This window comes from Lepisosteus platostomus, unplaced genomic scaffold (assembly GCF_059453375.1).
Source record: "Lepisosteus platostomus isolate fLepPlt1 unplaced genomic scaffold, fLepPlt1.hap1 Scaffold_103_H1, whole genome shotgun sequence".
Lineage (NCBI taxonomy): Eukaryota > Metazoa > Chordata > Actinopteri > Semionotiformes > Lepisosteidae > Lepisosteus > Lepisosteus platostomus.
In genome coordinates, this window is record NW_028291484.1 from 110,626 (window position 1) to 182,714 (window position 72,089).

At 38.9% G+C, this 72,089-nt stretch overlaps 1 protein-coding gene, 1 long non-coding RNA gene, 1 other non-coding gene and 1 pseudogene across 3 annotated transcripts; 3 read left to right on the top strand and 1 right to left on the bottom strand.

Moving 5' to 3' along the window:
• Positions 1 to 14,249: 14,249 nt before the first annotated feature.
• On the bottom strand, positions 14,250 to 14,321 carry trnad-guc (transfer RNA aspartic acid (anticodon GUC)). The gene has a single exon. It is a non-coding gene; the product is annotated as a tRNA-Asp (tRNA).
• Positions 14,322 to 39,619: 25,298 nt separating this feature from the next.
• LOC148637968 (uncharacterized) lies at positions 39,620 to 51,427 on the top strand. Its single transcript, XR_015931130.1, has 3 exons — positions 39,620 to 39,724; positions 50,654 to 50,965; positions 51,190 to 51,427. It is a non-coding gene; the product is annotated as an uncharacterized LOC148637968 (long non-coding RNA).
• A 939-nt stretch (positions 51,428 to 52,366) lies between these two features.
• On the top strand, positions 52,367 to 58,780 carry LOC148637969 (antigen WC1.1-like; annotated as a pseudogene).
• Positions 58,781 to 63,179: 4,399 nt separating this feature from the next.
• LOC148637970 (uncharacterized) lies at positions 63,180 to 69,176 on the top strand. The gene is made up of 4 exons (XM_088623417.1): positions 63,180 to 63,191; positions 67,825 to 67,838; positions 68,141 to 68,570; positions 68,904 to 69,176. The coding sequence occupies exons 1-4, from the start codon at positions 63,180 to 63,182 to the stop codon at positions 69,174 to 69,176; spliced, it is 729 nt and encodes a 242-aa protein (XP_088479543.1).
• Positions 69,177 to 72,089: the final 2,913 nt, after the last annotated feature.

The following is a 72,089-nucleotide window of genomic DNA, read 5'->3' on the forward strand; positions in this document are numbered from 1 at the left end:
AGTGACAGAACACTTTGAAGATTTACACTCTATTAAAATATGTATTTACTAAATTTCAGTTCTCCTCACACCCTGGGATAACTGAACTCACACTATCACGTACTTAAAGCTTTACATGCATTAGCTGTGATACAGCTCCTAATAAAGACAGAATTAAACTGTATCAATAATAAATGACATGTTTTAAACAAACGTGTATTGATAAACTTCATTATTAATAAAAGTGGTGTGACGGGAAAGCAAATTAAATATTACAATGATAATCCAAGCAACTGATGTGTGCCAGAACCAAATGTCATCCACTGTGGGCTTTGTAAATTGTTTAAAAATTGTAAGTGAAGTTGAGATAATTAACAAATTAATTTGTTGAATCCTGCAGTTACAGATTAAAATGTGAGAAGATTTTCTCTGGGTTTATCTCTGTCCGAGTGCCTGATGTGAATATGCTGAACGCAGTGTCTTTGATTTATGTACTCAAACAACCAAAGAATCCCATTCTTGTCATCCTATGGTTTGTCAAACGTGATTTTCTCAAAGTGGGTGCAATTTCGTTTAGTCTTTCACTCTTGTACTAGAGCAGTAATGTTTCTAGACACGCATGAGCATGGTATAGCAGGCTGACAGCAGGAACACGTGGCCCACAAGCAGTGACAGTATCAGAGGTGTCTGCAGTATGTTGGTTTGTGAGCAGCGATAAAATAAAATGCTGAGGAAGCAGGTGTGCCTGCATTAATAAAGCTCCATCGAGTGGAAAAAGTCGTGGAACCAACCTAAATCCAACAGAAAGTTTCTGCAGCTGAAATCACAGCTGAAATCACAGGCAAAACTGCCACAGGCTTGAACTCACAACCTCAGCATGACTTCAGTATGTACTGCTATATAAGTACGATGCACTGACCAACTGTACCACTAGAGCTGCACAATGGGCTTGTTACATGTCTTAGATGTATTTATTGGAAGGTTGCAGAAATCATAAATCACTGATTTCATTATCTGCATGTTTAATATCCAGGAGAGAGAACTCCTTCAGGTTCTACAGCTCATAAGTGCACTTTAAGAAATCTGCTTTTGTGAGATGGATCTCCGTGGTGCAGCTTTTTTCTTATTACTAAAGATACCTCTACATTGTAAACTATTTGAAGACCTAGAAAAAGGAACATAGCATTAGTTGAAATAAGCACTGAATGGGTTAAAACCCACGCTCTTTGAATTGCTAAAGCGATGCCTTGTGGAGAATAAATCAACATACTGTATTCACACAGGTCACTCGGCCACGGACAAGAACGATCAGCTACCACCACTATTATTATCATTATTATTATTATTCAACCATTTGGGGAACAATACAGTTGAACAATCCCACTGTTCTTATGGCAAGAAAAATAACATGAGACCACTGTAAGAGGACAAGTTTTGTAATTGTTTGAACAATTGATTTCTATTTTTCCCTTTTATGGGCGACCCTGTGGTATTTCTTTTTCTCTTCATTGTTGTGAAAGGGCTAGTTCTGCAGCGATATTTGCCGCAGAAATTTCTGCGCAGCTCCGTATTAAATCTGTTTTCAACTGCAATGGACAGAAGACGACTCCAGTAGATAGCTGTGTAGTTCTGTAGGACCACACATGACACAGTGATAGTGCGGCTCTTAATGGACTGGTACACAGACCACATGAGAGGCAAGCAAAACACTTTTAAAATTCCAAAGGCTCACCAAGTCAGAGGAACAGCAATGAACTGAAAAGATCTGTTACAGACGTCTATGTCAACCTCTTTAGAGCTATAAATGCCATTTGTTTAATTTATCTGTAGATTAACACTCCCAAGTAACAGCACTTTACAGTATATTATTGTTAATTCCGCTGGTGGACATTAGCTGGTGTTTTTTGTAACAATTTGTTTGCTCTGCTGTAAGGAATAATAATAATAACATCACTTTATTAACCCTTTACAATTTATTGCATTAGGAATGATCTTCTTGCATACCCCAGCTTGCTCTCCATGAGACACACAGATAAGGAGAGAGCCTGGGGTCAGAGTACAGGATCTGCAATTGTATTGTGCCCTGGAGCAGTTGGGGTTTAGGGCCTTGCTCAGGAGCCCAGTGGAGTAGGATTCCTCTGCTGGCAAAGGGATTTGAACGAGCAACCTTCCAACCACAGGTGCAGATCCTTAGCCACAGAGCCACTGCTCCACCCCAAGTATGTAAAGTAAAGTATAGTAAAGAATATACAGTATATAAAGCACGCAAACTTAAATGTTCAAAGTTTTCAGGCTCTTTAGCATTTTCCTTCACATATGGAAAAAGTTCGATGTGTTCTTGTCACATTTCTCCAAGTAGATAATCTACACAAGAGCGCATGTAACAGTACAGGACATACAGCGAGGAATTCGCGCAGCTTTCAGCTCAGTGCAGAGTCCAGAGGGAGGAATCGGTCGCTGAATGATTTCTCAGGAAATCTCGGTTGAGATTCAACAGGTGCTTCTTCAACAGCTATGACAAGTTGGAAGACTCATTGAAGTCTGAAGAGATCAGCCTCTGTGACAGAGTGTCCAGTGACACTAACTAACTGTCCTACTGTTCTCTACTAATGTAGAGGGTGAATGTTGATTTAGGTGAATGTAAGGTTTCTTTCTTGTAAAATATTTTCGAGCGTATTTTTGCTGCTGAAAATTAATCTTGTGTATTTGAATGAATTCTGATATTGTCACCTAATTCTATACATTGTTTCATCAGACTAGAACATTTAGAGGAGCTCAATTGCATTAATTAATTGCATAGTGATATTATTTCTTGCCGTTTAAATACTTCAGTCAAAACTGTAGAGAAGTTGCTCCTGTTTTCACCATTATAAGAACTGTGATGCACCAGTATTATTTACTCTCATAAAAGTATTGTAATTGTATTGTTCTGTTCCGTTACAGCCTTGAGTGACACAAATCTTCTCCTTTACTGCACTACACTTCTCCAGAGGCCAGTTCAGCACACAAGGATCCTCAGTCAAACAAACACTGCAATCATTTGATAAATGCCATTTCTCATCCTTTCTCTTAGTGTTGGTGCTACTATTGTATGCAAAGGAGGCGACTTGACAATGAAAGGTGTAATCATCTTAAAGAGAGTCTTCATGAAGGTGTGTGTCGGCAAGCTCTCCTCTGGCAATTGACTGGGCTTGTGAAGAAACCAATCTCATTCAACATCCATACAAATTGCACAGCTTAAGGCACATGAAGCACAATTCGTGGGCTAATTGACACAAAACAATGTCACTTCACATTATCCACAAAGCTGTTTTGCTTGTTGACCACCTCTTCCTACATTACAGTGAGCACATACTGTATATTTCAGTATCTTTTATTTACCTTACTATTTTACTGTCCCTTTCACCCATGTGGAGATGTATCCACAGCCAAAACCCAGTGTTTTGCCCTACGTTTGTGCCAGTTTTACAATTGGTGTAGGAGCCTGCCTTACAGAGATCCAGTGGCACAGTTGGTCAGTGTGTGGTATGCATGTAGCTGTGCACAGTGGAGTTATAATGAGGTTGTGTGTTCAAACCTTCCCTGGAACATTAAGTCTTTTGAACGTTTTCCACCCATAAAACGTTCATTCGCCGTAGTAGTTTCACTGTGACTTTGCAGGTAAAATATTCTTAATGAGAATAATATTTCATATGCGATAAATAACTGAACTAGAAAATATTGGAGAGAAATGGCTAGTCACACTATTTGCAGCAGGCACTCAGATAGAGAAATGTCCTGTCATTAAAGAAAATTCATGAAGAAGAGGAGTGACATCATTGCAAAGGCGATATTTTCTGATGTCTGTCTTGGTTAATAATCATTTGCGTGGGAATGACTTCTGTCATTATTACTAATACTGATAAAAACAGAGAACTCACAGCTCTCTGGAAGTTGGCCTGGACTCTAGAAAGTGTTTTTATGTGCAAGCGGCTCTGGAACTCAACACCTGTTGATTGGTCACTTCTGTCAGACACATCAGTGGAACCCAAGCCCACCTACACACACATTCACACACACTGACAGATATACGGTACACCTACACTCTGTAGGAAAACCGGCTCAGGGACGCCAAATATGTAATCATAGTGGCTCTCTGAAGGCACCAGTTCTGTAGGGTTTGGGCATTTACTGAGACAATTATTAATTGTAGCAGTAAATCACAAAGTTGATTCTTTTGATGGCTTTAGAATCCAACCATGCGACATAACTCAAACAACGCACACACACAGGTACTAATACACGAGGATACATTTATTAATACATAGAATATGCATGTAAACCTAACAGATCTTATCGAGAGGGTTATCAGAATACAAAAGGTATATATTCAATCAGTTACAAAGAGTTACACATATCAAGAGGACATACGTTCAGTATATCATTCATTAAGATCGTTTCATAAATGAACTTGGTTATAACTTCTACATTAGATACTCAAAACAAGTACATAACTCTTAGGAATTAAATTGATATCAACTGGTTGGGATAACAATTGAATTCTCGAGCTGTAATGCAGTGAAGTTGAATACTCATCCAATCTTTGGGGATTCAGATCTCCTGCGGGCACAAAGAAATAGTTGCAGGCTGTTGCTGTCCAATCCGCGCTCTCTGGCTGCGTGCCAGGCTGTGCTGTGCGGCTTGCGACGGTGCGCTGCTGATGCTCACTGTTGGCTTTAACTAGCAAAGTTTGTGCACAGGAGAAAAGATGACTGTGGGTCCCAGCAAGTCAGGAAGAGGACCGGTTTGTTCCTGATGAAGAGCTAGTTCTGAATAGTGATTCAGCTGTCCACAGTTCCGACCTGTTCACGAGGCCTGCTGCTGGTTACTCTCTGGCAACCTCCACTCTAGACTCTTAGAACAAAGAAAAGTTCTGGCACTCGGACACACCGGCCGTTCCGTGGTTGTCCGGGCTGAGTCTCAGGATGGTCAGGAGGTGCGCTGCGAGAATGTCCTGCCCTTGGGAGCCTTCTGCTCCTGGGCCGTCCTGCCCTGGAATTCTCTTTTGAATTCCCTTTAGAACAGTCCACAGAATCCTCTCCAGAATCTTACTGAATCTTACTGAATCTGAATCTCACAGGCTTTCTGTGTTGCCTGTTTTTACCTGGAGGAACTTCAGCTCATTGATTGGCTGAAAGTTCCATGGGCATCAGAGTCCCACATGGGTTACTCGGCCCTACCAGTCCCTGATTGGTTGATCAAGGTGAGATATGAGTCACTTACTCCTGACACTTAGGAATGCAGTCCAGATGTCCAACTGGCACTCCCTAGACAGATAGGCACCAATGGATGACCATTGATCATGATAGCCAGGCTTAGCTAAGTGCATCCCTCTTTGGGAGCTGTCCTAAGAAACCTTAAATCAGCCTGCATGAATAGTTTCTCTGTGGCTGCACCACAGAGATGAACAGAGAAATGGGGCCTCATTTAGGAAGCTCAGAAACACTTAATTCTGCCTCATTAATAAGCCTCGCCAGTACAACTCTCACACACATTTACACTCACAGACACATCACGCATTTATACACACAATCAGACACTCACACACTCACATATATACACTCACAGACTCACAGATACACAAATAGACACTATATACGCACATAGACACCTACATACACTCTTAGGTACAGACACACTATAACTAACACTAATGCAGATACTGCTAATATTACAACAGTAACACAATCACCAAAACTTACACTATCATTGTTACTAACACTGACAAAAACTACTACTAGACTAATAATACTTATAATAACAGTAATATTCTCATGAAAACTAACATGATGATGATGAGTGTTAATACTCTGACACTAACACTATAAGTATCACTAATATTACATAAATACTAGTATTAAAACTAAAACTATCAGTAATGCTATCAGCTTTAATACTCACATAGACACTACACACACTGACAGACATGCCCACACATACACTTACAAATATAAAACTACACACTGACAGACACCACACACTCACGGACACAAACCATACACACACATTCTCAGGCAAGCATTCACAGAAACAAATAGACACTATGCATACTCATAGACACACACTTATAGACACCAAACACTCAGAGACCCCACACACTCACACACTAACAGACACAACAAGCTCACAGACACATACCTACACACTCACAGACACACAGACCACACACACAGACACCACACACTTCCAGAAACGCACCCACACATGCACAGATACCACAAACTCACTTACCTACAGATACACTATAACACAAATATAAATACTACTAATACTACAACAGTAACACTATAATTATAATTAATATTAACATGAATATGGACATTAAAACTAAAACAATCAGTAGTGCCACTGTCATTAATACTCACATGAACACTAGCATTAAAATTTCCAGTTGTAATCTCACTAATATTAACATGAAGACACTGATATTAGTATTAGTTGCTGCTCGTGACCTCACACCGCTCTCTGTGACAAATGCGAGACACTTAGACGCGTGCAGTGACGAGGCGCCTGTCACCGTGGTTACCATTCTTATGATTTATAAACACTGGAAAAATGCATTTAAACTGTTACTTACATACATTTATGAACTTGAAATATCATTTTCTAGCTCTAGGATACAGTTACCTAAATAATAATATGAATAATCATTGTGTAATTTCGGATTGAATATTATTAACCCTAAACGCACTATGGTAATTGGTCGATACAGTCTTTATTAACTGTTTTCTAGATACTTAAACAGGGTCAAGAAAAGAATCAGTACTCACCAATCGTGAAGTTAATCGATTTTTTTACGGTTCTTCAGTTGAAATAATTGGTTGTCGATAGATAAGTGATCAATAACTCTTCTCCGTGCGCTCCGTGCGCCTCCCCCGGTCTCTCTCTCTGATCCCGGCGCTCTGGCTGGTGTCTGTGACGTCACAGCGCTTATTCTGACAGAGCAGAGCGCGTCTCTGCTGCTTTTGTGTGTCTTTTTCATGAATGCCAGAGGTACTCGAAATGTTGCAAAAAGAAAAGCGGTTTTTTTGTGTTTTGTAAAAAAGTGAGTGCTGATTTTTATTTTATACAGGAAACGCATGCATGTTGAAACACTATTTAAATTCTATAAATAACTGAGAAATAATAAATCAAGGAAAACATGATATATGTAAAAATACAATTTGATCACATAATTTACTTCATTACCTCTGCTGGTTATATGTTTTTTTTCTGTTTTCTGTTATATGTTTTTATCTCTTATACATGTTTCTTAATCTTCTGGTTGTAGTTAAATTTGTAAATTCTATACATTTAATAAAAAAAGTTTTAAAAAATAGCGCATCTCTGCTGGAGGAGACTCCTGGTTTTCATACAAATATAACATCTCCAAAAAACTAAACCGGGCTGTGAAGAGAGGCGATTTATAACAGTTGGAGAAGGAGAGCGACAAACCGAGGAATGAAAATCATTAAACAGAAAAAAAATAGTTTACTTCACAGATTAATGTGTTACAAAGCGTACCCGTGTGGAGCAGTAGAGAATGAGCACAAGTCCCTGAAATAAGCGCTTTTAAGGGTTTTACACGAATCTTCAGAGTAAAAGAGCCAGGAGGATCAGACTCCTGATCCTGGAGGTGTATACTGGTTTTATTTCCACCAAGCTCTCACTTCTATAGGTAGTCTGATGATTCCACTTAACTTTATAACTGTAACAATCATCTTATTGTACATTTATAAGACTGTCTGTGAGACACTTGTGAGAGCAGCTGAATCCCAGGGCTGGTGTGGAATCACACACAGACAGATCTTCTTCTGTGTGATCTGAGTCCCACTGCTCAGAGCTACAGACTGGTCAACTGGTCACTATTTTAGTCACGACCATCAGCCTTTGGCTACTAATAATCAATATACTGATCAGAGTGTCAATACTGGTGTTTATTACATAAATACAAAAAATAATTCCACACTCACTTGTGTTATAAAACAATTAAAAAACATGTTTGGAGGGTGATATACATTAAAGAAAGCAATACTGAAGGGCTGGAAGTCCTGGAAAGGGTTTATTGAAGTTTCTTGCTTCTTCCCTGGAGCAGAGCCCACAGCTGCCAGATCAGTGACCCCTGAGCCCAGTTCACAGAGAGGAGAACCAGGAGCTCTTTTATGTCTTTAAGAGGGCTGGGAGAAAGGAGAAAAGGGGGAAATGTAACTTGAGTCCAGGCTGTTCTGTCTGATATTGTTCATGTAGCAGTACTGATTGTCTGAATATCTTCTGGTTCTGGATTGTGAGGATAGAGAGCAGTACAGCATTGAGCTTCTGTCTGAGTGTGAGTGTGAGTCTGAGCTGTGAATCTGACTGAGAAGAGAATAATGATTTTTTATTCTGCCTCTGAGAATTTTTCTTCTTTGCCAAGTGGTGTTACATCCCCTTCAGATACTCTGCACAGACTGCCAGAGTGAGAGAAGAGGAGAGAGAGATGGACAGATAAGAGCACACACAGCGAGAGAGACATACGTCTTGATTTACTTTGAAGAAAGTTTCAACGGTAAACGCAGACGTCACTTTGAGCACTTGGTCTTTTATAGTACAAATATCACACTGTGCTCTACATGGGCGTGTCTTCAAGATCGTTGTGAACCAAACCTTCTGCTTTCCGAGGCAAAGTATTCTTTCGTCGTTAATTCCCAAATCTTCAATGAGAATCAGTGAAACGAAAACCAAGCACATGTACACACTCGCGTCCTAGCGTGAAAAAAATGATGGAAGCATTTGAGAAATAAGAAGAGTAGTCTGAACAGCTCCGGCCTATGAACTGCTCTACAAAGTGATCGCTACCTCCACACCCGGTTTATAACACTGACAATGATGCAGGAAGCACAGCAAAGTTCTAAAACCAGCGGTTTTCTCAAAAGTAAAATCTTCATCTTTTAAATATTGTCATCCATATATTTTCGTTTTTCTCTTTTTCACATTACACGCTATCGAGAAATAGACTGTCTTGTAATGAAGGCTGCATTAGAAAATGTGTATCTAAATTAAAATCGGGTTTATGACTTTTGCGTTATCTAGCTTTCTTAGCGCTTGGATCTCAATACAGATATTGCAATAAAAGCAACAGGGGAGTAAGTTTTCCTTTTCTAAATCAAAGGTGATCTGCTCACAAGGAAGTATAAAAACTTCAGCGTTTACTTTTTGAAGACCGCAAATTGTCGAAACACTGTTGCTTCATAAGCTAATAAGTAACGTTTCTGAGCACGCATAGTATTACTCATGCTGTTATTAATAAAAAAAAAAGCTTAAATTCACATAATGGAATTTGGAAGGCTCAAAGTAGTCTATTCCTATAGTCTATAATAGCAACAGCATGGTTAGAGTGTCACAATACACTCTACAGATGCAGCCATTCAAAGTGCGCGGTACAGACACGTACCGCAGGTAATTGGCTGCGTTATCGCGTATCATGACGCAAGATGACGCGGTATGTGATTGGTTGACCGACAGGGGCACTCGTCTTTACTGTAAACATCTTTACTGTGCCCGTTGTAGATATTGAATTTTAACACTGAAGGGAAATCTTAGTAGCTGAGCATAAAAAGAATAGGAGCATACTGTAACGCGTGTGAAGGCCATAAACGATATTAATTTTGGAACATAAATAATATAGTATATAGCTGGTCTTGGTACTTTAAAAAAAAATACACACCAGTATTCCATTTCTCCCTAAACATTTTAAGCTTCGAAGTCTTTAACTAATGTGATACCAGAGTCAACAAGCATACTTTTAGAATTTGATTAAAAGGGAATATAATATGGAATCGCGTATCTAAAGAATTTAATAACGGTATGATATTCGTATATGATAATAACGGTTTATATTCGTGTACTGTGACAGGGCTGTGTAGGGCTGTTTCGCTTCCCCATGCATGTGAGTTCCCCTGTAGCCTACTGGTCTAGGTGCGTCACTAACAACACACAGGTTGTGTGTTTGAATTCAGCTGGTGCTGGACTTTTCTTTTAACAAACATTTCTTCGAAAAAATAGAATAGCGATATTATGGACAATCAATTGTCTTTTATATTTCAAAATATCGCAACATGATCGATATTTGCGATATTTTGAACATATCTTCCCTTCTGACAGCGGTTCCTGCTTCTATTGTGTGTGTGTGTGCAACAGAGTAAATTTTTATAGAGAAATGGAGGCTGGACAGTATGCGTTACAATATAAACATTTATATTGATTTAAATCGTGTTCTGATTTAAATCGCAAATACGTGTTTAATTATGTGTTTTTTTTAATCATAATCAGGCTAATGCATTTCTACATTTTCTGTATGAACCAGCTTAGAGGTTCATACAGAAAGACAGCTTGTGTTTAAATTGAGTGTAAGGTAATTTGTGCTTCTAAAGTCATGGTCAGCATTTCTTATTGTACTGTGCAGTAAACCTTTTCTGTGCCTAATCACATTATTTTATAGCGTTTTTATTGCGTTATTAAATCCGGTGGCGCTGTGTGTTAGTTTCCTGACTCCCATGTCACATGGTCTATGATTGAATCCCATGGAACTATGACTTTATTTTTTAACAAACATTTCTTTGAAAAAATAAAACGTTTCCCTTGGTAAACGCGTGTTTAAATATATGTGTTTAAAGGCGATATACTGTAGAAAAGCGCTGATTCCTATGGAGTGTGTTCCGCCAGGGATTCAAAAAAATTATTTTAAATAGGCTGATAAAGCTTAGACTACTGTAACTGTATTCTAGCCTGTATTACAACAGGCTCTGAACTGTTGACATTGGCTGTGATCTTCTTTTCTCAGGTTTCATGAAATTCTTCACATATTTGAAATATTTCATTCGGGTTCACCTAATACACGGTGCAAACCCTACCTGCAGCAGAATGCTGTGGCACATTAAGCCATTTTGTTTATCGGTTGTAAGGATTGAGGAGCGTACTACAAATCGAGCAAGTGAAAAGAAAATTAAACAGGAGTCACTTTTTGGATTGCTAATCCATTGTGCTCTGCTCGTCTAGGTTCAAATCCCATCCTTGTCATGGTTAAGGCCTGAGACGTGTGTTTTTTCTAAACGGTGTTTGCATTTGTTTCCTCTTCTACTCCTGTACTGGAGCAGTAATATTTCTAGCGGTGGACGTACATGGTATCACAGGCTGACAGCAGGAACACATGGCCACAAGCTGCAGTACATTGGTTTGGGAACAGCAATAACTTTCCTGTCGAGACAGGTGCGCTGGTATTAATACAGCTCTTTCGAGCGGAAAGAGTAACAAGAACTGACTTAAACTTACCAGTTATGTTTAATAGCTTAAAACACAAAACCAACCTCTTCAGTGGTTGAATCTAAATTACAGAAGCCAATGCTGCCATCAAGGAAAAAAAAATCTTGAGTTATGTAGTTTTTGACACTAAATATCTGACTTTCAGTTTGAAGCGGTAGAATGGATTCCAGGTCACATTCGTTCTTAATTCATATATATGTGATAATGGTTAAAACTGTGTTTACATGAGGAACAAACGGTAACCTTTTCATTCCGAGAAGAAAGTCAGTCTGTATGCATTTCTCAGCATGCACATTATCAGGAACACTAAACCCACAGTGCCAGCAAACCTTTCGATAGTCCGTAGGTACTGCCATTGCAAATGTAACAGGTTGTTCATACACACACATGATATCGTTGCTATCTTGCAATTAGGAGATAATTTTGTATTTCTTAATTAGGAGAATTCTGGATTTTTTTCCTTGGTGGCAACAATGCACTTCCGCAATAAATCATAGACTCTGCTTTCAAAATAGCTGCACCAGGCACTTGGACACAGATAAACAAAGGGATTTAAAATTCAGGAATATGAAAGGTCAATTGCTTACAGTTGGGTTTTTTACGTTTCGTATTTAGCGAGTTGTATATCAATCTTTTAACAATTCATTAAAATGCTAACAACATATAAATATATAAAACAAAAACAACAGCACCGTTAAATGCTGGGGAGACGGGTAGTTTTTTTTTTTACAATCAGATGCCAATCTCTAATGCTGTGTGTGAGAGCTTACGTAACTTTCCTTTTCTCACATTTTCTCACATTTTTAACAACTATTCCTAAGGTGCACCCTGTCAACTCCTTATACTTTTTAAAAGTCTGCCTGCATGTTTGATTATTGTCGTTTTATTTAGAAAAAGTTCAATATTGATCATAACTAAAGAAAATTATGATTAAGAATAAAAATGATTGTATGAGAAGCAGGAGGAATCACTTCTCTCCTATGGAGCATGAGCTGAATCAGGAGTGAGACATTTCGTATGCTCGTGCATATGTCAACGCCTGACCTACATCGTAAAACTAAAACTAAATTAAAAACTAACATTAAGTTGTCAGAGACATTCATTTATATACAAACAGGAGACAAAGTAATAATTCTACATTTACTTATCCTACACTGATCAGACTAATTGAAATGTATGAAAGCCTGTTTCCGCGCTATGGTATCTCAGAATTCTGACAGCTGGCAAGGCCTGGGTTCTAGTCAATGCAGTGAACTAGGGCACAAGCCCTAGAACCCGAATCCGTTACAATAACAAAAGGACAGACAATGAAATATGGCTATTTCGAAGTCGCAAATGTGAGATATAAAGTCGGAATTCTGACTTACTAAGTCGCAATTCTGAGATACTAAGTCGCAATTCTGAGTTGATAAGTCGGAATTCTGAGTTGATAAGTCGCAATTCTGTGATACCATAGCGCGTTTTTTTTTTTACTCCCTGGCGGAAACGGGCTTCCATAGGTTCTCAGTGCTGCGAAGCAAAACCAATCTCCGAAAAATCAGACAATTATTATCAGATCATGTCAAAAGCTGATCAGTATTTCTTTACTGGGAAGCAAAGAAATGCTTGTATTACACATTTTAATATGACATGCAATTACACATGAAAAATAGTAAAATTATTTTCATTGCGGTACGTGTTGATAGAACAGCCCCCTCGATAAAGGAAAGTGTGGACGGACGTGTCGCATGTTCCGTACTCTGTCTGACAGCGAGTTTAACACACTTTCCTCGGAAATTAGAAACTAATTGAACAATAAATTAATCTGAGCAAATTTTACACGTGTGGGTGATTTAATTCTGTCTAAATTGCGTGAAACTCCTCCGCTGAGGTCGGATACACATGGGAAAGTGTTCAGTCCCGCCTCAGATTGGAAGCAGGTTCTAATTAGACGCTGAGAACAATCCGGGTCTCTGTGTGTAATTGATTGTGTTGATTGAGCGGTAATGTGACCAGGTGTGTGGTAGCAGGTCCTGCCAGTATAAAAACCTAGTCACCGCGTTCACACTTTATGCTCTCTTGCTTCAACACAGTTTGGTGGTTTACTTGTCTTACTCCTGTAATAGTTTAGCGGGACGTCAATTTGGCGATGCGCTCGTTTCTCTTTGTTCTGTGCCTGTGCGCAGGGGCTGGGCTCTCGGGAATTAGCCAGGCCAGTCCGACTTCCCGGCTCTCGAAGACGCAGCCCAGTCCTTAGTTAGTCATGGAAGAAAACAGAGAAGAGGACGGAGTGGCCTCTGTAGTTCATCAATGATTCAGTCAGGCAGTACTCCTCTGTTAAGCGCCGTTTGTTCACATCGATTTGTTTTTTTTTTTGCCTTCATTCGTGCAAGTAGTAAAAGCAGACGCCCCTATTCTGCCGTGACCCGCATTCAAACCGGGGTTGTTGCGGCCACAACGCAAAGTACTGACCACTATACGATCACGGCGAGTTACAGAGACACACACAGCTCTGACCTTTTCCGCCCCTGAATAGGATTGGTGAATTGAATAGCATTCAATTATCACAGCACTAGGCGAATAGCATTCAATTCACATCGAATATCACTGGCGAAGCTCAGCACTGGTTACTACGGTTTCGCACAGTTTCCGTAGTATACTGGTTATCACGTTCGCCACACACACGAAAGGTCCCCGGTTCGAAACAGATCGGCTTCTTTTGTCGCCACGCACACTGTTTGGGGATTCGCCTAGTGCTGTGATCGAACAGACCCACTCACTTCTTAGTGTGGCGGGATATGCACAGTGCATGTCGCAGCGCTTCCTGCTTTCACTTCAATGCGCATCCTTATGTCGAGTCTTGTGCCGTGCAGATGCTCTGAAAGCGAGAGCAATGAAAAGGTGTATGGCGCTGTGAAAGGAAACACAGAGAAGTGAAAGCCAGTCCTTTCTCTAAGGAGGTAGAAGAACAGCGACTCCCCGTCAGGGAATCGAACCCCGGTCTCCCGCGTGACAGGCGGGGATACTCACCACTATACTAACGAGGAAGACATCACTTTTGTTCGACCACCAGCATCGTCTCCCGACCCACCGTGCTAGAAGCCGACGCATGCTGTGATTCCTTTACAGAGCAGAGATGACAACCGAGGTGCCGAGAGATCATTTCAGCATTTGGCAGCAATACAGCATTTCGAAAACACAAACGACCAACTCGGAATGACTTGCTTTTAACGCTTTTCAAAGCTATCTTTGTGCAAGACGACTGCGCAGCCTAGCAGATACAAATGGGTTGTGGCATGAAAATGCAAGCGATGTTTATTTTTTGCCCGGATAGGTGTGAATGGACAACATCCTCATTTGTCAGTTTCTGTGGCGCAATCGGCAAGTGCGTTCTGCTGTTCACTGTAAGGTTGGTGGTTCACACCCACCCAGGGATGCCCTCCTTAATGTTATCAATTTAAACACTGTCTCTGCTAAAGCCGAAACCTTACCTTTCTTCATATTTGCAGAAAATGCGAGTCTTTTGCTCGTGTCCAACAACAACACTTGAGACCGGGGAAGTCCAACAGTGATCAACACCACAACTCCCCAGAAAACCATATTCACCCATGGAAAAGTGTCTTTGAATGGCTGGCGGGAGATATCATTTACAGATGCAGCCATTCAAAATGCGCGGTAAAAACCCGTGGTACAGTAACCTACCCACAAGCCACCGTGGGGCACTGGAGGATACCGCAGGGCAAGTGATTGGCTGGCCAAAATGACCGACAGGGGCACTCGTGGTGCATTGGTTGGTAGTGCAAAGATTTAATCATTTAATATCTTTACTGTGCACATTTTAATCCGCTTAGTTTTGAATATTTATATGGATTTTACCACTAAAGGGAAATTTTAGTAGCTGAGCATAAAAAGAAGAGGAGCTAACGCATCTGAAGGTCATAAACGATATTAATTTAGGAACATAAACATTACTGTATGTATGTAAACTGTACTGTGTATGGCTGGTCTTGGTAGTTTAAAGAAAAAATACACACCAGTCTTCCATTTCTCCCTAAACATTTTAAGCATGAAAGTTTTATGAAACGGTACCCAAATATGCGATTGCTGTATAGAATGAATTTTAATTTAAAAAAATTATTTAACACGAACATTAAGCTGTTTACATCTTCCGCCTGAGAACAGTCACCCGTTGCTACCCATCGCAGAACGGTGATTGGCTGACACCATCTGACACCCCTCTGATTGGAGAAAAAAGACGTGCTGGTTTGCTATACATACTGTACCAGGAAGAGGATTTCTTTCTATTCAAAACGTGTATTTTAAAAGTTTAAGAAGTAAAAACCTTACAGCGTACACAGATTTCTAAACTGATCAGGATCGTTATCTTTGTCTTATGCATAATAATGTTCACCGCTCTGTCCAGCAAATTAATAATAAACTTTATTTTATATAGCGTTTTAAACAAATAAGTAATTAGATTGCTCATAAACCTAATCACTTGCTTTTTCTTTTTATTTAGGCTCAGATTTCAACTATAGATCGTATTATTAATAACCATAATAACAACCAACCAACTAAAACAACCATATAAACATAATACCAACCAAAAACATAGATAACAACCACAATACAAAATCAAATAATCAAACCATTTTACTCTCGCAAAGTCCTCCAATTATCATAATCCCGCCCCTTATGCAAAACCAAACCTTCCTCCCATCCCAGTTTATCCTGTTTATCATAATCAAAATCCACCTCAATTTTCAACATAAAGCATTACACAAAATCAATACCTCAACACTCCATACTCAACAACGATAATTCACAAACAGCCAGAACATGTAACTACACATTCCCGAACAGACCTAATTTCCATAGCCCCGCCCCTTATGCAAAACCAACATCCCTCCCCTGTTCTCTCTCTCCCCTGGCGGGGGATAAATAAATAAACATAAACGTTATATTAAATTTATTATATTTATTATATTTATAATAAAATAAATTTATTATTTATTAATACGGGATAAATAAATAAACAACGGGTTTAGAAATGAGTTATTTCAAGATGAAAAAGAAAACATACACGAAACATGGTTTCATTACGACCAGAATCGGTCTTGAGATATTTTTAACTTGATTTACAGTATTTGAGAGGTATGTCTTAACACCGATACTACAGTGCTTAAGTACTGCTCACGTATATGTTTCTAGGTTTATATTATGCATTTCATACGGTCAAATTACTTTTGAGCAACTAATAAGAAGCGCGAAACGGTATGCGTTTTACTTTCGTTTTGTGCTGGGACCCGTGGATTGATTAGAGATATCAAGTACATACAAGTCATTTTTTAAATGTTGTAGTTCGTCTTGAAAAAATGTTACGAATACATCATCTATCAACAATCACACAGGTTCTGTTTCCATATTGCAGATTTTGGTTAGGTATTATCAAATTCAGTGGCGCTGTTAGTTTACTGAGTCCCATGTCACATGGTCTGTGATTGAAACCTGTAAAACTGGTTAAATTTGTCACAGCCAGCACTCTTCAGGTGTGAGGGTCTTCTGCTCAGAATGAAACGCTAAAATGTTTGTGTGTATTCTAATTGTAGTGGGGGCAGGGTGTGTGGGAACAGGTTTGGTTGAAATTACATTGGAGATCTATGTTCTTCACACCTGAAACATTTTCTCTGAAAGCATTTTCTTCGCAGTTTAACCGATCTTGTTACAGCATGTTACAGTTTACTATTATTAACCATATTAATTTTAAGTGCTTAATGTAAAATCTTGTAAAAATATATTTTCATTGTTCAAATATACATTAAGTCTGACTATCATATAATAAGTTAAATACAAAACTAAAGAAAAAATAGGGTTAAATATAATTCAAAATATTTTGCTAACAATGTTAACTGTTTATGAATAATAAAATGTATTAACTAAGGAGTAGGATGGCACAGTTGTTAGTATGTTTTTTGTTTTGTTTCTTTTTTCATAAATACAACAGTAGTACCTGATGTCTCAGTGGCTTTCAAAATTAAATTATGCAATAAATAACCACATGTAAGACTCTGATGCTTAAAATGTTTAGGGAAAAAGTGGAATACTGGTGTGTATTTTTTCTTTAAACTACCAATACCAGCCATATACAGTCTGTAACGTAGGGATTTCTATATGTCTTTATTTAGTGGTTACATTAGTGACAAAGGCTAAACTTTTAGCTTCAGTAACGTGTACATATCTCCCCTTTTTATAAAACGACATGGTTGAAAACTGTTCCAGAGCCACTGTTGTTTCACCAGTGAAAAGTATATCATGAAATGCCTCTCCCTGTTCAATCCACTGGAAAAAAGAAAAGGAGCATAAAGCTTCTGATGGTCATAAATGATATTCATTTAGGAGCAGCATCAGAGGTATGTTTTTAACTGCACTGCATTGGAGAGAATACCATAGTGTGTTTTTTTTTTACTCCCTGGCGGAAACTGGCTTCCAGAAGAATCAGTATGGCTCAGAGATTAAATAAAACTTCACTCGCACCAAACAAATGTATATTTCTAAATATCACAACATGAACGATTTTTTTTTAAGAAATACAAAATGAGATATAATGATATGTTCCGGCTTAGACATTAACAAAGAGCATAACGCGTGTACTGTATACACTGCAAGTACAACCCCACCCTCTCTGCAGGAGTGCTGGCTGTGACGAATTGAACCGGTTTCACGGGTATTTTCAAAGTAGGAGGCGAGATTTCCAGCCAAAGACACCTCCCCCCCCTCAAAAACCCAGTAAGTACAGTACTTACTAGTTAAAGGCTAGGCTCCCGACTACGGCGAAAGGAACCCTTCTTTCATTAGAAGACAATGAACATATTTTAGCCCTGAATGAATTAATAGCAAACATGGTTTACATAAAATACATTTTTCCAAGAAAGTTTAGCCTTTGTCACTAATGAAACCACTAAATAAAGACATAAATATAAAAATCTTAAGATTTTTAAAAGACATGACTTTGCTAAAATTTATTTGAAAATAAAAACAATTACAACTGCCAGGGGAGAGAGAGAACAGGGGAGGGATGTTGGTTTTGCATAAGGGGCGGGGCTATGGATATTAGGTCTGTTCGGGAATGTGTAGTTACATGTTCTGGCTGTTTGTGAATTATCGTTGTTGAGTATGGAGTGTTGAGGTATTGATTTTGTGTAATGCTTTATGTTGAAAATTGAGGTGGATTTTGTTTATGATAAACAGGATAAACTGGGATGGGAGGATTGTTTGGTTTTGCATAAGGGGCGGGATTATGATAATTGGAGGACTTTGCGAGAGTAAAATGGTTTGATTATTTGATTTTGTATTGTGGTTGTTATCTATGTTTTTGGTTGGTATTATGTTTATATGGTTGTTTTTGTTGGTTGGTTGTTATTATGGTTATTAATAATACGATCTATAGTTGAAATCTGAGCCTAAATAAAAAGAAAAAGCAAGTGATTAGGTTTATGAGCAATCTAATTACTTATTTGTTTAAAACGCTATATAAAATAAAGTTTATTATTAATTTGCTGGACAGAGCGGTGAACATTATTATGCATAAGACAAAGATAACGATCCTGATCAGTTTAGAAATCTGTGTACGCTGTAAGGTTTTTACTTCTTAAACTTTTAAAATACACGTTTTGAATAGAAAGAAATCCTCTTCCTGGTACAGTATGTATAGCAAACCAGCACGTCTTTTTTCTCCAATCAGAGGGGTGTCAGATGGTGTCAGCCAATCACCGTTCTGCATTGGGTAGCAACGGGTGACTGTTCTCAGGTGGAAGATGTAAACAGCTTAATGTTCGTGTTTTAAATAATTTTTTTAAATTCAATTAAACGGGCACAGTTAAGACATTAAATATACATACACATACTGTATACAGTACAGTTTGCATACGGTAATATGTTTATGTTACGCGATTAAAAAATAAATAAATAAAAATGAAAAGTCCAGCACCAGCTGGATGTGAACACACAACTTGCCAGTTGGTAGTCACACACCTAGACCAGTAGGCTACAAGACAGCTCGCATGAACAGGCAGGCGAAACAGCCCTACATAGCCCTGCCGCAGTACACGGATATAATCATACCGTTATTAAATTCTTGAGATACGCGATTCCATATTATATTCCCTTTTAATCAAATTCTAAAAGTATGCTTGTTGACTCCGGTATCACGTTAAAGACTTCGAAGCTTACAATGTTTAGGGAGAAATGAAATATCGGTGTGTATTTTTCCTTGTGATATTTTAAGCTCTAGTTGAATGATAGATGTCGCATTTTAAATCATTTTCGTAGTTAGAAATTATGAAACGCCCTGTTAAAAGCAAGGAAGTTTTTATGCCAGTTGAAGTAAAACAAAATGCCTGACAAAGTATGGCTTGGATAGATTCCAAGTGCTTGTACAAATGTGCTAAAGAAATTATACTTTGAGTATACAGCTTGTCCAAAGTCATCCATTATTAATACTATTAGTAATATCTTCAGTAAAGACTTTGATGCATAAATATTTCTGATAAAGGTAGGTTGTGTACTTTTGTCCAACTGAGCAATCTTGCTTTCATAAAATATACCAACATTTTAATGACTGATGATTAACATGCTGTAATACACAGTTCAAAATTAAAGGCTCAAATGCTGTACATGAGAGGTTAAGCTCCCCCTGGCGGTTTTACAAGGCGACGCCGGATAGTTAGTCACGTGACACACGTGAACTACGTGATACCGCGTGATACCCCGACACGCCCACCGGGGTATGCCGCGAAATACCTCACCCATTTTGAATGGCTGGATCTGTATACTCCTGTTGCGTCTTCTGCTAAAATCGTTTAGAAATACAACGCGGAATTGTTTGAGGACTTAACAAGCATTGTTACGTCAGCACTGTGAAGTTGGATGTTGATATTTTGATATATTTACCTTAATTTTAACATAAATATAAACATAAATCCTGTACAATCTATGCTGTACAATCAAACACAGTTATATTTTGAGTCTTATGCTGGTGGTTGTATGGATCCAAAGGAAAATTTTAAAGCTGATACATTTTCGATTGGAATTTGCATCTAGCTGCAATCGGTATCTTTTACTTTATGTATGGTAGTGGAAATATTTTTTTTTAAATGATTTCTAATGAAGATCTCATGAAGTATTGCCAGGAGCTGCCTTTAGCGCTCAGTAGCGATAACACTGTTAATATAGACGGAGAAGAACTGCAAGATGAATTGATGATCTAAGCTAAAATAGCCCTAACACCCCTCCTGTAACAGTGTTTGTATTCATAGCAAGTAATATTATTTTTCAAACCCGAACGTTGCTTTTGCATTAAGTGTTATGTAACCATTAGCGGTTTCAGTAGCTTCTGAAGAGCACACTTTCCAAACTGAAGCCTATAAGAACATTATTCAAGACGCACCATGGCCCAGAATCGTTCATCGAGACTAGGATTAACATCAATTGAAAGTATTCCAAAATAAAAGATTTGACCGAAAAATTAAAAGTGTAGGCAAGTATTAAAACAGCACCATAACTTCTTGACTTCCAATCTCTTTCCTGGTTCAGGCCATGTAAAATGACATAATCAGTGGAGTCATGCCGAGGTTGTGAGTTTAAGCCTCACCTGAAGCAGCCTGGTTTTCTGTCTTGACAGGTAAACTGTGGTTTGTGCTATTTGCTAAATAGAGTGAGGATTCTGTGCTAATTGTTCTCCTCCTGGGAGAGGTCAAGATGAGAAGATCATGAGGCTGGTGGTAAATATCCTGTCCAGGAATATCGGGGCTGTAGGGGTCAAATCTATAGCTGTAGTGAAGACATAAGTGGAGATGGTGTGTCTGCTATCTGTGTGAGAGCTGGGCAGGAAGAATAATCTGTGGTCTGGGAAGAAGAGACCCTCGTTGGAAAAGTGGCACTCCTCACAGGAGAGAATGAAAAATAAATCTTTTTCAGGGACGCTGATTTTTCTCTTTGGGGGAATTAAAAGCACGTTTAGCACGTGACTTCGTGGCGCAACTGTAGTGCGTCTGACTCCAGATTAGAAGCTTGCACGTTCAAATCACGTCGAGGTCAGCTCATTTGTCTGCAGGTTCTGCTAGTAACAAACCTGGAAGTTACACCACGCAGTTGAATTTTATCTGTACACCACATAGGTAATCTGAACGAAGTAACATCGCAGTACAGAACACCCAGTCAGGAGCTTATGCAGCGAATCATCTTGAACACGACAAGAGAAAAGGCACACTGCACATCCACGAAACATAACGTCCGGCTTTAAAGACAGTAACATCAGAGAACGGAAGCTTCAGACCTCGTTTTTATTACAGGTTCAAGCAAACCTAAAAGTTAGGGAGTGTTTGGTCACGTTTGTTTAAAAAAGTGTCTGAATCCTGTAATTATAATTTTTCCTTTTTTAATTGTTACTTAAAAATAAACAGAGTTTAACGACACAAAATTGATTCCAGTTGTCAGATCACGTATACGCATACCTTAGCTTTGTGCAACAAATGTACCAATCCACTCCCATGTACCAAGACCTATGGTATATTCATGTTTGTTTAAATGACTAACGCTATTGGACATTAGCTGGTGTTTTTTGTAACGATTTGCTATTTCATGCAGGAAAGAAAGGAAACCAGACCCAACATTTGCTTTCAGGTGCGGTCTATTTACATAACGGACATCTATTTCTGAGGAGCCTGATTTAAATAACGCAACCCCGGTAGAAGTCGAATCGACAATCTTAAAAACCAAAATCAGACGCGTTGTCCATTAAACCACTAGCCCGTCACGTAACTGAATTGCACTTTGGTGAGTTCAGCGCCGCTACTAGTACACCACCACATCTACAATTTCTAAGTAAGAAACGTGTTTTCGACATTTTTATCAGTTTTAAATCATCACTTTTAAACAGACAAAGCGTTTGTGTGTCGCTCTGAATTTCTAATTGATTTAGAATTCCAAGAATATAGCGTTTTGTTCCACAGCGGCGTTAAATTATCACGTCTTTCATTCTACGTCTCTCTAGTAGTAAAGCAGACCTTGCTAGGTGAGCATTTGCTCCGGTAAATTAGGTCACTTTTCACGTTAACTCACTTCTTCTAAACACCACATTTCCTGGTGCACATTTTCTCCATGTAAAAAAGACATTTTCTCTACATGATTTCTCTTTTTTTTCATCAAAGTGTACAGAAAGAAGAAAGAAAGGGAAAGCGTCGTAAATGAACTCTGTCGCCCGTGGGAGATGTCAAGCGTATTGGACATGAAAAGTGCCCGATAAAAGCCATGTCTGTACGTTTCTCTTAGTGCCGGGGCTCCTATTGAATGTAAAGGAGGCAACGTGCTCAGCCAGCAGACTCAGCGCTTACTGAACGCAGGTGTCTCAGAGCGGTGTGTCCAAGCGGCAGTAAAAGAGGAGAATTCTGCCGGCGCCGTGGCTTAGTTGGTTAAAGTACCTGTCTAGTTAACAGAAATCCTGGCTCCAAATCCCAGCAGCCCATCGCCTGTGTTGCACTGGACACCCTGTAAATCATCAAAAGCACATTGAGTTCCTTGGTAATGAAATTGCCGGATAAAAGCCATTTCTCATCCTTTCTCAACTTGCTCAGTGAGCAGGCTCACCGCACACCGAACGAAGATAAAACAGAGCAGTGTGTCCAAGTGTATGTAAAAGGGCAGTGCTTTGCCGGTGCCATGGCTTAGTTGGTTAAAGCGCCTACCTATTAAACAGGAGATTCTGGCTTCAAATCCCACTGGTGCCTGTCTTTGTGCACTGTTTATTGTTATAGACAACATGCTTCTGCAATGGAGGTGTTCATTTCGTTTTTGGCACAACTTGTTTTTCAAGAAATCCACACATTGCGAAAGATAAAATGCTCATCTTTCTTATCAATCCAAAAGAATTACTGCCAGCTGGCAAGAAAATGACAATGATTTTTTTTTAATTTAGCCAAAAATCTGTGAATGTAGACAAAATGTGACGTGTCAGTTTCTATGGCACACTCAGTCAGGGTGTCCGTCTGTTAAACACAACGTTGGTAGATCAAACTCACCCAGAGACACACTTCGAATTAATCTGATCTAAACATTACCTTCTCTAAATGTGATTGAGTTTCTTTGCACGTCCTTAGTCATCTTGATGTTTGCAGAGATTTTCAACTTTTGACACGAGTCAAACTACAAGTAAATAGTTGAGTACCTAAGTCAATATCACCGGGAATATGAATATAAATGTAAACATCAATATTTCTGCTGTCTCCTGAGAAACACAAGTATAGAGTCAAAACATAATAAATAATACTAAAAAAACTATTCAGTTAAGACCCAGATGTGACAAAACACATTTAAGACTTGCATCCCCTTTAAATATGTATTTCCTTAATATCAGTTCTCTTCCCTCCCCAGGATACCTGCAAATTCACTATCGCATATAAAAAGCTGTGTGTAGTCTGTGTGTATTGCTCCATCACATCTGGGTGTTAAATTAATAGATGTGTTGTGTTATTTAATATGATTTGACTCTACGCTTGTGTTTCTCAGGAGAAAGCAGAAATATTGGGGATTTGTGCCTACAGAAAATTATATGAACTTTACAGGCAAATGTAAGGTTATGTTAAAGAAACAAAAACTTATTGTCACCTTTTTCAACATGATTAGTTAAGACATTTGTTCGGAATAGTATATCTTCTCGTGTCTTTGGCTGTTGTCCTACAATAACGGTGGTGAAACAGCAGGAATGTGTGGAAGATGGAACAGAAGACTCATCCAGTCGATAGTAAGGTTATGTAGGACCGCACACACTACGGTGCCAGTGTTAAGTAGCCTGGTTTATACCAGGAAAGAGTAGAAACCTGAGGTCTTCTGATCCGTAATCAGATACGTTACCCATTGTGCCATTGGCGTTTGTATTGCATTCCTATAGAGCACCACATTGAGCTCAGAGCCGCTATTGGCAATACATCGCCCCGGTCAACATTTTCTCAATTAGATTCATGTGTTTTTGTACGTGTGTCTAATTACTACGTCTTTCATTATGTCTGGATTAAAATAATGTCTCTTTTAAATTGACAAAGGGTTAATGAGTCTCCCCGAAATTCACACACAAAAAGAATCCAGAGACGCCGGCAATAGAAAACGGAGCGTCTTAAGTGCGCGGTATCACTGAACCAAACTCCCGATCTGTAAGTTTGTCGGCGGCTTTTTAATTGTGTTAGGAAGAGCAAACAGTCAACAGTGTACATTTTAAAGGTCTAAGCAAAACAATCAGACGTGAGGATTATTCAAAAAAGGAGTCTCTACTTCTTTGTATACTGAGCTTTGTATACTGACTCTTTTCTAGTGGGATCAGGATCACATAAAACCTTTTGGATTGAGAAGAGGATCATGGTGACATTCAAAACATACCTGCCTTTGCTTTTTTCGAAAACAAATGGATTATTGAGCTGCAAACATCGGATCATCGGTTAAAATCGAATCTCTCCACTACTGCAGTTGCTTCTTTGAGAGTTTCTTCCAATCTTTCAACATAACGTCAATATCGAGGGATACTGACGGTAAAATCATACGGATTTTGGTTTTCTTTTGATCGAAATTGTATTAAAATTCAAGCCTCTTTCACAGTTGTATAATACTTTCCCCTGCATCCTCAGATAAAAATTCTAAATACCACAAAGTTACAATATATGGAATAGGATTTATTTTAAATGTATTTTAGAATTTGCATTTATTTAGAGCTACATTTAGTGCTAGGTAAAGATAACATTGCTAATATTGATGGAGTAGAAATGTAAGATGAATTTATGAGCTAAAAGTCCTAAAACGCCGTCTGTAACAGCTACAGATGCAGCCATTCAAAATGCGCGGGCGATACCGCATTATTTTGCGGTGCGCTTTACGCGGTCTACCGCGAGTTACCGTAAATTCTCCTATAATACCGCAATTAAAATAATAGTATCCGGAATTTCCACAAGGTGGAGCTAATAAACTCAACCTCTCATGTTTGAGCTGTGGCCATCAAAGTCTTGACCTTGGACAAGCTGTAAACAAAGTATTGCCTTTGTCCACGTTCTTTTTTTCATTGACCGTCTTTGTAAAAGTAACACCACAGCATTTCGCAATCGAGCATTTGTTTCCAATCATGCAAAGTACAGTAATTTTTGAGAACTGATTCACCATGCCTTTCACATGCTCATAAAAGAGATTGATTTTGGAACATAAACATATTACTGTATGCAAACTGTACTGTATACAGTATGTATATGTATATTTAATGTCTTAACTGTGCCCGTTTAAGTATTGAACATTTATATGGAATTTTACCACTGAAGGGAAATCTTAGTACCTGAGCATAAAAAGAATAGGAGCATACTGCAACGCGTGTGAAGGTCATAAACGATATTAATTTTGGAACTTAAACATACAGTATATGGCTGGTCTCGGTACTTTAAAGAAAAAATACACACCAGTATTCCATTTCTCCCTAAACATTAAGCATCAAAGTCTTTAACTAACGTGATACCGAAGTCAACAAGCATACTTTTAGAATTTGATTAAAAGGGAATATAATATGGAATCGCGTATCTAAAGAAATTAATAATGATATAATTATATTCATGTACCGCAACACAAGAATAGTACACGCTGTACATTGTCTGTTGATAATGTTTCTGTAGTGCTTTTTCAGCACTCTTTCATTCTTTTTTACTTTGCCGGTGGCGCTGTGGGTTAGGTTCCTGACTCCCATGTCACATGGTCTGTGATCAAATCCTACTGGGTTTTTTTAACAAACATTTCTTTGAAAAAATTAAACGTTTCCTTAGTCAGAGATTAATTAAAACCTCACTCGCACCAAACAAATTTATATTTCTAAATATCACAACATGATCAAATTTAAGTCATTTTAATAACAATGAATAGTCACCTAGGCGTTACAATATTAACATTTATATTGATTTAAATCGCGTTTAAATCGCCTTTATTTAAAACCCATAAATAAAGCTGATACTGTTTAGACTATTAATTATTTAAAACTGTATTACAGCAGCACAATGCACAATGCAACGTAAATCGCTATCTTTGTCTTCTGTATAATAATGTTCACCTCTCTGTCCAGCAAATTAACAATACTAATAATAATGAACTTTATTGTATATGGCGCCTTTAAAGGTGGCTCCTCAAAGCGCTTTACAGGTTAAAAACAATAACAATAATACTATTGTTAGGCTGGGCAAACAATTTTTTTTTTAAGAAATACAAAATGAGATATAATGATGTGTTCCGGCTTAGACGTTAACGAAGAGCATAACACGTGGGCGGCGTAGAGGTCGGCTCTGGCTTTCCCATCTACTGTATACACTGCAAGTACAACCCTCTCTCCCTCTCTGCGGGAGTGCTGGCTGTGACTAATTAAACCGGTTTCACAAGTATTAGTAGTAGAAGCAGGCAAGATTTCCAAAGAAAGACAGCACCCCCCCTCAAAAACCCAGTAAGTACAGTACTTACTAGTTAAAGCCTAGGCTCCTCAATGAAATCGCTTTAACATGCTAATACGTTGGTGTAACAATCCGGGCCTGGCAAGCTTCTAATTTCAACCCAACTACGGCGAAAGGAACCCTTCTTTCATTAGACGACAATGAACATATTTTAGCCCTGAATGAATTAATAGCAAACATGGTTTACATAAAAGACATTTTTCCAAGAAAGTTTAGCCTTTGTCCCTAATGAAACCACTAAATAAAGACATAAATATAAAAATCTTAAGATTTTTAAAATACATGACTTTGCAAACATTTATTTGAAAATAACGATTACAAACGCCAGGGGAGAGAGAGAGAACAGGGGAGGGATGTTGGTTTTGCATAAGGGGCGGGGCTATGGAAATGAGGTCTGTTTGGGAATGTGGAGTTACATGTTCTGGCTGTTTGTGAATTATCGTTGTTGAGTATGGAGTGTTGAGGTATTGATTTTGTGTAATGCTTTATGTTGAAAATTGAGGTGGATTTTGTTTATGATAAAGAGGATAAACTGGGATGGGAGGAGGATTTGGTTTTGCATAAGGGGCGGGATTATGGTAATTGAGGAAGTTGCGAGAGTATAATGGTTTGATATATTTGATTTTGTATTGTGGTGGTTATTTATGTTTTTGGTTGGTATTATGTTTATATGGTTGTTTTTGTTGGTTGGTTGTTATTATGGTTATTAATAATACGATCTATAGTTGAAATCTGAGCCTAAATAAAAAGAAAAAGCAAGTGATTAGGTTTATGAGCAATCTAATTACTTATTCGTTTAAAACGCTATATGAAATAAAGTTTATTATTAATTTGCTAGACAGAGCGGTGAACATTATTATGCATAAGACAAAGATGACGAAATCTGTGTATGCTGTAAGGTTTTTACTTCTTAAACTTTTAAAATACACGTTTCGAACAGAAAGAATTCCTCTTCCTGGTACAGTACTGTATGTATAGCAAACCAGCACGTCTTTTTTCTCCAATCAGAGGGGTGTCAGATGGTGTCAGCCAATCACCATTCTGAAGCCCTACCATAATCTCTGGTATGGGGAGACCCCAGAATTCTGTCCCATAGTTTAGACAGATGATAGATACTTTTATTGATCCCGTGAGGGAAATAAAGTAAATCATTTTCATTTTAGGAAATTATTAAACGCTCGGTTAAAAGCAAAGGAGATTGTCTGTTATAGTGGACATAAAAACAAGAGTTCGCTGGCATTATATCCTAGAAGACACAGACCAGGAGAATGCCCACAGCGTAAAAGAAAATGCCTGATGAACTAGGGATTGGACAGTTTCCAAGTGCTTGTACAATCGATGGAAATGTTCAAATAAATGTGCAAAAGAAATAAACGAAATAATCATGTTAATGTCCTCTCTTTGCTAGTTAGTGGCTGTGTTTCTGCGTTGGGTAGCAACGGGTGACTGTTCTCAGGCGGAAGATGTAAACAGCTTAATTTCTGTGTTAAATAATTTTTAAAAATTAAAATTCATTCTATACAGCAATCACATATTTGGGTACCGTTTCATAAAACTTTCATGCTTAAAATGTTTAGGGAGAAATGGAAGACTGGTGTGTATTTTTTTCTTTAAACTATCAAGACCAGCCATACACATTACAGTTTATGTACATACAGTAATGTGTATGTTCCTAAATTAATATCGTTTATGACCTTCAGATGTGTTATGCTCCTCTTCTTTTTATGCTCAGCTACTAAAATTTCCCTTAAGTGGTTAAATTCCATATAAATATTCAAAACTAAGTGGATTAAAATGTGCACAGTAAAGATATTAAATGATTAAATCTTTTCACTACCAACCAATGCACCACGAGTTCCCCTGTCGGTCATTTTGGCCAGCCAATCACTTACCGCGGTGCCCTGCGAGTAGGTTACTGTACGGGTTTTTACCGCGCATTTTGAATGGCTGCATCTGTACTTTTCACACGAAGAAGTTAGTTTTGTGTTTTTAGCTATTGAACATAACTGGTATGTCCGAGAAAATCATGTTTATCCATTGAATTTGGTCTTTGAATGGCTGGCGGGAGAAATCATTTTTACTCCCGTTGCACCCTCAGTTGAAATATTTTAAAATTACAATGCAGATTTGTTGGAGAACTTCACAAGTATTCTTAGGTTAGCACTGTACATATGTTGATATTTTGGAGTATTTACCATAGTTTAAATGTACTGTAAATGTAAACATAAACGCTGTAAATGTAATGTAATTTTGTAAAAATATGTTAGCTGAGGATGCGAGGGGGGCTATGACACGTTGTGAAACATGCAAGACAACTGTAAAAGTGGCCAGTATTTGAAATAAAATTGATGATCAAAAGAAAACCACAATTTGTGGTATTATCATCAATATCCTTCGAAATCGATGTCCAAATGAAGTTCAAATGAAGAAACTGTGAAAAAAGCTACATTGATAGCAGGGGATTTTGATCTTTGCACTTAAAGAACTAATTGGATTTCCGTGAAGGTGCCACCCTACAAACAGCACAAAGAATGAAACACACCCCCTCCGTTAGTGCTGGGGTGTGCTGTTGAAAATAGCGTTCGTGCTGCATAGGTGCGGTCACTTCCGCACGTCATGATACCACTAGAACTGACAAGAGCTGAAGCCCCCTCCCGGCGTTGTCCAAGGCAGAAATGTGAAGGAGAGTGACAAGGTGAATGTGGCTGAGTGTTGTAAAGAGCTGGTGCACTCTTTCCAGGGTCTTGGGTTCAAATCCCAGCACTCCTGTATGTCCTGGTTTTAAGAAGTTGTTTCCTCTGATTTGTAATATGCTCAGTAAAAGTGCTTTTTGGTAGTCTCTCGAGAGGCTGTGCAAGGAGTTTAGAGATAGACTTTCTAAAAGACAGGCTGTCAGCTATCAAGGCAGAAAAAATGTTTTGTTTTCTCAACATGAATGCTTTTTGGCACTTTCATCTTTATGAGGGAACAACGTCTGCCGAGATCACTTATGAGCCAGTGCGCATGGTAGTGTTCCGGCAGGTACATTTAATATTGGCTGTGGTGGCGAACTGCTTTTGTTTGTTTATTAAATCTTTGCGCATAGCGCTCATTCAAAAATACATTGTCCAAAACTGATCAGGGGATTCATTTCATGCTTTCACAAAGCACACCTTACACGAAAGACTTAACTGTTGAATTTATTGCGCGTTTTGATGCTGTTCCTATGGTTGCCTTGGTTACAAAAGTAAACATTCTTTTATGTTCTGCTAGAGTATCCTCTGGGTGGGCTTTATCATCGGGCTCGGATAGGTCATCAGTGCTCCGTCTAGGGAAAGTAATCAGCACTGTCGTTTTTCCTGTTCGTATGGCTCTTTTAAAGCATATAAAATTTCTCCAAATAAAGATACATTTTAACCCTGCGGTAAGCATTCCTTCAATTCAATAGTTTTACTCCGAGCAAAAAACAGCACAATATGTAGAGAGATGATATTCAAAGATTTCAACGTTCTTATTGGATTGCCTGTATGCAGATATCGCTCAGAATTCCTAAAATGATTTTGAATTCAGTTTTGCCTTACTACTTTCAGAGTATTTTATTGACCTTGCTGAAGCAGAGAGGAGACATAATCACAAATGTGACCAGTTGTGCTGCTGTTTCTGGTTAATAATGACTTTTACGAGTAAAAAAGAAAAACAGCTCCTTGCATAAAGGGCAAGAGCAACCAGCACACTCGCTTGTTGAGTGGGTATTTTCTGTGGTGCTATTCCTCAACTGCGAAGTTATTTGGTGAGCAAGGACCTCTAAGAAAGAGTCTGAATCCATCAAGAACACAGGAATTCTAATATCGCACTGCCATCTTGTGTACAGAGATCTGCTTCTTCCTTATTGAGTGTTTTGGTGTTTAAGAACACGCTTCCTACCTCAAGTGCTAGTTTCAAAAGATGTGTTACCAGACCACATATTATCTTGAAAAGCTTTGGAGATGCACTGACCGGGATTCAAATCCGGCTCAATAATTTGGAAGTCGCCTGTACCACCAAGGCACTTCTAAGAAGCCCCTGCACATTTTCACAATCCTCTCTCTCACCTACAAAGTTATGAAGACACAGACGACCAATGAAAACTAATTTGATTCACTCAAGGCTCCACTCTTTTGTTGTGATGTCATTTTAATCAGTGTTAGCTGTGATTAGGTGTTGTTTCTGTCTCTTAAAGTTTAAGAGTCTGCTCCTTTCTTCCTGGTATCGGTATAACATGTTCCATCTTTGTTTACAAACACCACTAAAAAAATTATTCAGCTCTAACGCCTGTGTGCATTGATAAGGTATCTGAAAAGGACATATTAAATAAAACACAATCTTTTATGTTACCATTCCTGTGGTTGGAGTGTTGTTTCTCCCTTTTATGTTCTTCTACAATATTTACAGACAGGGTTTTATCACTGGAATTGTACAGAACAAGTGTGCATCGGTCCATGAAAAACATCAGTACTGCTGTTTTTATATGCATAGTTTAACCAAGAGCACTTAAAAGATGCAAAAAGCTTTCAAAGAAAACAAAATTGAAAGACAGTCGAGCAAGGAGGTAAAAAAAGCTCTCCCCCATCGAGGAATCAACCACCGTCCCCCCTGTGACTGGATATAAAAATAACTGGTTCATTTGTGCCCAGTCTCTGGAAACTTCGACGCGATTAATTTTCCTTCCTTATTTCTTCATTCCCATGAATTTGCTCTGTAGTAGAGGAAATGCGAAAGCGGGAAACTGCATGAATTATTCGTGAGTGGTGGATTGTGTTCAAAGAGCATCAGCACGTCTTTAAGTCAATTCCATAAAAACCTCTGTTGGGGATGTAGTTCAGTGGCAGGGTGCATGCTTTGCACAGTTGAGGTCCTAAGTTTAGTTCCTGGCATCTCTAACTCATTTACATTCTGTGCTCATATTGCAATCATCTGTTGAGTGAGAACTCTTTGCTTGTGTTCATAGAGAGCCACGTCCACACAATTAAACCCAGGCACACTCAAAGTGCTACAGTGTTGCTCTGCTGTTTTAAATGTACCTCCAAAGCATGTTAACTGCCAAATGATTTGAGTTAATTTAAAATCATATTCAGGAAATCCTTCAGATGTGTTGCGGGTGTTGAAGAAGCCACCTGTTGAATCTCACCCGGGATTTCTTGAGACATCATTCACCGAGCTAGTCCTCCCTCTGGACTCAGCAGTCAGCAGAAAGCTGCACAAGCTCCTCACTGCGTGTCCTGTACTGTTACAAGTGCTCTCGTGTAGATGTTGATCACAGCCATAAGGAGACTTTGAACTTTTTCCGTATGTGAAGGAAAATGCAAAAGAGCATGAAAAGCATTAATCGTATGAAATATCCAAGCTACAACTCGAGAAAAACTGAACTAAACAACAACTTTTGATGATTACAAGAGATTCAAGAAACACAACCATCCACACACGGGCTTTGATCCTGAACACTTAAGTTAAAAGACAAAGCGAAGGATATGACCTGTAAACTTTCTTATAAAATATAAAATAATGTTCTACTTTCTTAAAAATTTCTTACTGTTGATGGGTTATTTATTGAATTTTAATAAAATCACAATTACAAACATTTTAGGTTAAACTGTTATTCACATACTCAAACGAAGATAAACATTAGATAGATAATACTTTATTAATCCCTTAGGGAAATTAGTGTTTTCTGCTGCGTGAGCCCATTTCTGATAAGAATAAAAAATAAGTTATATGAATTGAATAGTTCTACTTTTTATACTTACGTAGTCTTATTAATATTTCGGTTAAATCTTTTCTTCTGTAGTAATACTAGTCCTGATTTACAATTTTTGGACAAGGTGCATCTTAAATAATTTTGTTATTAGTTTCAGTTTTGAAAAATCGTGCCCAGAAGCTACCAAAACTGGTAATGTTCACAAGATGTGTAATGCAATAGCAGCCTTCTTGGTGGAAAACAAAAAAGTATTTCTTGGTATGAATCCTAACTCTTTTATAGGCGGCATTCTAGGATTTCTCGGTTCAGAAAAGCTGTAAATGCATTGTACATTTCTACTCCATCAATATCAGCAGTGTTATCACTACCGAGCGCTAAGTATAGATCCTGGCAATACTTCATGAGATCTTTGTTAGAAAATTGTTTATTTTATTTTTTAAAAATATTTTCAATTCCATCCAAAAAGTCAAAGTTTCAATTGCATGCAACTGATGAGATCTCTCTTCGATGGAAGTTATATGTACATCCAAAACACGTTTCTTGTGGATCCAGAAGAGGATCATTATGAGACTCAAAACATGCCTGTCTCTTCTTTTTTCAAGGATGAATTGATTATTGAGGTATAATCATTGGTTCAAAACCAAAAAGAGAAAGAGTAACAAAAACCGATGTTTTGCCAAGTAATTTGAAGACCTAGATAGAGAAACGTGGGGCTGAAAGAAGAACCAAATGTCCACATACTATACTATGTTAATGGAAGCATACATGTTTCCATGGGAAATTTACTCCTGCTCCCAAACTAATATGCTGCAGTGATATCTGATAATGGTACTGTCACTGCTTGTAAGCCACATGTTTCAGCTGTCAGCCTACTATACCATGTTCAACCAACGCTAGTAATATTACTGTGTAATAGAGGAGCAAGAGAAGCCCAGTCAGTAGAGCTGGCGACCCTTATGTTTAGAATTGTGGATTCAAGGGTCATTTGTGTCCTTTCTTATCATTCTAATCTTTTAGTAGGACAGTGCAAGCAGGACGTGATAGCATACAGTGACAACCCAATGTCTTATGAGCTTTGTGTAATTCAGCTTTCTTACCACTTTGGGGCTTGATTCAGATATCGCTGTGAAAGCAAGTGGCAAGCAAAGGCTTTTCTAAATCGAGGGTGATCTGCTCCCGAGTAAGTATAAACACAAGAGCGTTTACTGCTTGAAGACCGCACTTTGTCAAAATACTGCTTTTTGTTAATTTCACATTATGGTATTTAGACGGGGCAAAGTAGTGTAGTCCTTGTACAACTTTGATTAGCGTTTGTTATTCAGTTTTGAGCTTCGAGGGGCATAATGCAAATTGAGATGGTGAATAGAAAATGAAACAGGAATCACTTCTTGGGCTAAGAAATCCAAGAAGCATGGAAACCTGTGGATTTTAACAGTACAGAACACTCACAAATTGTAGTGTTGCTGCATTCTTCTGCTGCTTTTATATTTCGATCTTTGACTTTTGAATGCATACCTTACCGGAAATCTTTCTTCACTTATAGAAAGCTCAAAAAGTTCTTAATGTAGAAATCGGAGCCCATCTAAATGTTCCTTTCTACTAATCACATTTAAGTGTTGACGAAGCATTTTCCTGCCCATCATGTTCTTGAAAAGCGGTATCTCTGTTTTCCTCCTATTGTCATTGTCAGCACAATAAGACAGGAACAATGCACAAAAAATAAAAAAGTAGATGTCAGAAGTGGGATTTAATCCCATATTTCCATTCGGAGACCAGAACACCCAACCAAGATGAAAGACATCAGTTCTCAAGTCTGACACCTTAAACCTTAGACCACTCAGCCATCCTGACAAGCAATGACAAAAGCTGTGCTGAATTCACCAGTAGTTCACTAAACTGAGTTTCTTCCTTGAACAGATTTGCTTGTCTACAGAGTAAATTGCAAAGTCCAGGTGTGCAAAGTTCTTGGAGACTTATTCACAAAGACTTACTGCTGTAATAAATGCAAAAGGATCTTCCACAAAGTATTAGTTGGGGGGGGTTCACACTTATGTAACCAGGGTGTTGTAGGTTTAATAGTTTCAATTATTCTTCCTAATAATTATCTGTTTGTTTTTCTCTTGAATTTTGTTGGTTGCAAGGTCACATTAAGGATGGAAAGATGTCTGACATGATTTATCTTGATTTCTGCCTTTACATTACAAAAACCTGCAGTTTCGATAAGGGTGTGTAGACTTTTTATATCCACTGTATGGTCACTTCCTTTGTTAAGCGCCTTGGGGCAACCTAGTTATTGTGAAAGGCACTATATAAAAATAAATTGAATTTAATTTAAATGACTTAATCCAGAGCATCAAGGCACTTTACAAAACATGCATAGAAAAGTAGAGTATAAATGTGTAAATCTGTAGTTTTGGAAGTAACTGCTTGAATAATCCAACTGCCATTGTTGTTACTGCTGCTTCTGCTGCTATAACAACTACTACAACCATTACATCAGATTCTTATCCTTATTCTGATACTAATACTCCTGATACTACAACTGCTGTCATTACTACTAATAGTGATAAAAACAGGGTACTCACAGATCTCTGGACGTTGGTCTGGACTCTAGAAAGTGGTTTCTTTCACAAGCGACTCTGGACCTCAACACCTGTAGATGGGTCACCTTTGTCAGACACAGCAATGGAGCCCAAGCCCACCTATACACACACTCACACACAATGACAGATATACGCCCACACACTCACACACATTATCACACACTGACAGACAAACATCCAAACACTCACACACAGACACTACACAGACACACACATAGACACTATGAATACTTATAGACACACATCCACACACTCACAAACACAAATTCACACACTGAGAGACACCACACACTCCTCACAAACACCACACACTCACAGACACATACGCTCATAACTACAAATACACTATCAATAACACTAATACAAATACCAGTTATATTGCAACAGTAACACTATAACTAGGACTTACACTATCGTCCTCTCTAACACTGACACAAAATTATCTCTGTAATTATCACTAATATTAACAGGAATACTAGCATTACAATCAGTAGCACTATCATCATTAATACTCACGTGAACACTAGCATTAATATTGTAACACAACGGGGGCTCAGGCAGGCGCCCTTGCCGCATCTGGTCAGCCCCATCCCGACTGGAGGCTCGAACCCGAGATTTCCACGTCTCTCTGCAGCAACCTAGCCCCGTGAGCTAAAGAGCAATCTCTCTACAGCCTGGTAGCTGTAGTCCTGCTATCACAGGGAAGGGCGGTGACGTCACCTGCTCTGATATGCCGGCTCTTACACAGTGCCTGTCGGCCATAAGCGTTACAATATTAAAACTACCGATTGTACTCGAAACATGAAGACAATATTAGTATTAGTTGCTATCCGTGACGTCACAACGCTCTTTGTGACGAAGGCAAGACACCTAGCAGTGCACAGTGAAGTGGGGCCTGTTGCCGTGGTTTGACTATACTGATGATTTGTAAACAGTGGAAAAATGCATTTAAGCTTTTACTTACACAAATTTATCAACTTGGAATATAGTTTTTAATAATTTATCAACTTGGAATATAAATTTTAAGCTCTAGCATACAATTCCTTAACAATTATTTGAATAATAATTCTTTAATTTCGGATTGAACATTATTAACGCTAAAGGCGCTATTGTTATTGATCGATACAGGCTGTATTGACTGTTTTCTAGATATTTAAAACAGGATCAAAACGGGAAAAGAATCAGTACTCACAAATCAGTGAAGTTAATCGATTATTCCACGGTTCTTCAGTTGAATTAATTGGTTGTCGATAGATAAGTGATCAATAACTCTCCTCCGTGCGCTCGGTGCGCCTCCCGCGGTCTCGCTCTCTGATCCCGGCGCTCTGGCTGGTGTCTGTGACGTCACAGCGCTCTTTCTGACGGAGCAGACATGTCTCCGCTGGAGGAGACTCCTGTCCGGAGCCCAGGGGGCTTTTCTTACAGATATAACATCTCCAATAATAAAGGCGATTCATAACAGCTGGAAATGGAGAGCGACAAACCGAGGAATAAAATGTATTAAACCAAAAAAATAGTTTACTTCACAGACTAATGCGTTGTATAGCATACTCCCGTAGAGCAGAAGAGAAAGGGCACAAGTCCCTGTAAAAAGCGTTTTTAAGCGTTTTACACTAATCTCCACAGAATAGAAGCCAGGAGGATCAGACACCTGATCCTGAAGGTTGAAGAGTATCTCCTGGTTTTATTTCCACTCAAGCTCTCAGTTCCTCAGCCAGTTTGATGATTTAATTAACTGTATAACTGTTATCAGACCCTGTTTAACTGTATATGTATAAGACTCCGTGAGAGACGTGTGAGAGACGCTGTATCCCAGGGCTGGTGTGGAATCACACACAGACAGGTCTTCTGTGTGATTTGAGTCTAACTGCTCAGAGGTACAGACTGGCCAACTAGTCACTATTGTAGACAAGACCATCAGTCTGCTGCTGCTGATAATCATATTACACATAAGAGTAGCAATACTGATGTTCATTAAATCAGTAAAAATAATAATAAGAGATAATCACATATTGCTCAATTTTCAGTAAAACACTTCTGACAGAGGGTTAGGGAGTGACTTACAATAAAGACAATGAATCAGGGCAGTAATACCGAGGGGCTGGAGGTCCTGGAGACCTGGAACAGAGCCCACAGCTGCCAGATCAGGGACCCCTGAGCCCAGTTCACAGAGAGGAGAACCAGGAGCTCCTCTCTGTCTCTAAGAGGCTGTGAGGAAGGAGAAAAGGGGGAGATGTGACCCGAGTCCAGGCTGTTCTGTCTGATATTATTCATGTAGCAGCACTGATTGTCTGAATGTCCTCTGGTTCTGAATTGTCAGGATAAAGAGAAGGATGTAGATGAGCTTTTGTCTGTTCAGGAGGTAGGAGTTTGTGTAAAGTACTGAGGGTCCCAGAGCTCTGTGTGTGAGTCTGAGCTGTGAATCTGACTGAGAGGAGAAAAATATTTTTTTTTCTTCTGCCTCTGAGAAGTCTTTTCCTTTACCAAGCAACGTTACATCCCCTTCAGATACTCTGCACAGACTGTCAGAGTGAGAGAAAAGGAGAGAGAGATGGACAGATAAGGGCACACAAAGCGAGAGAGACAGGAAGTGGGAGAGAGAGGAGAAGGAGCAGGAAGACAGTACAGGTGTTCAACCACACTGTGACCACAGGAGACAGGAGGCTTTTCTCAGCTGCTGAGGAGCTCAGGGCTCATGGCATCTCAGGCTCAGTGGGTCTGGCAGCAGTCAGGTCTGGGAGCTTTTCCTCATACTGACACTGGAGCTCTAAGAGTCAGCCTCCATTCAGACAGGAATAGCCCCTCCTGTTCAGCCCTGAAAGACACACTGAGAGAGCTGTTAGAGCCCTGAGACAGCTGTGTGGGTAGAAGACCTGTCACCCTGTAGTGGTCTGAACACTGGTCTCTCCTGTGTCTCCCTGTGCAACACTAGAGCTCTGAACACTGGGCTCTCCTGTGTCTCCCTGTGCAGCACTGGAGCTCTGAATACTGGGCTCCCTGTGTGTCTCTCTGTACAGCTCAGCTCTCAGCTGCCTCATCAAACTGACACCCACAGCCTCACAGTACAGCCTGACGTGTAGCTCCAGTGAAGCTCTGCCTTAAATCACCGCTGTATTAACAAGGACTGAACTTTTTTTTCAGAATTTTGTTGCTTTTTCAAATTTGAAACTGACTCCTGCTCTGCGGCTCCTGCTGCTGCAGCTTTTATGGTGAATCTGTAATACAAGAACTCTGCTATATTGAACAGGAGAGTTTAAATACAGCATAACTGCTAATACTACTACTGCTACCACAACTGCTGCCACTGATACTACTGCTACTACTAATACTTTACTGCTGCTTCTACTGCTACTACTGCTTCTACTGCTGCTACTACTACCTATAATAATAAGGAAGAGGATGTGCCCTCACACTGTTCAGACTGGTGGTGCATTAGTCTATCAGTATCAGTTCAGCTCCACTGTGCTGTTAGAGAGTCTCAGTCACACAGTTGGTTCAACACAGAAAGACACTGGGGTCACAGCTGGAGGGGCTGGAACATCTATTTGGACTGGAGCTGCACAGGGACAGACATGGGGTCTAGGGGACTCAACTGGAAGAGCTGCTGTCCACCAGGCTCAGTACACAGGGGCACACAGTCACTGCTGGGCTTTTTTTTCTCTTTTCATTTAAATTTTTGGTTATAAATTATCTGTTCACAGCCACAGGACAGCCAGATCTTATTCAGTCCACCTTGTCTCTGTATTCCTGTGCTGACCTGAGTGACCTCACTGCCACCTTGAGGACAGGCTCTCCTCACACTGTCCTTGACAGGACAAGAAGACACTGCTGTCTGGGGAGACAACCTCTTTGTGACTCGTGGCAGCACACCAGTCACTGGACACCGCCTGACACAGACGGCAAGAGACACAGGACCATATCAAGAACACTGAATCTCTGGCTTAATCAATGAAGTTAATAAAAACCAGCTGTTTTCTTCAGCATTTAATCTGGTGTTAAGTGAAATGTCTTTCAATTTAAAACCTTGTAATATTTAAAATGATTTTAGGATGTATTCAAAATTTGTTTTGTCTTATATATAAATTAGTTAACTTAGTACTGACCTACTATTATGTTACTTGTCTAGAACTGAAGAGATTTTATGTTGTGTTAATATCTGTTCTCTTCCTGCCCTTGGAGCACCTGCAGCCCTGCTGTTTCTGTGTGTGTGTGTGTGTGTGTGTGTGTGTGTGTGTGTGTGTGTGTGTGTGTGTGTGTGTGTGTGTGTGTGTGTGTGTGTCCTTCAGTGAGACACAGAGCTGCTCCTATCTCTCCTCTCCTCCGCACTCCTGGGAGTGTCTTCAGGGAGAGGAAACAGTGATGTGGCTCTGATATATTTGGAGAAGACTGAAAAGGCCCTGTCGGGAGGTTCCTGCTCTCAGTCTGAAAAGGCAGTGCTGTGTGTGATTGGCGGGGCGGGGGGGTGTGTTGTTACTGGGGGTCCTGGGTGTTGAGCAGCAGCTCATTTGCCCTGTGGGCTCAGGGGGGAAGACAGGGGTCTCAGCTGCGCTCTGTCCTGACAACAATGGAGAGCTGCCTGTCCATCTTCTTTCTCGCTGTCCTGGTGCTACACACCTCAGCCAGTAAGTGTCCAGTCTTCTTCAGAGTCTTGTCCAGCTGCTTAAATGAGTCATGGGATACTGGGAGTCAGGATCAGTCTCTTTAGATACTCAGCAATCAGCTAAATAAACAGAGAAACCATAATTTAACCATAAATCTCTAGGTGGAAAAGGAGCACAAACTTAAACTAAAATAAAAACTTGCAATGCTGGATTTTGTTTTGTAAGATTAGTTTAGTTGCTCTTTATTTTTTGGTGATTAAATCAGGAATATATTTCATTTTCCATAATAATTTTAGTTTTCAAAAGCAGCACTTATAAATGGCAGAGTCAGTGACTCAGCAATCAGTGTCATAATGTGCAGAAAACCTGTAATTAATTTTTAGATGAAAAGGGTTAAATGTAATGTGAAAATAAGCTCAGGGTGAGAGAGTTTACTACTTTTATTTTAAACTGAGCCTTATGCGGTATTTATTGCTGATTTTCTGGTCAGTAATTAGTCAAGAAGGTATTTTATTGCCTAGATCAATTTTAGTGCTTTTTAAATTAAACAATAGCAGCAATAAGCACCTCTGCTGAGCAACTGGGACTTAGGATCAGGGTGTAAAGACTCATCAGTCTGCATTATAAATGGTATAAAATCTTTTAATAATCTGTAAATTAAAAGGAGTAATGTGAAAATGAGCCAAGATTCAAAAGCAGAGATTTTAGTGGTCATTTATCACAGATTGTTTTTCTCTTTGTAAAGAAAATAGTTAAATGCTAAAAACACTTTCAGTATTTTTGTAAAACAACAGCAGTGATAACCTCACTTTGCTGAAAGACTGGAGTTAGGATAATCAGTGTGCCTAATAAACTGTATGAAATCTGTAATAAATCTGTAGATGAAAAGAAGTAAGAAAATAATGTGAAAATGAGACCAGATTTCAAAGCAGAGATTGTACTGTTTATTTATCACAGATAAGTTCTGCTTTTAAAAAATATATAATAGAATTGATGATCATCACATCTCTACTGAGAGATTGGGGTTCAATATCAGGGAATTCAGAGACTCATCAGTCTGCTAAATAAACTGTACAGAAAGTATAATTAACCTTTAGATGAAAAGGAGTATAAACTACTGTGAAAATGAGCCCAGGCTCAAAAGCAGAAATTGTACTGTTATTTATCACTGATCTTTTTCTGGGTCTGTTAGTAAAGAACATATTAAATTGCCTCCAACAATTTAGTCTTAAAAAAGCAGCAGGAATGATAATTGAAAAGCAGAGATTATAATGTTTTTTTTTATTTTAAAGACTGTTTCTCATTTTTTTTAAATAGAAGGGAAGATAACTGGATCTCTGGGGCTCAAGATCGGGGAATTAAGAGATTTATCAGTCAGCTTGATTAACTGTGTAAAAATTGCAGATGAAAATTAATCTGAGAATTTCATATTACTTTTTACTCTATTTAATCTGCAAGTACAGTTTTTCTACAGTTTTAGTTTTACAATGTAAGGGGTAATGTGAAAATGAGCCCAGATTCAAAAGCAGAGCTTATACTGGCTGTTTATCACAGATTGTGGTAAAATAAAATAATTAATTGCTTAGGGCAATTTCAGACTTTTTGTAAAAGCATGGCAGTGATAATAACTGCACTCTGCTGAGAGACTGGGAGTCAGGATCAGGGTGTAGAGAAATTTGGCTTGATAAACTAAAATTAGTAGAAATTATGTGAAAATGCATGCAGGCTCAAAAGCAGAGATTGTGCTGGTTATTTATCACTGATTGTTTTCTGAGTAAAGAACATATTTAGTTGCTTTGAACAATTTTAGTCTTTAGGATAAAGTGGCATGGATGATAATTCCAAAGCAGAGATTTTGATGGTTTCATTTTAAGCACTGTTTAGTCATTTATTCTTAAACAGAAGTGATGATAGTTGGATCTCTGCTGAGAGACTGGAGCTCAAGACCAGGGAATTTAGAGACCTATTAGTCAGCTCGATTAACTGTTTTGAAACTGTAATATGTAGATTAAAATTAATCTGATGTTTTAACATTACTTTTTACTCCATTTCATCTACAGAGTAATTAGATTTTTTATAGTTTTACAGTTACAGTGAGCCCAAAATCAAAACCTTATAATTATACATTATACATTATAATCATTTTCTAAGTAAGTAAGTTAATTTTAGGTTTCAAAAGCAGTAATTGGTTATGTATCACAGATTGTTTTCTGTGTCTGTTAGTAAAGAAAATAATTAACTGCTTAGAACAATTTCAGTCTTTTTTTAATGCAGTAATAATAACTGTCTCTCTGCTGAGAGACTGGAGCTCAGGATTAATCTGTAGATGAGAAGGAGTAAAAATTAATGTAAAAATGATTGCAGATTCAAATGCAGAGATTGTACAGGTTATTTATCAATTATTTATTGTTTTCTGTGTCTGTTAGTTAAGAAAATATTTCATTGCCTAGAACAATTTAAATCTATTTGTAAAACCACAGCAGTGATAACAACCGGACTCTGCTGAGAGACTGTGAGTCTAGATCAGATAGATAGATACTTTATTGATCCCGTGAGGGAAATTGCAGTGCAACAGCAGCTTAACACAGACAACACAGCCACAGTGTAACGAACGATATAATAATAGTACAATACATACAATACAATCAGTACAGTGAGGGGTGCACCAAAAGAGTTACTCACAGTCCGGACACAAAGAACAAACTAGAACAAAACAGTACACAGAAAAATCGTATCAAACATAAGAATACAAATATAGATGTAAATATAGATATAGATATAAATATAGATGTAAATGTATTGCACAGGTCCCTGGCATATATTGCACAAAAACGGTTGTAAACGGGAAAAGAAAGAGAACAGATGTAGCAGTAGATGTGTGGATGCGTTCAGTCCAGAAACAGGTCACTGTCAATGTTGCACCTGCCCAGGGTGTTGAGAAACTCATCAGTTGGCTTGATTAACTGTATTACACCTGTAATTTATCTGTAGATGAAAAAGAGTAAAAAGGAACATGAAAATGAGCCCAGGGTGAGAGATTTGACTGTTTTCTTTTAACCTTGGTTTTGTGTGGTTTTTATTATTGACTTTTTCTGGATCTGTTCATAAGGAAATGAATTACCTAGAAATATTTTAGTTAAAAGATCAGAATCCTATTACTTAGAGATTCATCAGTCAGGTTGTTGCACTCTATAATGACTGCGATCAACCCATAAATGTCTAGGTGGCAAATTTGCACAAAGTAATGTACACAATTATAGTGTTTTTTACTTTAATTGAGCGTAGTGACTGTGTATCAACATTATAATCATTTTCTAAGTAAGTAAGTTAATTTTAGGTTTCAAAAGCAGTAATAATAATAATAATAATAATAATAATAATAATATTTATCTGTCTTATCTGTCTAAAAACTGTAATTAAAACGTAAATCTATAAATGTTAAAGGTGCACAATATTTAGCAAAAATGAACCATGGTTGAGAGACGTTACTATTTTATTTTAAATACAGCTTTGTGGTAATTTATCTGACATTACTTAAGAGATTGTTTGGTGTTGCTGTAAATTAATTGCTTACTTCTTTTTAAGTTTGTTTTTAAAAGCAGTGGGATTAATAATAATTGTACAGATGCTATTCAGCATAATTATACCATGAATGTACTTAAGCAAAAAAGTAAAAACAGGTTTGAGAGATTGTAATATTTTTTTTTAATTCTGATTTGTGGTTACTTATAAAACTAATCCTACAACTGGGAGTCGGGAAAATATTTCATTGCCTAGAACAATTTTATTTTTGTAAAAGCTTTAGATGAAAAAGGAAGTAATGTAAAACTAATCTAATTTTTGCACATACAGCTCTTGTTTTGTAAAGCAGCAGGAATAAAAACAGCAACCTTACCCAGCCCAACAAAGGAAAATTATAATTATACCTTAAAACTCACAGAAAAGGATTAAAGGATGATGATAATGATGATGATGATAATAATAATCATTACTGGAATCTTAAGAGAAACATACATGTGCAGCCATTCAAAATGCACGGTACAAACCCATAAGGCACACAACAACCCACTGCGGCATACCGCGGTACATGATTGGCAGGCCAAAATGGTGCACTCGTGGTGCATTGGTCATTAGTGAAAAGATTTAATCATTTAATATCTTGGCTGTGCATGTTTTAATCTGCTTAGTATTGAATATTCAAATAGAATTGTACAACTAAAGGGAAATTTTAATAGCTGAGCATAAAAAGAAGAGGAGCATAACGCATCTGATGATCATAAACGATATTAATTTAGGAACAAAAACATATGATATGTTATATATATGATATGTATATGGTTGGTATTGGTAGTTTAAAGAAAAAATACACACCAGTATCTCACTTTCTTCCTAAACATTTTAAGCATCAAAGTCTTACATGTGGTTATTTTGGAAATGTTTTTACGTGCTCCGTCTGACCATATTAAGTTTAATATGTGAACATTTAATATGTGAAAAAAGTGAATCCTGTTTTTTGTGGTCTGTAGCTCAAATCCTGCTTAACTAAAAATTAGAGACAAGAAGACAACGTTGTGAGGCTAAAGAAATCAATAACGATATTAATTCAAAGATCTAAATATATGTAATGCATACGCCTGACATTAGAGGGTGTGTCTGCTCACCAGCTTGGTGACATCACAGCCTTTCCCTCTGAATAGCTAGCAGGGACCTCAGAGGAGAGATCTCCCTTTAGCTCAGCTGCCTGACATAGCTAGCAGTGATGCTGAAGGCCTGCGTTCGAGTTCCCATCTGATTACTCTATTCTACTTTCTTTGTAAACATGTTTTATTTTTAATTTGACTCATTCATGCATGATGGACAATGATCTTGACATGCAGGTGTGGAGTTGTGCAGGTCTAAAGTAGAGTTATCCACTTCAGATTTAAAAGTTTATTAATAATATCTTCAGTGTCACATTAACATTGGAATGTTCTTTCAAGTGTAAAAAGAGGCAATACTCAACGTGTGTCCTCTATACATTTTCAGTTTACAGACCGTACAAGATCATTTATTATGAATATTGTCTATATCGCATTAAAATTGGAACGCTTTTCACAGATGTAAATCCACCTATTTTCTAATCACTTTATCCAGGACAGCTAACAGTTTCATCCCTCCCCATTCCCTCTGCCTGTCTGACTTCTTTTTAACCCTTCTGTGCCCGAATCACAGCGGGTGAGAAAAGAGAAAAAAGTGAAACTTACAGTGTACACAAAGATTCTAGGCTGACCACAAGGAAGAAAGTTCACCCATTTTTCATGCACAAAAAGTGGTTATTAACTATCGAAACCTGTTTTTATAGCTTTTAAAATCATGCAATGTCTAAGCAGAAACACATAATTATATCTCATTATTGAATTATTTTTTAAAAATTAAAAAAATAATTTGCCCAGCCTAAGGGCATTCATAATATTGTGGAATTTTCGGGTTCGGCGAGGACGGACACAGTGACTCAGAAACACGTTGAATGAAAAACGACGCTTTATGTTTCAGCACAGCCTGAAAGTAGTTAGTATTGTACAGTGATTATAGATGTGGGTAATGTGATCCCCATTAAGCAAAGTGCTTATCGCGCAAATCCTGCTAATCTAAAAATTAGACACAAGAAGAATAGTGTCTTATTAATAATATCTTCTGTGTCGCATTAACATTGGAATGTTCCTTATTTACAAGTGTAAAAAGATGCGAACGTGTCTTCTCTTAAACTCTTCAATTTACAGAGAAATTCCACCAGAGCCCCAGAACATTGTCCAATAATCCTTTTCTTGTGTCTAATTCTTAGTTTAGCAGGATTTAAGCTACAGTATATGAATATAGTTATATCATTATTAATTTCTTTAGATACGTGATTCCATATTATATTCCATATTAATCAAATTTAAAAAAATGTCAATATAATGTCCATAATATTTGCTATTTTAGTTTTTCAAAGAAGCCTTTCAAAGGCTTGAGGCATCTGTTAAATTGCCCCACTGGATAAGGTGTTTGGAATTAAACAAGTTTAAAAACTCTTAAGCATACTGTAGTTTTTGTTAACACAACACAGCTTTGTCAGTGAAAGAAATGACCGCGGGCACTTTTCCTCCCCCTCTTCATTCTCAGAGTAGAATAGTCTCCCTTCCCCCCATGGACATACTGACAAATGTTTTCACAGCCTACAGTATTATTTTAGAAACAGTATATGTATATAATTATATCTTTATTAATTTCTTTAGATCAGCCAAAGATCAGGCAGAAAAGAGGTCATAGGCAGAGGGAAAGGCGGTGACGTCACCGCGCTGGCAAGATAGATACTCTTTTTAGATACTTTTCTTCAGATATGCAATTCCATATTATATTCCCTATTAATCAAATTCTAAAAGTATGCTTTTGTTTACTACGATAACGAGCATATTCGCAGAAATACAGAAATACAGAAATATTTTTTAGAATCCGCTAAATAGAGAATATAATATGGAATTGATTATCTAAAGAAATTAATAACAATATTAATTTAAGGATCTAAAAGAAAAGGATCAGAAAAGATTCACAAACCAACACAAGGTTGTGAAAGGTCCGAGAGCCTGTTTGGAGTGTAAAACACTTGGTTGCAGCATTTTGAATGTTGTGCTTGAAAAGGTATTGACTCGTGAATAGCACCCCCCTATCCCCATGTAACGCCTCTCTAATGGTGCCATATTGAAAAAATCATTAAAAAATAAGGAAAAGATTCACAACCCAAAGCAATGTTGTATATGGTGAAGGGGCTGTCTGGCGTGTAAAACACTTGGTTGCAGCATTGTGAATCTTATGCTTAAAACGCTATTGAGTCATTAAGAAGACCCCCCTATTTCAGTGTATTACCTGTAGTGTTATCTTCAGAAAATCATAAAAAAATAAAGAAGTTTCAAAACACAGAACAAAGCTGGGAAAGGTCAGAGGACCTGTCTAGAGTGTGAAACACTTAGTTGCAGCCCTGTGGGTGTTGTGCTTAAAAAGCTATTGAGTCATGAAGAAGACCCCATTATCCCAGTATATCAATTCTAGTGATGCCATATTGAAAAAAATCATTAAAAAGCTAAAAGAGCCCAAAGCAAGGCTTGGAAAGATCAGAGGATCTGCTTAGTGTGTAAAACACCTACTTACAGCATTTTGGGTGCTGTGGTTTAAATGCTGTTGGCTTGTGAACAGCATACCCCTATCCCAGTGCATAGTGCCACATTAAAATCACAAGAAAAAGAGATCCACAATGAAAAGCTATGTCAGTCTTCTGTGTACAATTCAGTTTGAACATCATGGGTGCTGTTTTTAATATGCTGCTGAGTAAAGAATAAGAATTTTCCTACTGTCAGTAGTATTGTGTGTATAGTTCAGGTGGGTTACACCTGAAGAAGGCTCCACGGCTGAAACGTTGTGTTTTCTTTCTTCTTTTTTTTCAGAATGGAATAAACCTTTTACTTGTAAGTATTGTGTATATAGTTGACCTTTACCTGAATGAAAACAGGACATGAAGAAAGGGTTTCAGAAATAAAAAAAGCTTTATTCCTGTTCTTATAGGGTTCCAGTTAGTGCGTAATCATGCATTGATGAAAAACCGGAAGTTTACAAAAGAGAATTAGCTCACTGATAGTTTTATGTAGAGGTTGTGAAAAAGTAGAGGTCTTTAATATGCGTTTGGTTTAAAGGCTTTCTGTGTTTCCCTTGCGAAGATATGGACATAAGAATATTCATGCGTGGTCAAAAAAATGGCATAAAAACAACATAGTGAAGGCTGTGAAATTTTTCACAATGTACTTTGTCCACACAGCAAGTGTTCTCGTAACTCTAGGAGGTTTCATGAAAAAGCTACAGGCGTGCCAAAATCCTTTTCGAACTTCAAGCTAACTTTACCCCAGTAAGTACAGAGCTGCTTTACATAAAGTGGCTGAACCAAACCGAAAGTAATGCTCCCATCGTGCTTTGAACTGTCTGGGTGCAGCTCGCTACATTGCAGTGCCCATTACCACTACAAGAACAATATAATTTTTTTTAAAAGGAAACAAATGTCAAAATGTTTCCAAAAAGTCCACTTGTGATACTTTAGCTGCTTAGTTACACAATTCCATATTAATATAGCTATCAAGTGATGTTAAATCGCTCCAACATTTATCTTTTTACAATAACAGCAAGTGGTGTTCTTACTGCTGTACTGTACGTATTCTTGGAAAAGGATAAAACGTTATAACTTTCAGTACAGAATATAAGCTTAATGTAACGCATACGGCCAGCATTGCAGGTTGTGCGAGCCGGCTTACCAGCGCGGTGACGTCACCGCCCTTCCCTGTGGATAACAGAGTCCTCAGCCTCCGGGCTGAGGGGAGATCTCCCTTTAGCTCAGCTCACTGGCACCCTGTTGAGTGAAGCTGGAGACCAGAGTTTGAGTTCCCAGTGTTGGGGGGCCAACCTGTGGCAGCAGTGGTGAGGGTGCATACCCATGTGAAGCCGAGAGTACATTAAAACCAGAACCCATGTAAATTACTAAGTTAAAGACTTCGGCACATTAAATATTTATGCATAATTAAAATATTTATGGTGAAGGTGGAAGGTTGTGTACTTTTGTCCAACTGAGCAATCTTGCTTTTATAAAATATACCAACTTTTTAATGTTTAATGATTAACATGCTGTAATACACAGTGTAAATTTAAAAGTCTAAAGAGTATACAACTTAAATTCTTAATTGAATAAAGAATGTCCCTCAGCAGTGATCAGGATTTGAAACCAGATGTTTTCTGGTGACATCTCAAATGCTGTACATGAGAGGTTAAGCTTAATAGCTCCACCTGGCAGTGATTCTGGATACTATTATCATAGCTGTGGTATTATGCGGTATGATGCAATTTACGCTTTACAATGTGTTATGATGCAATACGCCCACCGCTTTGTACCACAGCTCGTTTTGAATGGCTGCATCTGTATATGACAACAATAGTTTAACTGCCACAGGATACTGATGTATGTTATAAGACTTAGTTGTATAATGAGAGGAAATATATTGTTCGGGAATTAGGAACTTTCCATAAACAAGTTTTAGAAACTCTGTTATGTGATACATATATTAGAAAAGCACAATCAATGGTATGTTATTGAGTAAGGCTAATGACATTCAATAATTCATGTAAATTCATGTTCATATAAATTAATAATTTTAATTAAGTAAAATTAATTAATTAAAAGTTGAATTAATTAAGTCAAATAAACAAGTATATCTGTATCTGTATCTGTGCTTGTACAATAAACCTATCAGTTGTGTTTGTAATACGTTGTCTTTTATACATATTCAAATCTGTGAATCGTGTGTGAAATTTAGATCTTGACAGGTAAATGTAGAAATACATTGTTTACATATTGTTACATACAGAGAATGAGGATAAATACCTCATTTATATTTCAGCTCAACATGTGAAACACCTTTCTGCAACTTTGCAAATCGTCTTGTTGACCTCCACTGGTGTTTTTGTTTCATACTGCTTGTGCTGAGTTTAATTTGATCTGAGTTGAGAAACTTTAATTAGATTTGAGTGCTATTTTACTTTAGATGTTGCTGCTATTGTTGTGTGTTTAGGTTGATGTTTCCTCAATGTCTTTGTATTGGAGCACACATGCAAAGAAGCATTTCATTGCATTTGTGGATATGACCAATAAACTGAACTGTGAACTCTGGGGTTAAGGAATGACTGTTCAGCAAAATACATTAAACCTGGTATATTTGGAATAAAATATAATGGGTCTCAGAATCAATGTCTGTGTATTTAACTTTTTTTCTATGTTTGGAATATGTTGTGCTTTAACATAAGTTAATCGATCCATGATTTGTTATATATAGGTCTTGACAGGTAAATGCTAAAATCTGTTGTTCACATATTTCACACAAAGAATAATATAAACCTCATATACATTTCAGCACAACACATGAATCACCTGTCTGCCACTGTGGAAGAGTCTTCTTGTTGACTCTTGCCCTCATGTCAAGGTTTTGAGCAGACACTCAGGACAACATCACAGTAACACAGCGGGTGTTGCTATCAGTGTCTTTCCATTGGGTGAAATAAGAGATCACTTTATTGGCCATACACAATTTCTTGTATTAGGAATTTGTCTTTTCACATCCCCCAACTTGCTCTCCATGAGACCCACAGACAGGGAGTGAAGCTTGGGGTCAGAGCACAGAGTCAGCCATTTATACAGCACACCTGGAGCAGTTAGGGTTAAGGACCTTGCTCGGGGGCCCAACGGAGTAGGATTCCTTTGCCAGCCACAGGATACGAACTTGCAACTTTCTAGCCACAGGCGCAGGTAGACTGAACCCTTGAAAGACTTGGCTTACTGGTTTTAGACTGACAACTAATCAATCATCTTCTTAAAATTGGTCAGGTGTCTTATGGCAGCCTGGGGATGTAGTTCAGACAAAAATCTCCATCACAACATATACTGTACATCTCGTATATATTTCAGCACAATATGATGTGAAATGTGAAAAATCTTTCACTGTTTCTGTTTTGTTTTCATAACTAATGCTTTCAAAGTACAGCACACAGAGTGACACATCAGTGTTTAAATCTCTTACCTGTTATATACAATTAGTAGCAATGTAGTTACTCTAATATGATCAGAATGACAACTGTAGTGAACTCTGAAGTGACCACAGCTCCCAGAAACACAGGACCAGAAGTCCCAGCCTTCTGAAGTCACACAGATAGACGCTCCAGTATCTCACACACTGTCAGTATCTTCCTGTCACTGTACTTTCTCCTCTTCCCAATAAAAGGGACTACCAATCTAATCAAGCAGGTAAAAGACATTAATAAGACAAATAAGACAATATCAGGTATCTTTCAAATATGTATAAATATAAAAACATCCTGTAGACAAGTATTGTCTCTCTCTTTCTCCAGGCAGTGCTGACGTGAGGCTGGTGAATGGAGCCAGTCCCTGTGAGGGGACAGTGGAGATTCAGTATAAAGGAGAGTGGGGGACAGTTTATGACAGAGCCTGGGATCTGGAAGATGCTGCAGTGGTGTGCAGACAGCTGGGCTGTGGATCTGCTATTTCAGCACCAATAGGAGCTCACTTTGGACCAGGGTCTGGATCAGTCCTGCTGGGCTGGGTCGACTGCAGGGGATCAGAGTCTGCGTTGAGAGATTGTAGTAAAGATGAAGTGAAACAGTACTCCTATGCTCATGAGGACTCTGGAGTGATCTGTACAGGTAGGTAAGAATGGGGTTTCAGTCATGTCCATGATGGTCGACTGAGGTGTTCAGGGAGAAGGTACAGACTCTCTCCAGTCTCCAGCAGGGAGGGATATTGAAGCTCCATCGGTGATCTAGAGTCCATTATCATGATCCATCTGTCCATCCTCCCATTCGCACTGCTCATTGAGAGGTCAGACTGGTCAGGGAGAGTGATCTCTGTTATTGTTCTAATATTCCAGCTCATCGAGGGGTCAGGCTTGTTGGAGGCAGTGATCTCTGCTCTGGAAGAGTGGAACTGCAGCACGGAGAGACCTGGGGTTCAGTGTGTGACTCTGACTTCGAGAGGCAGGATGCAGAAGTTGTCTGTCGACAGCTAGATTGTGGGGCTCCTTCACAAGTCCTGAAAGGGAATCCGATCGGGAAGGGGGAAGCAAACTTCCATTCCGAGGTGCTCCACTGCCATGGCAATTAATCTCAGATTTTCTTCTGTCCAAAGTCAACAAAGACACAGGGATGCACCCATGAGAACTTCGTGGGACTGAAGTGTTTTGGTAAGAGCAGGATCATGTATTTCATAATACAGAGTCTGGGTGAGAAACAGACCCCAACTCCCATCAGTCATCTGCTCACTGCGGTATTAACACCGGTCATCAGACTGTCGTTCCCAGCAGTCTTTGCTGTAGTGGTGCTCCACTGACTTCAATGATGATACATTAAAGTCATGCTACCATGGTTTGGCCATGATGCCTCATCAAATCAGCCTTCTGATTCACAATAACATCTTGATAAGCTACTTCAATAATTAAAAGGACAAGATTTTAAAAATATGTGATAGGTAGTCCTCATGAGTATCTAATCGAGGGGAGTCAGCAAGCAGTTATTACAGTCCCAGATGATTGACTGGTGAGCTCCTCTTCATTTAAATTCCAGCTTGTTAGCAGGTGTGTGAGGTATGTGAAGAGAAGGAGCACACCAGCTCTCTGCAAGAGAGCCATGATCAAAGAGATTGATCGGCTTTGTTTTTGTATTGTTTTTTTGTTTACACTTGAAAATGAAAAAAGTCATCATTTTGATTAAAAAACACAAGTGCATCATCACAATGGATTTGAAGGTGAAGTTCAGAGTTATTGCCTGTTGTTGTGTTGTGAAGCTGTCTCTCTGCTCTCTCCCCTGTCCTGTGTGCAGGATACACAGGGTTCAGACTGGTGAATGGCTCGGACTCCTGCTCTGGACGAGTGGAGTTACAGTGGCTCTTCAGGGACTGGGGGACAGTGTGTGATCTCTACTGGGACCTGAGAGATACCACTGTTCTTTGCCAGCAGCTGGGCTGTGGGGAGGCTGTAGCAGCACCAGGACAGGCCTGGTTTGGACAGGGCAGTGGACCAGTATGGGCTGATGTGTTTGAGTGCCGAGGCAATGAGAGTCGTCTCTCACACTGTGCTGTCTCTTCATGGGGGAGAGCAGGGTGCTCTCATGGACAAGATGCAGGAGTCATCTGCTCAGGTGAGAATCATGTGTTTAAAACACAATAACACTCCCTCTGCTTACACACAGAAGCACACTATTACATTACTGTGTAATTTTCTTTCAGATTGCTACACAGATACAGTGAGGAGTAAAAATGAGTTTTATATTTATATTCATATTTTTTAATTTATATTCATAGTTATATGAACTTTAAAAAAACATGGTGTCAGTACCTAGTAACTAAAACCTGTCCAGTTTAATTAGTTCTTTAATCCAACACATAATAAACCAAGGGGCTGAAGAGAAAGCAAGAGTCAGATAGTGAAGGTTTATGGATAGTAAAGGTTGAACACAGCTGACACTCTACTCCACTCAAATATCACCAGTGATTCAACTGGAGCAGGTAAAGAGAGAATGAGGACTGTTTCTATCACATCAGTGCTGTTTTAATTGTAGTTTCATAAATTGTGTTAAATTGCTTCTCACACACAGCTCACACTCTGATTTCTCTCTCTGTGTTTGACAGGTTTCCCGTCTTCAACTGTTCCTTCCTCAGAAACACCAGGTATGAACTGGCTCTCATTCTGAATCTCCAGGGCTCTCAGTGTGTGTTGTGCTCTCTGTTAATCAGTTCAATCCCAGATTAGTCTATTTGGCAGCAGGTGTGTGTGTGTGGACTTTTAACACCATCCTCCTTAACTTCTCTCATACAGTGTTTGTGGGATCTGCAGCAAGTGCATCTACAATATATGAACACTTCAGTTTGTCACCTGAGAGGTACTGTTTCTGTGCTTTATCATAGTTGGTACAGTAGTGATGATTGTCACAGTCTGCTAAAAGAATATATAAAATTTATCAAAATGCCCAATTCTGAAATCTTCAAATCCCATTCCAGTTTTTAATGTTATTTCCAAATTCTCTTACCCTGCTGTGCGGAGAAGATTTTGACACCACATCTCCTAACTGAATATTTAAATCTATGAAATGTTTTCTTTCTTCTAATATGTGAAGTAGTTCCACAGTGTTCAAATGGATGAGATTGAGGAATCCTCCCATTTCCTGTAAGACCCACAGCAAACTGTTGTGTGTGTACTGCTGATCCTGTGGTGGGTGGACAGTCTTGACTCTGAGTTTTCAGTGACTGAGCTGCTGCTATTCACTCAGACTGGAGCCCCAGGAGACACACGAGATGCTTGTAATGCATCTGCTGCGCCCAGTGGCCTGAGCTGATGTTTATGTTGTTACAGCAAATTGTCTGCCTCTAGAGTACTACACTGACCCCTGACCCCTGACCTTTGCCTCTCTGCTCCTAGATCAGATATCCCTCAGGCTGGTTGGGGCAGGAAGCAACTGTGCTGGGAGGCTGGAGGTTTATCACAGTGGCTCCTGGGGGACAGTCTGCGATGACTCCTGGGACCTGGCAGACTCTCAGGTGGTGTGCAGGCAGCTCCAGTGTGGGACGGCCCTCAGTGCCACAGTGCCGGCCTCCTTCAGCCAGGGAACTGGACCCATCTGGCTGGACAAGGTGGGCTGTCTGGGGAACGAGTCGTCACTTCAGCGTGGTGGGGACAGCATGACTGTGGACACAAGGAGGATGTGAGAATCCTGTGCTCAGGTTGGGGAGCTAATAGCAATTACTCCCACATTGTGAATATGGCTTGCATTTAGAGTGCCTAGATGTGTTTTATTGAGTTTCAGCCCTCCAGTGAAGTTTAGTATCTAATCTGTAAACTGTAAGCTCCCAATATCAATGTTGCCTGTTGCCTAATAGGGTGTATTTGTCTTGGCCATTGTCTTTCATGACTTTCTGACTCAATATTTTCATCTTGATTTGATCGAAGAGTCTCTTCTGGCCAGATCCTGTGGGATCATTTGGTGTTGATTGTCAACCAGAGCTGCATGTTCTCCTTTCATATTGCTAGTTCAGTCACTCTGAGTGCTGCTGATGAACAACCAAGCTGATCTGAATGGTGTTGATGATCTGAATCAGATCTAAATCCTCTAATGGGATTTAAATTATCAGAGGTCCAGTGGAACATTTAATCAATTTTCAACTTTTTCAGTTGGTAGTGATCAGTCTCATCTCAACTTGTGCTGATAACATCTCAACGTTATCCACCTGTTTCTTACCAGTTCATACGCCTAGCTTTCTTATCAAGGTTTGTTTCCTTTGGCTTTTCCCGTTCTCTTGGCAGATCACACTATACTGAGGCTGTCTGCAGGCTGTTCAGGACAAGCAGAAGTTTACTACAATGGCACCTGGGGCAGTGTGTGTCAGAACGGCATGACTGACTCCACAGCTTCAGTGATCTGTAAACAGCTGGGCTGTGGAAACAAGGGCACCATCAGAGAGACAAACTCCAGGCTGAGCCCGGACCCCAAATGGCTGGACTTTGTCTCCTGTCGCAAACACGACTCCACCCTGTGGCAGTGTCCCTCCCCCACCTGGGGTCAGAATGATTGTGAAGACCGGGAAGTGGCTGAGATCACCTGCTCAGGTACAGAGTGAAGAGTGATGCTATCTTCCTCTTGAGCAGCTCTACAGTGATTGTCTCGTCATGAGCTTTCAACAGAATTCTTAGCAATGTATATCCAAACAAGTATAAAAATAAAGGAAATACTATTGTTGTTCTTCACTTTTTTCTGTGAGTTTGATTTTGTATATGATCATTAATCTTTGAAGGTCCTAGAAAAGAAGCTGACAGAAGTACTCCAGCTCCTCAGGAAGAGCAGCCTCAGCGGTACTGCCCAGGTGAGTTCAGTGTGTAAAACAATCAGAGACAGTGCAGCCCTGATCTGAGGAACAGTAACCATACAGGTCTCTTCTAGAGCCACTCAATACCTCACTGATCTCTACTACAGTCACTCAGTAACTTCTCTGCTCTCTTCTAGAGTCACAGAGCTGAGGATGCTCAGTAACCCCACTGTTCTCTTTCAGTCCCACTGGCTCTGCGCCTGGCTGGAGGCACTAACTGCTCTGGGCGGGTGGAGCTGCAGTATGAGGGCTCCTGGGGGACAATCTGTGACGACTCCTGGGACCTGCAGGATGCCCAGGTGGTCTGCAGACAGCTGGGCTGTGGGGACGCAGTGAGTGCAGCAATAGAGGCCTCATTCGGACCAGGGAGTGGCGCCATCTGGCTGGACGAGGTGAACTGCAGTGGCAGTGAGCTTCACCTGTGGGACTGCTGTCACTCTGGATTGAATCAGAGTGACTGTCGGCACAAGGAGGATGCAGGGGTTACCTGTACAGGTGAGGGGAGTCTTAGCACTGTAGATGAACAAGGTAGCAGATTGATGGAGAAGATACACTGAAGTTACAAATATTCTATAACTGTTTAATATCTAATTGAACCAACTAGGATCATCAGTCATAAAACTAGGATGTTGTGTAGCTCTGTGTGTGTGAATAACACTACTCTTCAATTCAGAACCTGACTTCTTCCATCTCTGCAATCTTACGTTTTACCTCAAGAAATAAATATATTTTTATCAGCTCCACTGTGGATTCAACTTGCTGTAAAAGCAAAGGAATAATAATGACAAATCTCCTATCTCTTTCACAGGTTTTTCAGAGAGAAGAGCCAGTCCAACAACAGCTACAGGTGAACAGAAATCCTCCTGGTCATTGATATCTCCTGTCTTTCTGTCTCACCAAATTCCCAGTGTAGCTGTAGTGTCTCCTCTCCTCTCTCAGTGATTTTCTGACAGTGTTGATGTAGCATCCTTTACAATTCTATGTTGATATTGGATTAACCCCGAGGTCCTTACACCTCCTGATGGGAAACTCAGGGAATTTAATGTGTTAAAGCCTGTATGAGCCCACTAGCACAACTCCTCATCCCTGTTCATCCCCTGTCTCCTTCTCCCTCAGGCAGCACCAGGACAACACCCCAGACACAGCCGCTGGGAGGCCTGTCCGTCTCACCCCTGGCCCTCCTGCTGATGGGGGCTCTTCTCTTCGTGGTGCTGGCCCTGTTAGTGAGGCAGCTGATCCAGAACAGGAAGCTAAGGAAAGGTAGAGAGGGAACTTACCATCCACATACTGACCTCTAGTGGCCATTACTGTCACACAGAACTGATCTATATTGGACTTCAGGAAAACAATCTTCTCTAAATGATCAATTACATTCTGTCTAATTTAATGTGGATTTTGGATGTGAACAATTTAGTAGGGTAGAGAAAATTTAGGAAAGAGTGTAAGTAATTACAAAATCTGAAGAAATTTGCAGATGTGTAGAATTATAACATTGATATGCACAAATATTCAAAAATATTTAGCAGTGAATTGATTTGCTTGTACTCCTTGTAACCCTGAGTGTCTGTTTCCCTACACAGCCCTATCTGAAGGAGCACTTGCCCCCTATCATGATGCCGTCTACGAGGAAATAGAGTACAAACTGGCCAGAGAGGGAACCTACAGCGCCCCCAGGAGAGATGAGTGGAGAGAGTGTTCAGGTGTGATTGATCTCCACCCTCTGAGGACAATCTGAGGATGTACACTTGTAGAAAATGTTACTCATCTGGTTTCAGACAGTAATTTTCTTTCTCAAGAGGAACGTCAAAGTGAGTAAAGAAAATCAGCACAGCGCTGTCCCTGATCTGACTTATAAACACAAACTCTGTTACTGTTCACACCCTGGCTTATCTCCCAGTAGAGGACAGTGAGACTGCTGTCTGACTGCAGGTATTAGTGATCTGTTCTCCTGTTCACAGGGAGATTCTTCTCTGACGAGCTGCCCTCTGGATACGATGATGTGGAGGACAGTGAGGGAGACCCAGTACCAGGTGAGTGGAGATGGAGTCACGGGACTCAGTGTGGTAGTGGGGGATCTTCAGTCCAGTACTCACTCTCACCTCAAACCAGGCTGACATTTAGAGAACTTGAGTAGATAATCCTGGGTCTTACAAATATGACCACATGTGTTTGTGATACCTTATAAACTCTGCTCATTGCTAGCCTGATCTCAACAGATCACAGAGGCTGAGCAAAACAAGACCTGGTCAATACTGGGATGGGAGACCTTTAAAGAAAAGTCAGGATGCTGACTAATTGGTGTTGATTGAGTAGGAGATGGTGCCTCAGGTTCAGAATTCAATACAAGTTTCCCAGTGTGATGACTGGGGAACAGTATGCTGTAGAAACTCTCTTTCAGATCAAATGTTAAATCACTGACCCTAGAGTCGTGCCTTAATTATACACCACAAAGCATTTAAAAATGCACTTCACAATAACCAAATAGAAAATGTGACTTACTTAATTTACTTTCTGTTTCATACAGACAGTACCCACAGACATCAAAGTGTTATGAAAGACTAAAGTTATTTTAGCTATGTGGTGAAGTAAGTCAGAGTCCTGAAGTGTAAATTGTCTCTCTGTGTGGTTCAGAAGAATCGATACCCTCTCTGAAAGAAGAGGCCCCGGAGTACTATGACGATGCTGTAACTGTACCTCAGAGCCCAGATGCCTTGTCAGGTGGGTTATTTCAGTCCAGTCACATGGAGAAACCCTGCACCAATCCGTCTGTATTATTGTGCTGTTTGGTTCCCCTTCCAATATCTCAAAGTGTGCACATCACTACTTTCTCTGTCCAAATACAGCCATCATTCACTGTTCAAATCTAGTTTTAAATTTATAACGGAAGTGAATAGGAGTGGAAAAAAAGGTTCCCTGATCTCCTGTATTTAAAGTCCGGTGTTTTAGTTCTAATATGATGTTACATCCCAGTGTGGTCCGTTTGGTTATTCTCCCTCCTCATTGGTTCATTAATTCATCCACCTTGCTGTATTACATCATTCGTGATCAGCTTCTTGACCGATCAGAACTCACCTTCTTCGGTATTTAACTTGGAGGTTTTCAGAACGTAGGGGACGTTTTGCTCAACTTCGGTTCTGCTCGGCTCAGCTTCAGCTTCTTGTTCCTCTGTTTTCGTTCGTTTTGCTTTGTGTTTGTGTTTCCATATGGCTTCGGCTTTGTTAGTTTGTGTTCTTCTCCTCCTTGTACTTTAGTTTATTTGTATTATCCTTTATTTCACCATTACCTTGCCCAAACATGTTATATCAACCTCTGTGCTCTTTTGTACCCCGTTCCTTGTGTCTACACTCGTTTTCCCTTATCTGAAGTCGTAGCTCACTTGTGTATTTGCGTGAACTTTTGTTTAAAGTGTTAGTTAAGTTTGTTGTTGTATTTAAAATCTGATGTGTGACAGTTAAACTGTGCTCTGTGTGGATCAGGAGAGCTGATGTCCTCTGTGAAAGAAGAGGCTCCTGAGCATTATGATGATGTCATCGCTGTGCCCCAGAGCCCAGACACAGTGTCAGGTGAGTTATTATAAAAAAGACTCAGGAGTACCCTCTGTACCAGCCCACAGTAGCCTTTGTCATTAGAAATGAGTTTCAACCTAATTTCACCCCAGCAAATAAACACTAACTTGAAAAGAAGTGCTCTCTTACAGGCCAGCCTGTGTCAGAATGACAGAGACATTACTGACCTGCTCTTCTGTTCACAGAGAGACTCCTCTCTGATAAGACACACTCTGAATACAGTGATGTGGGGGACAGTGAGGAAGATCCCACTTTAGGTAAAGGGGGCTACAGCCAGGGGGCTCAGTGTGGGTGAAGTAGTTCAGGTATGGGAAAGTTGACCCCCAGTAATCAATCTCTGTGCCACTCTCATCCAAGACAAAGAGACATCAGGCATTTTGCAGTAGTAGTGTCCTGCAGGGATAAATAACAGCCAATACAGGCTAAGAGACTGTACTCGTACAAGGTTAGATCTCATAGATCAGAGTTTCATTGAAACCCACCTACTGTCACACCCAGCCAATCAGATGATTGAGATTCGGAGTGAGGTCTGGGCAGAGCAAAGCTTTATATTCCCCAACACCAGGAATTGTGTTCTCTGACTGTGGAGAGAATTCCTATGTTCTGAAAATACTGTAGTTTTAGAGAATTTGTGTGTCATGAACAGAAGTAAAATCTGCACTGAATCAGGAATTCATCCTAAAAGATACAATTTTATTTGAAAAAATGCCTAATTAATGTTTTTAGATTACAATATTATAAAAAAACTATTCTATATACAATAACTAACACTAACAGCCATTTATATCAAAGCAGATCTCTCAGATATGTTCTATTACACTTGTAGTTTCTCATGCATGCTATGGTTATATCAATAAAATGTATATTGTTTATTTAGAATGCATGTGTGTCAGACTGTGATCATCAAGTACTGTAACAATTTGCTCTTACAATTTCAGATTGTTCCAGCAAATTAAAACCCCCATTCACTATACAGTTGTGACTATGGAAGTGTTTTTTAAAAAATGTAGATACACCTGGCTAGAGTCAACATTTCCAATTCTCATGGGCTTCAATGCAAGGAGATGTTAGCTAACATGTAGGGGTGTAAGATTCAGTGATTAAAGCAAACATAATGTTTACCCTAGTGAAGTTCCTGGTACATGAAAACTCCTTGTCCAGATCAAGCAGAAAGACCTCAACAGAGTTTAGTATTTGAACGGCTTTAAGAGAGCTTGCCATTCTGTTGTTTTTAGAAACTTTAATGTCTTGTTTAGAGACTCCCTTGGCAAAAAAAAAAACAGCCTCTCCTGGCATGTGGGAGCATTTTTAGAAGATAGGCTGCCATTCGTTTTATAGCATCCGGGTTCATGGAGAGGTGTATGTAGGTGCAGGTCATATTCTGTTTGGTTTAAAACAGCAGCTATGTCTCTCCTTTTGGCCTGTGTAGGTATTTTGTAAATGTTGAATACTTGGTGGCAGTTTGGGTTTTTCTGGGTGGTTAGGATGTAGGTCTCTAAAGCACCTTGTTTGTAAATTTGTACATGTGTGCTGTATGTTTATGCCATGTGTTGTTTAGTGTGTATATTGTCATTGTTAGTAAACATTTGTTTAACGAATTGTGCCTGAACTATTCCTTTTTTTCCCCATAGCTGTGCAAAAGATCAAATAACTCATCTTTCTCTAACACTACCAAAAGCTTGGGCATATTCTTGGCAAAATCTTTACCAAGTTTGGGGTTATGATTATTTTAATTATTATTTTATCTAGTCACTTCTGATATTCACCATTTTCATAACTCCAATTTGAAACAATATTATTTTAATAGCTGACTCATTTGAAAAACCATGTTAGTCAAGGCCTGATTTAATTAAAACATTAATTTTATGACACTATATATTTCCACACAGTTAATAAACAATTACTTCTTATAGATTTTAAAATCACACATATACATTTTCAAAAATACATCCTGTACCCATGATTACAAATGTATGGGTCTAATTTTAATTACCTCCTAAACCAAAAATATCAGCTAACAGAGTTATCCCTGTCCCTCAGCTGTCCACTGCCCGTCTCTTTCTGTCAGGTGTCCCCCACACTGGACCTGGAGTGGACAGGGTCCTGCCCACATTGCCCTCTGAAGAAGGAGCTCATGCCCCTGACAAGACTGACTATGATGATGTTGGGGATGAGTCTCAGGGAGAGGATGGGTGCTGTGAGACTGACAGGGCTGTCTGGGAGAAGCTCCTCCTGCAGGTCTAGACACAGAAGAGCTTCACCAACACAGTCACACAGCCTTAGAGCAGCTCTGAGCAAATGTTTATACATTTTATTAAAGTTTTGTTTTGCAATAAACTTTTTAGAACCATTTTTGGTATGTGCTTTCTAATGTTTCATATTAAGACCATCACAAATTAAGTAGCTCCTGGCCACTCACAATGATAATATCACCCCAGCAGAAAAGGAAACTTAAAGAGGTGTGACAAACTGACATTACAAAACTCATGATCATGAAAGAAAAGGCCTTTTTAAACTTGTTTCCTAAAATGGCATCAGAATGTTTTTGGACTGTAGGAGGAAACTGGAGCACCTGGAGGAAACTCATGCAAACATGGGGACAACATACAAGCTCCACAAGGATAGCACAGCATATCAGAAAATAATCACAGAACTCCATCACTGCATGGTAGCAGTGTTAACCACTGGGCCACCTGTAAAATAAGTATACTTCCAAAACAGGAAGAGAGTGTGTAAAACAATATTCTATATACTTTTACTCTGGACCTTTAAGAGTTAATTTAACCTTTTGTCTGCTGAAGATGTTAGGAAGCCTGCTTTTAGGGAAAAAGGGAATTTTCTAAAACTAACAAGTAATTATGTACAGGACACATTTCAACATATAAGCAAAATAACAATAAAATGTGTCTTAGTTTCTCTAATGATGTGAATTCTATAATACTGACAGAATATTGTACTGTATTCTATAGTCTGAATAATCACCAAAGCACAATTTAGGGATTTGGGTGACACTAACACAAGAGGAAGACAACATGGAAATCCACAAGGTTTATTTTCCAACAGTGTCACTCAATACTACATCACAGAGGCTGATCTATTCCCCCTCATTATGTAGACTGACATGCTTGTGATGAACTGTTCTCCTGCGATAATCAGCTGCAATCACTGACTTGGGCATGATGTTCATACTCCCTTCCTCTTCCAAGGAGGACTGAGACAGAAAATCAGCGACTCAGACTCTTTTGTCCACTCGCAGAAAGCCAAGACACTTAATTGCGAGGCTTTTTATTCAAGTTAGAAAAAAGAAACTTCTCTAAATTAAATTTTACGCCGCACAAAGAGAACGTCTTCCATGTGGCTGGTTAGCTCAGTTGGTTACACCAAAGTATGGGTCTGTTCCCTGTATGGGCCCGAAGATCTCCTTCTCTTTTGCCAAAATCATCTGTCTTGATATTTCTTTCAATGTTAATTAAAATGAGAGGTTGGAATTAGTAGCTCTGAGTGATTGAATTGCATTTTCAGTGGACTTTTCCCTCTACAGAGAGGTGTAACGGTTGATGGTGAGAAAGAGGATTGCAAAAGTTGGTTTGCTTAGTTGGTGTTATAGTGAGTGGCTTCATGGTATGACGTTTTATGATTTTTTAATATCTAACTATATGAACTCAGTCAATTAAATATAAATAGAAAATAAAATACTTATCTCACAACCCATGGCAGAAGTTACTAGATTGTTTTATTGGTATAATAATTGTTATACATTTATTAAATTGATATATCATCACAATTATTATATCTACCTCAAAACGCAGAGCCACTCAAGGATTATGTTGAATGCTAGCTTTATTGAACAGCATAGTGTAGCTTCCAATGAACATCTAACTGAACTAACTTAAACTACTTTCCTAGGAGCCACATAACGTAACCCCCCCCCCCAACACATATCCCCTGGAAATGGGGAGGTACAGATAATGTTCAGTTCCATAGTACACTACAGTTTGCTAATCACTAGGCCATATGGGAGCAAATCTTGCCATTCAGAATAATTTGTCATAATGCATCAAACCCTTTATTAATATTCTATTGCAGGACTGCACTACTTCGTAATAAAATAATTAAAAAATATTTAATCACGTGTTTGCCATTCTTATTTTATGAACCTTGTTTCTGTATTGAGCTCATATTTTGGAAACAAAAAGTTTATATAGCCACATTCCCATATTGGGAATTGAACCCGGGCTACTTGGATAAAAACATCTGATTGCTAATCACTAGACCCTAAGGGAGTATTGCCACACTCTACATAAAGTAAGCATAGTCTTTATAGTTTGCTTGTTAGAGAGCTAGCTGGCACCCAGAGCACTGCAGAGTCTATTTACTGTGACTTACTTGATGTACAACATCAGGACTTTTCAGATCCCTGGCACACGTTGAGATCACAGACATGGCCATGCAGGTATGCCAAGCCACATGTATGTCTCAGCATCTTGCCATGATCATACAGGTATATGGTTAGTAAATTTATGTTTTGATTGCAACAACCCTGCAATGAACATGGCTTACAGCAGCACTAGACTGGAGATTTTGATATTTGCTTAAATGAAGAAAAAAAGCCAAGTGTGTATCATCAAACTGGCGTGCTGCCCCACATAAGCGATACAAACAAACACTGCTTTATTGAGGAGCACTGCCTGAGCTTATTATTGGTAACTTGGAGACCAGACCAACCTCTTCAGTGGAAAAAAAGTGAAGGACAGGACCCACAGTATTAAAAAGTTATTTCTTTAATCTTGTTTCTTAGGCAGTATCTATCAAGGTTGGTATAAAACTATCTGAAATGAATATTTTCACATACTGAACTCCAGAAGGATATACAGGAAGGAATGAAGCAGAAGGTAGACAGATGTGGTTGTTATTGCATTTTCTGTCTTTTATTTCCACACCATCCATGAACAGATTTACAGTAAAATCAGGAAAGGCAGTACTGACAGAGTCACTTTCTCATGGATAACATCAGAGACTATGGCATATTCCCAAGGGGTAACTGGAATCTGGAATCTGTCCAAGAACTCAGGGCAATTCAACAACCTACCCTCTTTGTTTAGCAATGGTGCCACTAACCAAATTTATAATAGCATATCTGAAAAGTATACTTTTAATTTTGTACTTAATGTTCTTGCTATTCTATAAATAGTTGTTCTATTTCTTCAGGAGACAATTATTTTTAATGTAACCGGGTGGTTACGGAGTGGATATTTGAAATCTGATACTGAAATTGGTAGCTGTCGCTTTAAGACACGCACGTATGAGTGACGTCAGTGCGCCAGTAATTGTGGAAGTGAACATCGTAAAGTTCTATTTAAATTCTATTAAAAATGTGAGAAATAATAAAGCACGGAAAACATATGATATATGTAAAAATACAATTTAATCATATAACTTACTTATTACCTCTGGTGGTTAACTGCTTATTTTTCTGTTTGTGTTTGTTATCTTGTACATAATTTGATCCTCTGATTGTATTTGTAAACTTTTTATACATTTAATAAAAAATTCTTTAAAAATAAACATAGTAAAGCTGAGCTTGGTGTGTGGCTCCGTGTGATGTGAATGCAGAGAGCGTGTTAAAAGAAGACTGTGATATTCTGTGTGTCTTGGATTAGACGAGATTAGAGTGAGTAGTTTTGTTTTTATATTTCTGTGATGTAATGGGACCAATGAAGAATGTGGCATTCAGACTAATGTGGAGTATTTCTTTCCTTAGGGAAATTGCCACTACCGTATTTTTTTTGTCTTTGTTATTTTAGTAGCACTTTGTGCATCCTGGTGTGTGTATATCTCCATGTATATCTATGTGAATGTTTCGGGTTAAAGGTTATACTGCATCCAATCTAAATTCTGTAACAGAAAATAATACAACCAATCATTTTTATGATTTCATGCAGATCCAGAATAAAAAGAATCCCCATTTAAGTTTATTGTAGTACGGTGTGTGCTTTCCCGGGCTACATTAATATTTGCATTTCTGTGTTGATTGTGTAACACAAAACAAAAAGGATTAGCTGATGCGTATATCTGAAACTCTTACATATAGTCTTCGATACTTCGATTTAAAAATATTTTAAACGTATTAAACATGTTTTGAACAAAAGCTTGCAGAAAAAAGGCATATTCAAAATAAACGTATCTGGACTTACCTACATTAAACAGCTACAGTGAAAATATTGTACATACTTATGTCCTTGAAGGTACTGTATAAAGCTGAAATAAATTTGCAATCGCACGGTTCAACACGAAGAGTGCAGCTCGATGGCGATTCAGACCTCCCGAGTAGCTGGTGGTAGCAGGTGCAGTGAAGTTTATATCAAATTGCCGAATCTCCTTTCTCAGCTCCGCTCCTCGGCTGTTTTGAAGCCGCTGCAGCGCTAGTGTATAACGTCATCACGAATCGCTGGCTGTGCAGATATTTAACCCACGTGGCAGTAATTTAATCGGTTAGTTTGGATGAATAATAAAGACGGTTATTTTATTTAAAAATAACTTTCCATCTCCTGAAGAAACGACCCTGTTTATCTGTAGATTTGTAGAGACCCCGAACGTATAACTTCTGCCTCTGTTTCGGATCGAATCTTTAGAAAGATGGCTAATGTGTTCTTCACACTGGAGACAGAGCTTCACTCCTTCATGGAGGTTTCGCTTAAATCGATCGTGGACGAAGTTTCTGAAGTTTTTCGAAACAGGATGGTTAAAATCACACAGTTTGTGGAAGAGAGTTTCGGGAGTGAAATGGCGCAGCTGAAGAAGGAAAACGAGAGCCTGAAGTGGAGACTGCAGCTGTGGGAGAAGGAGTCGGGAGGAGGAGGAGATCAGGGACAGACAGATCGTGTTGGACACACGCTTCCCTGTGAAGTCCCTGCAGAAATAAAAGAAGAAATGGACACGAAACTGGAGCTGTCAGGTCAGTGTGATGACTTGTATGAAGTCAGTGTCTGTGTGTTTAAAAACAGTGTCTTTAACTTCCTCACTGGTGAGAGTATAGTGGAGAGATGCAGAGTGAAGTGGAAAATACTGTGTGATGTACAGTAGCAACGAGATTCTTTACTGCAAACTGAATTGTTGTTGTTTGGTTATGGTGCTTAAAACATCCTTGATATAGTAACAGGGCTACAATCACGTCATTTAGACACAGTTAGTTTGTATTTGTAAATTTAGTGAAAATATAATGTAAAGCAATATTTTTAGTTATTTGGTCTGCTGTAAATCTGAAGGTTAAAGTAAGTAAAGACACAATAATTGTATAACTGAATCACTTTCTATAATTTAGCGTCATTACCATAATTATTGTATTTGTATTATATGTCTGTACATATAAATACACACATCTCATGTATTATTTATATATGTAATATATAATTATAAGAACAAGTAAAGGTTTATTACATGGTGAAAAGAGAAGAAAGAGAAGAAACAGAAGACAATGTTTCTATTGTGTTTCTTTTCTTCTCTTTTCATCAACGAATAAACCTTTACTTGTTCCTTTGCAACCTGCACATGCTGATGCAGCTAACTTCTTGAACATATATAATAATATAAATGTAAGTGGCCATATTAACATTTTCAGGATCACTGTGTCTATATTCTCCTCTTTCTGCGCAATGTCAATGTACTGGAGTGTTCAGTCAGTGTGTCTGTATTAACCCCCCTCTCTCTCAGTGCAGTGTTAATGTACTGGAGTGTTCAGTCAGTGTGTCTGTATAAATCCCTCTCTCTCTCAGTGCAGTGTTAATGTATTAGAGTGTCCAGTCAGTCTGTCTGTGTTAACCCCTCTCTCTGATTATAGTGTTAATGTACTGTAGTGTGCAGTCAGTGTGTCTGTGTCTCAGTGCAGTGTCAGTGAACTGTAGCATCCAGTCAGTTTGTGAATATTGGTGTGACAAGTGCTCTGTGCTGGTCTATCTAGATGCTATAAAATCCCTTTCATTTTTAGGAGAACAAGTCTTGTTCTGCATCTGCAGTTCATGCTTTTCTGATCTCTGTGGCTGAACATTTCCTTTTGTTATAGTTGGATTCAGAACCTCACTTGGACAGAGACTAGGATTAAATTTATTTCTTTTGAGTGTCATGATTTTATTATTTTCAGTTCCTTTTCACGTTATCTTTGTTCAGGCAACTCGAGTGTGTTTGACTATTTGGTGTATATCTAGTTTGAAAATGAGCTTTGACAATTTCATTTAGATAAGGTTATTGATGATATTTCCTTGCTATCTCAAAATTATTATTTTTTGCCTCTTATGTATGAATATTATTTCCTTTTGAATTCTCCTCTAAGATCACGTTCAAGGTTTTATTCTCTTCTCCTGTGTTTTCAGGCTCAGAGGCCAGTGGTCTCCCTGACGCTGGGGAAAGGGCTCCTTTTGAACAGCAGCACAGTGAGGAGTGGGGCTCCTGTCTGATGCAGGAGACAGGGCTCACTGCTGCAGAAGGGAAAGAGAAACTCAGTGAGCAGCACACAGAGAGCAGACAGAGTGTAGAGGATATGGACTCTGTGCCCATGATGAAGACCGAGCCTGAGAGTGGGACACCTGGGCTCTTAGTATCTGAGGACTTTACAAAGAAGATTAATAATCTAGATACTAACAATATTAGACAAGGTTGTAACGAACTGGACTGTGACTCTGTACAAAATCACAAAAAACAACTGTATGCATTTAATCTTAAAAAGCAGGATGTGGATCCTCAGTTGATTGACCCTGCAGAGCAGCAGACTGATGTACCTGGTGAAGAGAACAGTACTAAATTACAGCACACAGTGAAGAGTGAGGACAGGGAGGAACAACAACAGCTCCTACAGGGCTTGATGATAATAAGGCCTTGTTCTGTTAGAGTGGAGAGACTGTCATTGCAGAAGTGTTTTAAACAAATGAATCATTCTTTAGTATCTAAGAACTTTACAGAGATGTATAATAATTTGGACACTAAGAGTATAGCAAAGCATGTGAATGAACTGGAGTTGGTCTCTGTTCAAGGAAGAAAGGAAGAGGAAGAAAAGGAATTGAAAGTTTTCAGTTCCCAGTTGATTCAGCCTTCAGAGCAGCAGACGAATGTACCTGGCAAAGAGAACAGTACTGAGTTACTGTACTCAGAGGAGAGTCAGTATAGAGAGGAAAGAGAGGAACAACAGGGAGGCCCACAGGACTTGATAGGAATGAGTTCTTCTTCTGCAAACATGCAGAGACTGTCAGTGCAGCAGTGGATTAATCATTCAAGCAACGTTAAAAATCACCAGCTCACTGCAGGCCAGAGGATTAGGAAGACTCATCCAGCACCTTGTTTGGATAATGTAGAGAAAATGTCAGTACAGCCCAGACAGCAGCAATGTTTTCGACAATCAAGTAAATTAAAAAGTCACCAGCGCACCCATACTGGTGAGAAACCATTCACCTGCAAACAGTGTGGGAAAAGATTTAATCAGGCAAGTCATTTAAAAACCCACTTACGAATTCACACAGGAGAAAAACCATTCACCTGCCATCACTGTGGGAAGAGCTTTACAGAGGCAGGCAGTGTAAAAAAACACCAACTAATTCACACAGGAGAGAAGCCATTCACCTGCAGTCAGTGTGGGAAGAGCTTTATTCAGGCAGGCAATTTAAAAACCCACCAGCTTGTTCACACACGAGAGAAACCTTTCTTCTGCAGCCAGTGTGGGAAGGGTTTTATTCAGGCAGCCAATTTAAAAACACACCAGCTTATTCACAAAGGAGAGAAACCTTTCACCTGCAGTCAGTGTGGGAAGAGTTTTATTCAGGCAGGCAATTTAAAAACCCACCAGCTTGTTCACAAAGGAGAGAAACGTTTCACCTGCAGTCAGTGTGGGAAGGGTTTTATTCAGGCAGCCAATTTAAAAACACACCAGCTTATTCACAAAGGAGAGAAACCTTTCACCTGCAGTCAGTGTGGGAAGGGTTTTATTCAGGCAGGCAATTTAAAAACCCACCAGCTTATTCACAAAGGAGAGAAACGTTTCACCTGCAGTCAGTGTGGGAAGAGTTTTATTCAGGCAGGAAATTTAAAAACCCACCAGCTTGTTCACAAAGGAGAGAAATGTTTCACCTGCAGTCAGTGTGGGAAAAGCTTTATTCAGGCAGGCAATTTAAAAACCCACCAGCTTGTTCACACAGGAGAAAAACCTTTCACCTGTAGTGAGTGTGGGAAGAGTTTTAGTGTGGCAAGCAGCTTAAAAAAACACCAACTAATTCACACAGGAGAGAAACTGCTCAGCTGTAGTCAGTGTGGGAAGAGTTTTAGTACAGCAGACAACTTAAAAACCCACCAGCTTATTCACACAGGAGGGAGACGATTTAAGTGCAGTCACTGTGGGAAGAGTTTTAGTCAGCCAAGCCATTTAAAAAGACACCAGCTTATTCACACAGGAGAGTAACACTGGATAGTACAATACACAGAAGTTTAGAGTTGAATGATGATTTATTTTTAGTCTATCGTGGCATGACTTGATCATGAAGGTCTTTAACCCCTTAGCAGAACTCCCTGGCACCTGAATCTGTACAGGTTCTGAACAGCATTTCAGATTCAGAAAACTCCCAAGTTAAACTTGCATCATCAAAGCAATATATTTTTGTATATATATATATCTTTATATATCTTATATATGTATATATATCTTTGTAAATGATACACAAAGTATTGCTCTCGCTAATGACTCCAGTATTTTCTAAATCTAACCTTTTTTTTTACAGCACTGAAACCTGTTAAAAAATAAAGTTTTTGGAAAATTTATATCCATTTATGTAGGAAGATTCATTTCTATTTATTTAATTTAAATTACATGGTAATTGGTATTTAATTGTAATTTAAATTACAAGCACTCATGGACAAATACCATTACATTTTGCCCAGAAACATCATCAGCCAAGCTAGCAGCAGAAACTATTAGAATACTTGAGGATATAAAAAGTTTAAAACTTGGTGACATGACACATAACTTCTCCCTTTGTGTGGACAGTGTTTTCTTGTTTCTGTCTTTACCTGTCTAAGCTGTCCTAGTGGTCATGAATGAGTTTAGCTCCATTTCAGATGTTAAAATGAATTACCATAAATCTAAGGCCATTTCTCTAGGTGGCTTCAATTATATGGGGTCCCTTCCAAATGTCCCAGTTAAACGGTCTAAATTCCGTTTACCATGGGCTAAATGTTTCACTGAATCTTAGAGAATTGTGGAAACTAAACATTGCAGCAATAATTCTAAATGTCCAAATAGACTTGGAACTCTTGCATATTCTCCCTCTTTCCCTTCTGGGCCAAATCAGCTCAGTTCAGATGAAAGTCCTGCTGTACCTTCAGTGTCCCCATCTCCTCTCATTGTGTGTTTTCATTGTGTGTGTCTTGTGTATTTGTTATGTTGTTGTCATTCTGTAAAGCACTTTGAGAATCCACCTTTGAAGGCACTAAATAAAATAAAGTTTATTATTATTATTGAGTCTTTTATACCCTCTGCATTGCTCTCCGTATGCCTGACCAGGAGGGTTATCACTGATGGGCACTTGCCAGGTGTATTTGATCAGTGATAAAGCTGAAATCCTTCCAGCTGCCTGTAGAGAGCGGTGGTCTTTTACAACTGGGCTTGTCCCTCTCAGTCACTGTGGGTCATTGTGGGTTTCATTTCATTCTCATATTAAAGAAAGAACATATGTTAACTAACCTTGGGAATCTTTAAGATGTGGTATAAACATGGTACACAGGTGATTGGGGATTTTATTTAAGAAAAACACCTTAATGTTCTTTTGGCAAAGGCAAGCACAATTCAATCTTACTTAAGAATGTTTATCGTTATGTAGATGACTGTCTCCATCATTACAGTTGTAGCCAGGTGTGTTGAGCCATGGTTATATAATGTAATCATTTATGTTGTTTTTTATTTTGTTTTTGTGAACTTCCCCAAAATTAGTTCCAGTTTTATGTATAGGCTTTACAACATACTTTGGGATTTGTTGTTGGAGGGGCGTCAATTAAGATGCACCCTGGGCGTCATAGGTGTGACGTTTTTCTGGTGATTTCTCAGACGCATTGTGGATGCCGCAACTTTATTTTAATCAATGGATTTTCTGTTTTAAATTATAACTGGTATGGCGTAATATATTGGTGACCACGTGATGAAGAATGTGCCGCATTGTTAGGTTGCAAGTAATGTTTTATTTGATTAAAAACTTAGGATGTCTGATCTGGAGGGCCTGTTGCGACATGCTAACGTACCGTAACGGGGTGTAGTGTGGTGCTAGCGACACATGGTCATTCAGGTTAGTATGCCAGCGTTATTTTATTTTCTTTATTACATATTCATGTGGTGATATTATTTCTGAGAATGTTACAGTTGTGTGTTAAATTAATAGTGGTATTGCATAAGTGGAATGTGTAATGCAGTATACGATATTTAACCACGTGTTATATTTTGCTAAGCAGGAGATTAAGAGACATTTAGCGTGTGTAACACCCACATGGTTTATGTTCTATAAGGTATTTCGTCCATTTTGTTATAACTTTTTTCTCTCTTCTTTTTTACTTTGATATCTTAGGTGTGCGATTTTATGAACCAAATGTTAACGTACAAAAAGTTGCATTGTAGAGTAAGGTAACGGGATTGTGGCTTATATCTTGGAGAGTACGTATACGGTGATGATAGATAAAACATGGAAAAAGAAAGGGGCGATTTATGCATTTATTATAATAATTGTAATTTATTTGACATTGATATGATATATGGTATTAATTACATTTTTATATATATAATCTATTATTATTTAGATATTTTATTTAATATAATTATAATGAGAATCTCTGATGCATTGTGGACGTCGATGCGGAGGGAAAGAGAGACATTTAACGTGTGGAACATCCACGTGTTTTATGTTCTATAAGGAAATAAAATCGCAGACCTCTACCTGGTGTCCCTGGGTGTTCATTTGACACAACGCAGAGGAAGCTCTCCGCTACACAGTGATGTACAAAATTTAATTAGGGCAATAAAAGTCTTAGCTCATTTTGTTTCTTCCATCTACTCAGCGTTATACTTACTTGCCAGAGATAGCATAGCTAAATAAACTTTTGAAGAAGAAAGGGATCTCGGAAGAGAATATATTGAGAATAAGGCTAGAGGTTGTAAATTCTGTCAGATCAATTTTCACATGCAGTAGACTAAGGGAAACCCGATTTACAGTGCTGTAGAAAAAGTAAGTATACCCCATGAAAAGGTGTGTTTTTCAACATATTTGCATGTATGGATATTTGATCTTCATTTCAACAATATTGATAGATAAAGGCGATCTAATTTAACAACAGT

Coding starts and splice junctions, on each gene's coding strand:
- LOC148637970 (XM_088623417.1), top strand. Junction 68,571..68,903: donor ATTTAAAAACCCACCAGCTT/GTTCACAAAGGA, acceptor AAAACCCACCAG/CTTGTTCACACAGGAGAAAA.